Here is a 72,089-nt window from a genome sequence, read left to right on the forward strand (position 1 = left end):
TGGCTGGGTGATAGACATTGGGGAGGGTATGTGCTATGGTGAGTGCTGTGAATTGTGCAAGACTGTTGAATCACAGACCTGTACCTCTGAAACAAATAATGCAATATATGTTAAGAAAAAAAAAAAGAAGATAGCAGGAGGGGAAGAATGAAGGGGGGGAAATTGGAGGGGGAGACGAACCATGAGAGACGATGGACTCTGAAAAACAAACTGAGGGTTCTAGAGGGGAGGGGGGTGGGAGGATGGGTTAGCCTTGTGATGGGTATTAAAGAGGGCACATTCTGCATGGAGCACTGGGTGTTATGCACAAACAATGAACCATGGAACACTACACCAAAAACTAATGATGTAATGTATGGTGATTAACATAACAATAAAAAATTTAAAAAAAACCTGAGTTTTGCTCCCTAGTGGGAAACTATTCAGTTGCTCCCCAAAGCTGTTGTACCCCAAGCTGCAACTCTTTGATCCCAAATAAATACTTCTGCTTAAATGATTGGCACCTAACAATTTCACATCGACATGACATTTAACCCTCAGAGCAACACTCAGGAGGTAATAAAATTAGTATACAGAAGAAACTTGGGGTTTATGGAAGTAAAGTGACCTGCCCAAGATTGCAGTGTGGTCAGATAGAAGAGTAAGGACTTGGTTGGGGGTTGTCATTCTTCAAACCTCTTCATTTACTCATTAACCAACACCACTTCCCACGGGGCTCCACTGATGAGACAGAGCACACACTGAGATCCTCTCAAAATTCATCCTGGAAGACATTTAACCCAGTGTGATGGCCTCAGATAATAATGCTGCCCATTGACTCCAGCCATGAAAATCTTCCAGAACCTGCAGTGTCCATAATTACTGTGCTTATCATCACACTATTTGCTGCTCTTGCAGGGCAACAGTAGATAAGGTAAAACATTTTAAAGCAGGATAAAACACAACCATTTAAAAAAGGCAGGAAGTGCAGTTGACAAAAATGTAATTACTTGTTTCTTCATAGAACATGTTTGCCTAATATAATCTCTAGTTTTGCTGTTTCTATTGCTGCAAACAATAAAAGGCATTTAGGAAAATTATTGTTAAATTTTTCTCTGAGTTCTGTCAGGCCATTTTGCATTCCAATTAATTGATTTTTTCTTTTTTAAGACACTGTTTTAAGAGGCTTAAGACACTGCACAGAAGGCTCATGAGCTTGTGGCTCTCAGTGTCCTGTTCCATACTAGGAGATTATATTAGGAGAACGACATATAACAGTTTCATATTCTATGATATAATTCAAGAAAAGACATCTCTCTATTATCTATTTCAGGTTACTGTTCTGTTTGGAGTACTTTGGTGTTAAGGTAATCAATAGTATGGATTATGTGATGCTTGTGAAACACTATCTTAGAGAGAGTGAATGCAGCAAAACAGTAACAATAGTAAAAGAAATATTTTTCTCCCTTCTGCTCTTTCAAGCCTATTTTGTGGAACTAATTCTTCCCTGTATTAAAAAAAATATTTTTCTACTTTTCCTGTTAATGTTATATTTTTTAAAACACCCTCTACTTTTAGATCCCCAATCTTTTTCCGTAATAAAACTATTCAGTCTCAAGCGAGAGTCAAAAATCTCAATGCATTTATTTTTTTTAATTTTATTTTATTTTATTATGTTATGTTAGTCACCATACAATACATCATTAGTTTTTGATGTGGTGATCCACGATCCATTGTTTTCATATAACACCCAGTGCTCCATGCAGTACTTGCCCTCCTTAATACCCATCACCAGGCTAACCCATTTCATAGGAGAGTTTCTTCTTCATCCAGGAGAAGGGTCAAGGCCACGTTCTGCATTTCCCCTCGAAGAGCACCTCCCCCTGTCCTCAACTCAAGACGGTTCCTCCAGAGATGGGACAGAGGAGAATTCAGGGCAGGAAAAGATTACCTCCAGCTGTGGCAGAAAGTTAAGGTCAACTCTCCCTCTGAGGGCCGTTTTTGCAGGGATATTTCAGAGACCAGTGGTAGGCACTATCTCCTCCAACTGGCTGCTTTGGGGTCCCTTCTTCACCCCTGCCCCCAGCAGCCCTCCAGACACAGCATGGCTCTGTTGTGTCCTAAAGGCCCTCTAAGTGGCCATCTTGGATCAAGTCCCTTTAAGGTACCGCTTGGTCAGCTCTGGAAGTGCAGCCTATTCCCAAAGCAGCCTTCTGTCCAGATGGACACAGGATTCCACCTTCAGACTTCCTGCTCTGGATCCTATCATCTCTGTGCCTCATGGTCCTCAGATGAATAGGTCCAGCTCTCTGCGTGGTCTCTTTGACGATCCTCTTAATGAGTAGAAGTGAAAAGGAAGCACCCACCTGCGCACCCCCATCAGAGCAAGGGAAAGAACATGCTACTCTATTTGGACAACTGCCTTGAAGAAATCTTTTCCCCACCTGCGAGATTCTCCTTTATATAAACATACTGGGCTGAAAGAACAGATTAACCCCAAAGTGTCAGCAATTTAGGAAAACTCTATTCCGCTCCCAAGTGAAGCCTGCTGAGAAGCTGCATGTCTTACAAGGGCTGCTGCTTCATCAGATGACCCAGTGTTCCAGGCAACACCAGCTTTGTGGCTCAGCCATGACCGCCCAGGCGAGGGAAAAGAGCGCATGTAGAAGGCACACCCACACTTGGACGCTTTGGCCTAGAAGTGACACGTGTCCCATCTGTTCACAGCCCATTGACCAGAAATGGTCATGTGGCCCCACCTAACTGCAAGCAGGCCAGGAAATGTAGGAAAATATAGGAAGTATCGGTGAGCATTCCTATCCCATCTGCAACCCCCAGAATGGGTAAGGGGCTTATGGACTGAAATAAGCTTTTAATTTACTCTACAAGTTCTTCTTCAACACTAGCGCATCTCACTTTTTTATATGGTGGTTATTGGCACCTTATGCCTTGGCTATCAGCCAAAATAGACAAAAAGAGTCCTATTATACTTGAGTTAACACTTGAAAAGCTCACAGCACACAATGAAGAAAATTAATATGTGTGGAGCACCTCCTAGGTACCAGGCACTGTTCCATGTTGTTTACCTGCATGACCTCATTTGACCCTCGAGGACAGGAATGTTATGATGTAGGTGGCAATGCCCCAGTCTATCACAGGAGGGAACCTGAGTCTCAGAGACTAAATACATGGGCCAAGTTCAGTTCATCCTATTGAAGGAGTCATGTTGAACATCCAGATGTAGGTTTTACAATAGCATTCTCTTCCACGTGGTTCGCATTTTTTCCATCTCAAAAAAAATACACTCGATGCAGGAATCCATTCTCTCAGCACCTGACATATTCAGAAAGCCATAATATGAATTTGGGGTTAATATTAGGATCATTATCATAATTGACGATTTTCACTGGATTGTAGAAATGTAAAGCTATCACGAGGCTCCAAGTAATGACAGGTCTAATAATCATTTATTGCATTTCCATCTGTTGAATTGTTTTCAATTTCATTGTGCGCTCATATGAGTCATCCCATTCATGGGATCTTGCCAGAGTTGTGCCCTCAGCTTTATCCACCCTTGGCAGGTGGAAAAAACCTAAAGGGGATGGTGAGGGCAATGGATGAATGAGTTTGCCGAGCCATGCTTGACTCCTTCCCACTTGCCTACTTTTCTCACCTCCATCTTGACCTCCATCTGTTAGTTAGACACCCACTTCCTATACACCTAGAACAGTGTGAACCTTAAGATATTCCATCCACAAATACCAAAGCTTCATGCAATTTATAAGATGTTCATGCTATAAATCAAGTGACTGTGTCATACCATGGTTCCAGTCTTCATGCTTAGAAAAACCTGTGTGCGTTATTCATGTACAGGTACATAAGAATTCTAATTTGGAAAGAATCTAATGAATCGAACTGAAAGTATAGTATGTGGTTTTGAATATGTAGAAGACAGGTCATCCTCAAAAGCATGTCCATACAATTCAAAGTGAGGAAACAGGGGACACCTGGGTGGCTCAGTTGGTTAAGCATCTGCCTTTGGCTCAGGTCATGGTCCCAGGGTCCTGGGATCGAGCCACACATCTGGCTCCCTGCTGAGCATGGAGCCTGCTTCTCCCTCTACCTCTTCTGCTTCCCTGCTTATACTCCCTGCTCTCCCTGTCAAATAAATAAATAAAATATTTTTAAAAAAAAGTGAGGAAACAGGCTCCAGGCTCAACCAGTTGTCAGACCCCTTGTAGCCTATGAGGAAAAAAAAAAATTCTTTTTAAATGATTCCCCAAACTTATGCAAGAATCATTGTTTAGGGCTCCAGAGACTCTGGAGTGCTTAAGAAATTAGCAGTGTGGAGAGTAGAAAATACAAAACAAAATGAAGAAGAACCACATAATAGGAGTGGTTTCAAGCACTGCTGAATGACCTCTCCAAAACCTGGCTAAAGAATCCCATGCAGGCAAACCCTAGTGTCAGGCTGAAGGCCACCTGTGTTTTCTTCCTCTCTTGAGGAAGTCCAATTCAATGCCACAAATACTTACTGAGCTATCCTGTGCAATCAACATTCTCATTTCAGGGAATGCAGCTGTGAGTGTGACATTAGCCTTGTCCTGTGTGTGTGTGGCAGCAGCGGGGTGGGGGCGTTCGGGGGATCAGACACAAACAAGGCAGAGGCCTAAGAGTAGGGCTGGACAAAAAAACAGGGCACTGGGCAGAAGTTAAAGATCATAGACCATTGGAGATTCCACCTGACTCAGCATGCACACATGCGCGCGCGCGTGGGCGCGCACACACACGCACACTCACACACACACACTCACACACAGCAACATCGAGACAAAACTGAATATGATATGATCTTTATCCTTAAAGACTTGATGCTGTATTGGGGTGACAGACCATACAAACAAAAGGATCATGTGGCAGGGGGTTACTTCTCAACTCTTTAAAACTACCAGTCTACTGGGGATTTTGACCTCTGAAAAAAAGCAAAGGTCAAAGTGTGGGTTATGGATTAGGGACCCAGAAAGGCAGGCAGGGTGAAGAAGGTGGGAGGGGAGCAGGGGAGAGGCAGGACAGACATTGCTCATAGTCAGCCAACAGACAGTCCTCTCCATCTTCCTGCAGAGACTCCTTGATCACTGAGAAGGAAGAAAGTACCTCCACCCCTCCTTCCAGAATATAAATCATGATCCTTCTAAGTCAGTGTGGACTCCATTTCTCTTTACCAGAGATTGATCTTAGGGTGGGCACAGTTCTGGCCAATGATTCAGGTGGAGTCCATGGGAGACTTTCACTTGTAGAATAAAAGGACAGACTCTCCTAGAAGAAAGCTTTCTGGCACCACTCTTCTTATGGTGATGCTCTGAGCACATGGCATCCTGGTGTTGGAGCAGCCATCTTGTAACCATAGGTTTAAAGCAAAGAAGAACCAACACAAGATGGTGGAGCACAAGTATATAAAGAATCTGGGTCCTAGGGGCACCTGGGTGGTACAGTCAGTTAAGCATCTGACTCTTGGTTTCAGCTCAGGTCATGACCTCAGAGTCCTGGGATGGAGTTCCGTGTCAGGCTCAGCACTCAGCGTGGAGTCTGCTTGAGATTCTCTCTCCCTCTCCCTCCCTCTACCCCCTCACACTTGTGCTATCTCTCTCTCTCTCTCTCTCTAAAATAAATAAAAAATCTTCAAAAAAAAAAATCTGGGTCCTAGCTGAAATATTTGAGCCATTGAAAGACCTTGGAAATGCCTACCTATAAATTGCTTTCTAAGTTAACTATGAACATCTTCATAAATTAAGCCAATGTTCATTAAGGTTTGTTACCTGCAGGTAAAAACATCCTGACTCTGGTGAGGTAGAAAAAGCCTTAAGTACTTCTTACAGTATTTTGTAAGGGAGGGGGGAGGGGTAATACTATTACTCCCATTTTATAGGTGAGTAAACTGAGACTCAATTTAATTAATTGTCTCAAAGTCACAGAGAATATAAGTAAATGCCCAAATGGAGATTTGACCACAGGCCTAATTCCAAAGTCTGTTCTCTTACCACTATGAAATCTTATTACCCAAAAAAGGCAGAGCTCATTCCCAGAAAATTATTTGCTTAATGACCAAGAGTCAAGAAAATGTGTATGAAAGTCTGTTGGGAAGCAATTTGAATCTCTTCTCTCTTAAAGTCAACAAAAATGTACTGAGGGTCTGCTCTGGTTTGGGCACTGAGTTACAGAAAAGAACTCAACAAGCCCCCTGCTCACCGTTTCAGAAGAACCACCAACCTCACATTCTAGAACAGTCTTCACCTGAATCAATATGACGTCAGACCTCAGCTGACAACCACATGATTCAATCAGGCATCTAGAGGCAAAATATCTGGAAAACAGAAGACCGTGATTCCTGGTGAGCCTGAATCCCCAGGATCCCCGTGTGCTGTTGTTGACCCTGCTTCCAAATCTCAAGCAGTCCAGGTGCCAGGGAATTAAGTGTTGTCTTGACTTGAGGCTTGCAGAGGCTAGCTAACCATCCAAGGATTTAGCTCTTTAATCTCAGCGGCAGGGGAGGCAAATTTTCCAGCCTGAAACAGCAAGAGCCTTGTACGTGGCTCCAGGTGTAGTCTAGGAGCAATGCCGGAAATATGTAGAATAATAATGATAGCTAATGTTAATGTTAATGTTAATGTTAATAATGCTAATTTATTGAAAGTTGGCCTTATTACAACTCCACCTTTTCCCCCCCACCACCAAGATGCCAATTCCCAGAAAAAGCATCTCTTTGTGTCATATTCCCAGAAGTGCAGCATGCCCTGATTCATTCTCTCTTCTCCTGTCACTCGTGCTCCTCCCTCTCCTCCTCTCTCTCGGGTCACAGGGCTGTATTACTGGTCGGTTTCAGAGTCAAGCGGGAGGGAGAACTTCTCAAGCAAGACTCTGGCCTGAGGCTTGACTTGCTGAACATTTTTTTAAAAGATTTTATTTATTTATTTGAGAGAGAGAGAGGGAGAACAGGAGCGAGGGGAGGGATAGAGGGAGAGGGAGAAGCTGACTCCCTGCTGAGCAGGAAGCCCAACACGGGGCTCCATCCCAGGACCTCGAGATCATGACCTGAGCCAAAGGCAGATGCTTAACCAACTGGACTTGCTCAACATTTTTATAGTGGATTGAACTGCGGCACTGAAAGCATGCTCAGCAAATTCTCCATTGAAACAAAGCATATGAAGAAGCAGCTTTGATGGTAATGCCTGTGTTGAAATGGAAGTCCTGTACTTAGGTCCAAACATCAGTTATCTACAGGTGAAATGGGAATCAGGCTTAAAGTTGAGTATGTATTTAAAAGGCAGATTTTTTTTGTTTTGTCACATTGGCTTAAATTACATATATATTTTTTTATTTTCACGGCATGTCACAATTAAAAAGGAACTTGAGTGTCATCAACTCTTATGGAACATCCATGAGGTTCTACTCACTGTTCTATTGTGGTAGGCAGATGTCTAAAGATGTCTACATCCTAACCCATAGCGCCTACGAATATACTATGCTAAATGGCAGGAGAGAGTTAAGGTTGCTTATCAGCTAACCTTAAAGTGAAGAAATTGTCCTGGATTATTTGGGTAAGCCAAATGTACACAAGGTCCTTGAAATGTGGAAGAAGGCAGAAGGTCAGAGTCTGAGAGCAATTAAAAAATGTTATGCTGCTGCCATTGAAAATTGAGGTAGTAGGGGCGCCTGGGTGGCTCAGTCGGGTAAGCGTCTGCCTTCTGCTCAGGTCATGATCCCGGGGTCCTGGGATCGAGCCCCATGTCGGGCTCTCCACTCAGTGGGGAGCCTGCTTCTCCCTCTCCCTCTGCCCCTCCACCCCCACTTATGTTCTCATTCGCTCTGCTCTCTCTCTCTCTCAAATAAATAAATAAATAATCTTTAAAAGAACACTGAGGCGCACAGGGATTAAATGACTTGCCCAAGGCCACATGGCTATTCAGTGACAAAGCAAAATTCAAACCCAAGTCTGTCTGACTACAGACCCCAGGATTTTGCTGTGTCCTATGCTCTGCACCAGTCGCATATACACTGCAGGCCACCGCCCACTAGTCCCAGGGAGAATATAGGGAGGAGTAACTTTTAAAGATTAAATGAGAGTAGCAAATGAAAACAGGCATGAGAAGAGAAAAGGAGAGAAAGAGAGAGGGGAGGGGAGGAGGAGAGTGATGGAACTGCACCGCAGATGCTACGGGCATGTTTTAGATACATGTCTGCACATGATGTAAAATTTATTTCTTACTGCAGTCAAAATAACAATATTTTGAAAGACATTGCTCTACAACACACCCACTGGAGAGCAAGAGAAAATATGGCCCAGCTCCTGTCTTTGGGAATATCCATAATCTAAAGAGAGATTCATAACAAGCCACAGGAATGCATGTAGACGGGGCTGGGTCAGCTACAATCTGCCAGAGAATCCCAGCGGACGCGCCGGGCTCTCATCAACCCGACTGCCTCCTGAAGGTCCACGGAGGCCCCTCAGGAGCTCACAACGACGCGTGTGACACAGACACACCGCTTCGCACCCCCAGCCTGCTGCTGTAGCTAACACCATTACTCCACCTGTTTGTTCAAAATGGAGGTAATAGCATCTCCTGTCCCTTTCATCTCTCTTGTCACCAAAACCAGTAGATGCTGCCTCCTAAATCCCCAAATCATCCATTTCTCTCATCCCTATTGCCGTGGCCTCCAGAGCCTCCCTCCCACCTGCCCAGCTGCCCGCCACGTCCTCCCAGCCAACCTCCCCCAGCCCACTCCCTCCCTGCCCAGCCCAGGCTGCATTCTGCCACTGCGGCCAATCCCATCATGTCTCCTCCCTCCCACCCTCCCCGGCCTTTCCTTTGTAAGGCATTTTACAAGGTCAACATTTGCCCCCCAAAGTCCCCATTTCCAACGACTTCCCATAGCACACAGACTCTACAGCAACTCCCCAAAAGTCCCCACGGACGCCATCAATTTTCATGCCCTGCAAATTTTCAAACCCTGCATACTTTTTTCTTTCCCTGGAATGGGTTGTTTTTGTTTTTGTTTTTGTTTTCCCAGTTTCCCTCCATCCAGCAAGGCTGGAAAACAACTTTCCTGACTCCCTTAGGCAAAAGAAATCGTATCCTCTGCTGAGCCCTCACATCTGTGTGAACCTATTTCTCTTACAATATTAACCCATATGTATCTTACTTCCTTCTCCAGTGTTTCCAGGGCAGGGACCATGTCTCAGCTCTATTTTGTCCCCAACCCCTAGTTCAGGGACCGGGGCATGGTGAGCCTTTCCAAAGAAGTAAATGATGGTTGGAAGGTAAACTAGAAGCTCCAGACGTTGACATGTGTCTGCCTCTTCAGCATTTCCTTCTGGAAGTCTCCCATGGCCCACAGTCCTACATGTTCAGAAGTGGACTCTCAATTCTCCTCCTGAACCTGATCCACATCCAGAAGGCTCCACCTCTGTTATGCCGTCCTGGAGCCAGGAACCTGGTCGATCTCCCTGTCCACTTCTCCTCGTGTGGATAACGGGCCAACATTCATTCACCCCCAACAAGCAGGCACCATGCATTAGCTTGTCTGTATTCTCACCATCATCTCCGCCTGTACTGATGAAACAGTTTTTCGCTACGCCGTCCACATCCGTATTTGCCCACCCCACACTCCAATCCATTCTGCAAACAGCAGTCAGTGTAATTAGAGAGTGAAAGAGATCTGATCATCTCTCCTATAAAATACACTCTCCTCTTTAATACCCTTCAGCAGCTCCAAATCTTGAGATGAAGGTCAATTTTTCTCTTTTTCTATTTTTTTTTTTTTCCAATGGCACACAAAGCCCTGCTCAGTCTAGCTCCTGCAGACTTCTCTAGAAGTCTGGTCACACCAGCTTTCTCCTGGTTATTATGCCTTCCACCTCTGGGCTTTCGTGAAGCTTCCTCTGCTTAGAACCTGGTGAGCAGGGACAATTCCTTTAAAGAGGACATTATTCTTGCCTCAGTGTAATCAGTTCTTCTTCCCAAAGCACCATATAGTTTTCCTTTCTTTTTTTTTTAAGAGTTTATTTATTTATTTGAGAGAGTGAGAGAGAGAGAGCATGAACAGGGGAGGGCAGAGGGAGAAGCAGGCTCTCTGCTGAGCAGGGAGCTGGACACCAGGTGATCCCAGGACCCTGGGATCATGACCTGAGCCGAAGGCAGACACTTAACCGACTGAGCCACCCAGGCATCCCCAGTAGTTTTCCTTTCTATTACTTAGCAAGCAGTCAGTTTTACATTTTATTTGTATGTGTGTTTGACTGATGTCTGTCTACTGGACTCTAAGCTTGCTAAGGGCAGGGACCCTATCTATCTGGTTCATCCTTCTCTCTCCAGCTGCTAGCCTGGCACACTGTAAAGGCTCACCTAACATTTGATCAGTGGAAGGATTTAATCAGTGGTGTTGACTGCTTTGCAGAGCATCAGTTTCCCAGAAAAGTTCCTGGGGTCCTGGCGGGAGCCAGAGGGAGACAGAGCAGACACAGCAGGTGAACTCAGGACTCCATGCCCCACTTCGCCTAAAGAAGACCTGCATGGGTCTGATTTAGATGCTGGATCTCCACATGAAAGTTTATTTTGAATGTGGAAGATTAAACCTAATAAGCAGGAATGTGGAGGAAAGGGATTGATAACAAAGGGGCAGCATGAGAGAATTTGGAGAATGGTAGAATGGATTTGCATCTTGAATGAGCAGTAGTTACACAATTGTATGCCTTTGTTAAAACTCATAGAATGTGCTGACTTTTACAGTGTGTAATTTTTTAAAGCAAATAAAAGGAAGAAAGACTTGATTGCCTTTGGAAGTTATTTCCAGATTCATAAGATTGAAGGAATTTCATAACATGACCAAAAATATGTATTTCATGACCAAACACATACATACACGAACACAGAGCTTAGGACCCTGGAACTTGATTTTCTGCACACATCCAAAGACAAGACTAGCTTGGATGGGAGGCATGAAGCCATTTTTCCCAATGACAAAATCAAAAAATTATTTCTGACCCGCTTTTTTTTAAAAGATTTTATTTATTTATCTGAGAGAGAGAAATAGAACACAAGCAGGGCATAGGAAGAGGCAGAGGGAGAAGCAGACTCCCCACTGAGTGGGGAGCTCGACACGGGGCTCGATCCCAGGACCCTGGGATCATGACCTGAGCGGAAGGCAGACGTTTAACCAACTGAGCCACCCAGGCGCCCCGATTTCCAACCCACTTAAATATGTCAACTATTAGAGCAGACTTGTTTTATGAAATTGGTAACAAATACTTAAAACCACATATTATATACAGTAACATGCTGATTTAGAAATGTTGCTTTCTTCACTCCCACATTTTATGAAACAGCTCTTTTCCTGGAACTCTTCATACACATTGCTGACAACAGGGCCTGCTGTCACCAAAGCCATTTTTTGAGCCACAGAACACAAAATGTTTTTCCAAACGCATCATCTCCTTTCCCATAATTGTTGTTTAAGACATGGCCTTTTTTTGAATCGACACGATGTTGTCACTAGACAATTTTTGTTAGTCTCGTCATTCTATTCACGATGGCCACAAAGCAAATCTTGTCAGCTGTAGTGCTATTGACATCCGGACCTGATGATTGTGGTGAGGACGTGCCCTGTGGGCTGCAGGAGGATTAGCAGCATCCCTGGCCTCTGTCCACGAGTTGTGGTAGCACATCCCACCCCTATCAGTCTTGACAGTCAAAATGTCTCCAGAAATTTCCAAATGGCTCCCAGGGGGACATCATCCCCAGATAAGAACCATTGCCGGAGTAACCTCTTACCATTGTATGACATGATTTTACAATTATCTGTTCACAACAACCCCAATATTTTGAATTGTAAGGTCAAATACCCAGAAACTGTTACTAATATTGTTAGAAACTCCTTTGCCTCATCTCTCATTGGTTCTATTCTTTGAATCTATAGTACTTTCAAAGTAGCACCAACTAAAGGATTTAAACTACTGCCAAGTGATGTGTCTTCCCCAAGTAGAGTTTGGTTGTATTTCCTGTGTAAGGACTCAAATATAAAAGGATTCTTGCTCTTTTGAGAATGAATTCTGGGGAAACTTCACTTGAGATGCAGGCACACAGGGATAACCCAGGCTAATCTCACCTACGACATTCTCACGAGTGAGCATCCAGCCTCTGCTTGAATACCTCAAGTGACAGAGGGCTCACTACTTCACCTGGTAATTCTGATGGAATAGTTCCTTTTTATAATTAGCTCATATGTCCCTGCCCAGAACTCCTAGATGTCAGGCCAACCTCAGGACAAAGTCTTCCTCTTGGCAACACGGCAACACTTTATCTAAAGACAACAAATACATTCTCACCGTCCTTGTTTCCTAGATCCCCTAGCTCCTTCACTGTTGCTCATAAGACACCTTTTCTCACTAGGAGTTCATCCAAGGCCTGGTCAACGGTCTCTTAGAAAGTGTAGCTCAGGGGGGACCTGGTGGCTCCGTCAGTTAAGCTTCCAATTCTTGGTTTCAGCTCAGGTCGTGATCTCAGGGTCATGAGATTGAGCCCCACGTGGGTCTCCATGCTCAGGAGGGAGTAGGCTTGAGATTCTCTCTCTCCCTTTGCCCCTCTCCCCCCCCACTCTTTCTCTCTCTCTCAAATAAATAAATAAATAAATCTTTAAAAATAAGTGTGGCTCAGAATTAACCCTGGTGGATTCTGCAGACAGAGGGACGGGACTTTCAGCATCTACATTCTGGACACTTTGCAGGCTAGAACTAGTCAGCTTTTTTTTAAAAAGGGGTCACACCATTTTACAATATTCAGTTTAGGGGCTGTAAAAATTCACTAAACGCCACATAAATAACTACTTCATCTTTCATTAAGTGCACTAAAGAACAATAGCGGATGCTCTTCTGAACTTAATCTTGCCCAACAAAGAGAGAGGCTTTAGTGAAATGAAAAGGTCACAAGAGAAAGTGACCACATGCTATCTAGAGAGCCCCCTTTCTTCTACAGATACACAGAGGGAGAGAGAGACAGAGACAAGGAGAGAAAGAAAGAGACAGAGACAGAGGAAGAACAAGAGATTAAGAGATGGAGAGAAAAATGCCAGCTTCTTATTAGTACTGTTTTTGGTACAGTGTTATTTAGGCTTTATCTGGTGGTCCGCTGTGAGTCTCAGATTCTTTACTTACGTAGCCATGCAAACCCACCCCTGCTCCACTGGGTTTTGAAGATAAGTCACAATGCTCTGAGGATCAGATGCGATGATACTCTGCATCCTTTAACTGCAGAGCATGAAAAAAAAAAAAATGAAGCTAGATTTCTGCTATAGACTGAATATCCAGGGCCTATTGCTCCTAAGACTTTATCCCAGATAGTGCTGAATTAGATGATTTGAAGTTAAAAGCCACTCCCTAGCATGAGTAGCAACAGCAGGGCAGGTACAGAAGTCTATCTCATAACGATGCCTACCACTAAACTGAATGAAGTCTGATGACTCCAATTTTCTATCTGGCCCTATAATTTTCCCTCACCCGTGAGTTAAACACCCAATAACTGTGGATTAACTAATAACCCTGGATAAAGCTGCTTGGAAGAGGCCGTAGCTGGTGTTGGCAACGCTGCGAAGTAAGTCACATGTGTGTTTGAGGATCTCTCCTCCCAACCACTGATCTTTCTTTTTCAGGAAATCAGCCAGTGCCCTCTGGTTACTTTCCCCATGTAATGCAATCAAGACGGGCCTCTGGGGGCGCCTGGGTGGGTCAGTCGGTTAAGCCTCTGACTCTTGATTTCAGCTCAGGTCATGATCTCAGGGTCTTGAGATCGAGTCCTGCATCGGGCTCCAAGCTGGGTGTGGAGGCTGCCTGAGATTCTCTCGCTCCCTCTCTCTCTGCCCCTCCCCCTAAATAACGGGCCTTTAGTAATAGCCCCTGACCTCTGAAACATTGCCAACCAACTCTTTTTTTGATGATTTCCCTGGCCCATGGTCCAGCTCCCCCAAGCCCAGCTGAACACCATTGTTGACTGGTATTCACACAGCAGGTGTCTCCTGGTTAATGCATGGCGTCACTGTGGACAGATTCCTAACCCAAAGGAAAGACTCACAGAGGCAGTCCAGCCAGGAAAGCAGTCCTCGAAGGTGGATGATTTTGACAGTGCCCTCCACTCTGGGTAAGTGAGCCTCTGCTCTGTGACGGGAAGCCCCGGGCGAGGGCTGTCTGTTTGCTTTGGGTTGCGGATTTTTTTTTTAACAATTTACAAGCCCTTTAGTTTAAGGATCTTGTAATAAGATCGGTTATTTCTTCAAGTGTTCAAATTATCGATCACCTCATCTGAACCGGTAGATAAGCTTAATTCTCACATCTGCAGCAGCAGGCAAGGGGCAGAGGCTTAGAACCACCTAATCTGCCCATCAGAGTTTTAATTTCCTCCACGGAGCCGCAGAGAAGACGATGAAGCCATGAGCGATCCGCAGGCAGCCGGTAAACAGCCACCCTTCCTGCTCCTGAGCAGAGATCCAATACCAATTTAGTCTTATCTGTCCAGAAAATCATTACTTGAAGACTTGAAAAGGTTAAGAGAGTTCCAGTTTTCATTTCTTATACTTTCATCTGCAGCACAAAGAGAAGGAGGAATCTGACAAGCATGGGGCTAATTTGGTTCACTCAAGCACCCGCAGGGAAAATATTCAGATTTTCTCTACAAGGGTCAAAGGGAAGCTATAATTCATGGCACACTCTGTCCCTCCCTGTGCTGGCGAAAACTCAGCCTTCGAGATAAATTAGAGGTGGTGAGTGCTGGATGGAGGGGAGTATAAATTGTGAAAAAGCCAGCTGGGCCTTTTATTCAACTAAAGCAACTCTTGAGCACCTACTGTGTGCCAAGCACTTCACACTGTGTACCTCAAGGGGCTCACAGCTGAGGGAGGGTCAGATAAGTAAACCACGGCTTAGAGAACGGATTGTGTTTTATAGAAGAAATAGTGAGGCCAGTAAAACAGCAGTAGGGATGGAGGGTATGTACAAATAGAAGGCACTGGGTGAGTAGAAGCATTGGATTTTAAAGCAGCAAGGCATTCAGAAAACCCTTCTCAGCTGGTACGGGAGAAAGAAGGCATGTCCTTGAAAGATCTACAGAGAAAACATATCTTATAGACTTTGACCATAGGCATCTAACATTGGCAGGGCATCCAAGAAGTGGCGCCTGATGACCCAAAGCTTAGAGTCCAATTTAAAAAGCAAAGGCATATGTAACGATCAGGATTAGTTAAGGAGTCTTTGCATGGTGCCGACTCTAAGCCCAAAAGTAGAGCTCAGTGCAGGCCAGAAAAATCACAGAAGAAAATCCGGAGTAGACATGCTAGGCCATGGAGATTCAGCATAAGAGGGAAGAAGGAGGGAGAGTATACAAGGCAGAGGGGACAGATGAGGAAGAACACATTGGTAGAAATAAGCCAGACAAGGAACAAGCAGCTGCTAGGTTTGTGTTGGGAACTAGCAGACATTAATATTATAGGGCCTAAAATCCATAACCGCAGGAGTCGTACACAAGCAGGATGAGCATATGCTCAGCTGAATGGCAGGGTTTTGAAATCTGTTCCTTCCCCTTCCTTCCCTGTCTGACCCAGAGATAGTCTGCCTTCCCTCCTCTGTTCTCCAAGGTCAGCACTTTGGTGATAGAGAACGTCCTCCACCCCTTATCTCAGAAAGAGGTCCCTCACAGGTGCTGCCACAGACTCAGAGATGAAAGGTATAGATCAGGGGAAATGAAGCCCTCCATCCCCACTTTTTCCCATTTTACAGATGAGGATGCAGAGGCCCAGAGAGAGACACTAACTTACTTCTGGCCCAGACCATGCACCTAACTTTGATAGACAGGGGCACTGAATAGGGCCTGGAAGGGCATGTGGTCAGCAGCAGATTGAAAGCAGGTAGGGAAAGAGGAACGGAGGGCTGTGGTCTGACCTGTAGGAGAGAACATGAGCTGACAGCAGGAGAATAAAGACCTAGGGTATTGAGAAGAGAAGAAAATGATGAGAAGCTCTACTAATCTTTTTTATTATTATTATTTTTTGTATTTTATGATGTGTTGACACCTTTTTTTTCTTTTAAAGATTTTATTTGTTTATTTGACTGGGCAGAGAGAGAGAGAGAGAGCACAAGCAGGGGGAACGGCAGGCAGAGGGAGAAGCAGGCTCCCCGCCGAGCAGGGACCCCAATGTGGAACTCGATCCCTGAGATCATGACCTGAGCCAAAGGCAGACACCTAACCAACTGAGCCACCCAGGTACCCTTGATGTGTTGACATCTTAAAAAACTTGTTGGCCAGGAAGAGACTGCCCCTCTCAGGGCTAGCCAATTCCTAAACATAATAAAGGGCTCAGCCCAGAACACACCTTTCATATACAAACTAATCCAGAGGTATATTCCAAACCACCTCCTCTGTCTACTTTGCAGACTCCAGAACGCAATTTAACTCTGGCCTGATCACCCCAGGGCCAGATACCAACCAGACAGCTGGGGACAGCCCTGATGCCCCAAAACCCACCAAAATTATTCAGACTATCTCCTCCTAAGATATTTACCTTGCCCTGCCCTTTGGAAACCTAAAAATGAAGGCTGTGGCCTAGGTTTTCCCCCTCGCTCCTGCTTCTGCCTCCCGATCAAACCTGGTGGGTCCCCATGTGGCCCTGCAGGGCATGGCGTAACTCCTGTTCTCAGGGAATGGAAGTAAGAAAAGTTCTTCCTTTCAATGACACTGGTCTCTGTGTCATCATTCAGTCCCCTTTATAAATTAAGACCAGGGTACAGATCATGGGCCCAGATAACATTTTATCTTGAAATGAAATTTTACCTCCAAAGCATCCTCTCTGGTACAAGACTACAGATAATCTCTTAGACCTGAAGAGCCCAGCCAAAATGAAGCAGAACAAGTTTACTCTTACCAGAGACTAATAATGTATTCCTCATCGATATATTGATTTTTAAATAGCAACATTAATAGAGCAGTTTAAAAATGAGCTACATTTTTTTTTTAATTAAAACAGGTTCAAAAGATCCAAAAGCGTAGCTGGCAGAAGAGTAATTTTATGTTATTTATTAAACACAATGAATAAGCCCTTGTGGAATACCTTCAGCTTCACAAAAATCCAATGTGATAAATAGCAGATGCAGGGAAAATGTCAATTGTCAGAGATACAAAGAGAAATGAACACACTTTGCCTAATTGTGACAGGTGTGCAGTTTTGCAAGATTATAAAGTGAGTATGATCCCAGGTACACGTGGCAAGTGGTCTCCTCAGATTCCCGGGCAGAAGAACAAAAGCAGAGGATGGGTGACCGTACAGAGCTAGCATGAAGTGACTCAGCAGACCACCAGCGTTCTGCCTTCCTTCCTTAGAAAAGGAGGCTCTGACATTTTAGTCGGGCAAATGGCCATCCGGAGAAGGTTGCACCCTGCAGGATCGATAAAGCCATGGGATTGACTCTTGAGTGAAGTGTAAGGTGATGTCTTGTGTGGGATTTCCAGGATGTGTCCTTAAAACAGAGGGACAAGCCTGTTTTCTCCCTTTTCCTCATCCTCCTTTCAGGAATGTGACATGACAGTTGGATGTCAAGCAGCCACTGTGAATCGTGATGATAGAAGCCACACCCAAGGTACGGGAGATGCAGGCGAACATTGTGCTGGAAGGTGTCTGGGTTCCTGAGGATCATGAAGCCAACAGAGAGCCTGGAACCTTCCACTTCCTAACTATCCACAAGAGAAAAATAGACTTTATGTTGTTTGAGCCACTGCCATATTGGGGGGAGCGGGGGGAGGGGGTGTTTCCTAACAAACACAAGGGTAAGGAAGTTAATTATTTGAGAGGGCTCTCCTTCTCAGCAAAGCAGAAGGTACTATTGTTAGCTGGGAGGAAAGAACAAGGAATAGATGTGGTAAAGGCAGAGTGGGTCCCAAGGGGACATAACAGATAATCAAGAGAATAGAACTAGGAGTTTTCTGTGGAATCGGGTCCCCAGTTGAGAAAGGAGGGCGTGGGTATTTATCAGACTCAGACAGTCTCATCTCAGTTTTCCACAACAATGCACATGTGTAAATAGATACCAGAAGTAAACACTGGGAAATGGAATACAGACACGGGGAGTCGTGTGTGGTTAGGGATTGTCATGGCGGGCACAGCTGAAATGCTGGGGGAATAAGAAAACTGTGGGTGCCTGTAAAAGTACAGACAAATATGAGCTTCTGGATAAGAGAATTCAAACAAAGAAAGAAAGAGAATAGGGGGCAACCAAGGTTCAGGGCCATGATAAGGGTAAAATCATATTCAGAGGAAGGAAGAATATGGGAGTGCCAGAAGGTGGCTGTTAGGGTCCTGAGCTTTCACAGTCGGGCAGTGCCTCGAGGAACTAAAATTAGAGAAGAGGGAGAGAAGGATCTGTGGATGGGAGGCCTGCCCTCCTTCTCCATTTCAACCCAAGCAAACCTCACTTTATAATTATATACATTATATCCATATATTTTGGAGTTCAGCATAAAATTCCATTCAGAAAGAGGTGGGTTTTTTTTTGCATTTCAATAATTTTATTGAAAGATATATCCCTTAGTACCAAAACATAGAGGTTTCTAATGCTAAAAGAAGGGGAAAAAGGAAAAAGTGGAAGAAGAAGGAAAAGATGCAAAAGTAGTAGGAATAGCAGAAATATTAGCAGTAGAAAGTAAAGTAGTAATGTGCAAACTTCAAAGCCAAAATAATTCTTCCCGCTCAGTGCTATACATGCACCAGAGAACACCAAAGAAAGACCAGCTGGATGTGTCCGGCAGAGTCCCAGCAAGAAACAGATGGCATACTCAAAAGGAGTGATTGAGAACTATTTTCAGAGGTGTCCAGGGTTTGGGGAACCCACAAACAGGTGGTGAAACATTCCAAGGCTAGCAATAGTGGGGAACCCTCACCATTCCTACACCTGAAGAGGCCATTAGAGGGAGCAGCTGAGTCAGCCTGCAGAAGGCTGTTGATGAAGGTCCCGGCCTTCAGTGAAAGAATGCAGTGATTGCCAGCCCGTTGGCCAGCAAGGGGGGAGCGCCGGCAATAAATTCCCTAGTTTCTATCTCTTCTCATTATCCTATCTCCTGCTGGCTTTTCCTGCTGGCCAAATCCAACAGAAACCAGAGAACAAGGGAGCTCGATTAGGACAGTCCATAGAGGCCAGGTTTCCAGGAGGACACAGAGTATGGTGGAAATGGCAGAAAGTGCAGTCTCGGTTAATAGAGAAGCTCCTGCATGTTCCATTCACAACCCCTCTACTGAGAATCCGCTTTCCCTCATTTTTCATGCAAGCGTGCCATGCTGACATATCCCGTAAAGAAGTCTAAGTCTCCATGCCTGGTGGCTGGCAGGTGGGTAGAAACAAGGATGCACAATCCTTCTCCTGATTCCCTGAATATTCACTGAATTAAATATCTATTGCTGCATAACAAATTACCCCCAAACTTAGCAGCTGTAAACAGCATACCTTCATTATCTCATAGTTTCCATGCGTCAGGAATTTGGGAACAGCATAGAGAGCTAGTTCTGGCTCAGAGTCTGTCATGAGGTTGCGTCATGGTGTTAGCCAGGGCTGTTGTCATCTGAGGACTTGATAACGCTGGAGAATCTACTTCAAAAATGGCTTGTTCGCATGACTGTTGGCAATGGACTTCTCGCCATAGGGCTGCTTGGTATGTCAGCTGGCTTCCGCCAAAGGGAGCAATCCAAGAGACACGGACAGAGAGAGCAAAGACCAAGCCACAATACTTTTTATGACCTAGTTTCTGGAACCATATTCTGTCACTTTCTCTCCTGCCTTATTCTGTTCTTTATAAGCAGGTCACCAAATGTAGCCCACACTCAGGGGAAGTGGGGAGGATGAAGAGTAGGCTCCACCTCTTGAAGGAAGAAGAGCTGAAAAATTTGTGCACATACTTTAAACCACCACACCCGCATCTACCCGTACCCATTAGCTTTATTGTTCTCCTTCTTGCTAATCCTGCCTGCCAGGGATCATATTGTACAGCCTCTTCTGCATCGAGAGGCAAGAGACACAATTCCACTGTAGGAGGTGCCTTAGAGTTTACCTGGTAAGACGCCACAAAGATGGAGGGAACCCAAGAACTCAAAAGAAGAAGAAAGAAAAAGAAGAAGAAGAAGAAGAAGAAGAAGAAGAAGAAGAAGAAGAAGAAGAAGAAGAAGAGGAAAGGGAGTTGCACAGCCATGTTTTCTTACTAATTAGAAAAAAAATTATAATAAAAGGTGTATTTTATTTCTGCTATTCCCTTTCTCAAAAAAAAAAAGATAAGTATAATAACTAGGCAGAAAAACAAACCATGTTAAAAATGATTCTAAGAAGTTCAGACAACTTTTAAGTTGGAGCCCAACACAATGAACTCTCAAAATTTGGGATGACTTTTCTTTATTTGTTTGTATGATTGTTCGTTATAGAAGGGGGAAGGGAGTGGAAGAGTCGTGTGCCAGGAGGGAAAGACAACATTTTGAAAATAAAATGTCAGAGCTTTTTGTGGAATGAAGAGATTCGGATTTATTGATAAAGACCAAAGTTTAAAACACTACCAAACAGGAACATATTTGGTATTTGTTTTTAAGTCTCACATTATTTGCAGTTACTACTGAAATGTTGATAACGTTCTCAAGCACGAAGAAATTGATTCTCACACGTTTACTTACAGCTTCTGGTAGTTTATGAGTTCCTGGTAAATACAATGTCTGTCTTGTCTCCAACTTTTACACATTCATTTGCCGGTCTAAGATAGAGATAATCACAGAGTTCGTTCTTTCCTTGTGACAGATGCATAAAACAGAAGTCACACAAACATAACGACGTAATCTATACATTTGTCAGTGTCTGCGTTCCCTCCATATGTTCATTCATTGCCTGGTGTCACGCATCAACAACTCTGATCACACTTACGTGGAATCCCAATTTTGTTGCAATGTGATCACAGCATCTGAGCGACCTTGAAAGGTCATTTCCTTCACATCCTATCTGAGATAGTCATCTCAGGCCCCCACATAAATCATTGTTAAAAACCTAAAAAAAAAAAAAAAAAAAAGGAAAGTTTCCAACCTCTTTTAGTAAACCTTTTTTCCTTTTTTTTTTTTTTTTTTTAAACAGTCTACACAGTAAGATTCTTATTTTTGATGTCTTGGAAACTGTTTATGGGAATGTTGGCGTTTGCCCATTCAGCTTCAGTAAAGGCTTTCGTAATGTGAATGAACATCCTCTAATTTGTCTTTGCGGTCCACTTAGATTTCTGCATGTTGGATTTTATTAAAGAAGAGCCCACTTAAGAGTTTGATACATGCAGCACTCACACCAAGAGTGCCCAAAGCCTGGTGAATGATCCTCCAATGGCAGGCTCAGGAGTCCTAAGAGCCAACGTTGTCTTTTGTCATTACACCCTCTCTGATGACAGGAGGCTCATTCTGTGCCTCCATGTCTCCCTGTTTTTCACTGTCACGTGGAAATGGGGAGGCCAGTCCTCGATTTTTCCTTGACAGATGCCTAGGCAAAGATAATTTAAAATAGGCCAAAACTAAAAGATCTCCCCAAAATTAACTCTTTCTGCACAACCCTTCTTCCCTCCTTCACTGTGCTTTACACAAGCAGTCCCTCCATATCTTCTTTGGGGATGCCCTCGACCTATTAGAAGGCCAGTTCCTGGGAGTATACATCCGCCCCCCACAGGGCAACCACCAGCCAATAGCTATTAAACAAGAGAGCAAGGAAGCCTAACTCCTTTGCTGCAGATGAGAACATGCCAGTGTAACTTACCTTCCAGAGTCCCCCAGGGATCTCGCTGAAGACCTGACCTGAGGCCACATGCTGGCTTAGCTTCTTTCCCTTCCCTGTCTGGCTACCCAAATCCCTCCCTAGTCCCTTCTGAAAGCCCTTCTTGAATAAAACACTTGCACGTACATTCTCATCTGAGTCTGTTCCTGGGGAACAGAACCTAAGACAAGCCAAACCCAGAAATGGAATCATAAGAACAATACTCTCAAAAGGAATAATATCCAGTAGGGACCATCAAGAGTTCTCCAGTTAAGACAAGACTGTTTGCCCTTGAAGTCTAAAGGGGACGGTAGGAGAAATAATTAAAACTTGTTGAATGACCAGGGATCTTCTGAGGACCGCTTGTACCTGGACCCCTCACCACTGTGAGGGATGTCCAGATGGTTGAAAGGAGAGGAAAACAATCATTTGATATTTGTACCAGTCAAGATGCATAAGGTTATGCTACAGTTACAACCAAGCCCCAATGGCCAACAACAACAAAAGATTTCTCCCTCACACTACACATGGCCATCAGGGATTGTCATGGGACCCTGCTACTGAGGTCACTCAGGGACTCAGGCTGAGAAAAGGACCATTCTGGCACTTATGGCCATATTCATCACTGCGGGGAAAGAGTAAATGCCAAAGCACACACTGGCCCTCAAAACTTCTGTCCGTACGTGACCCATACCACTTCTGCTCATATTTAATGGTCTCAGGCAAGTCATGTGTCCATGACTAACAGAAAGTAACAGGGAAGTGAATTGTACTCCATGTCTGGAAGAATGAGAACCAAAATATTTATGAACAACTCTCAGGATTGATCACCACAATTGTCTCTAGCAGGCCCCTAAGAAATTAGTGTTGGCTACTTCAACAAAGCAAGCAGGACATATTTAATGACTCTGAGCTCCCAGAGTTTCTATGAGATTTATTCATTCAACAAACATCTATTAATATCTCCTCTAAACAAGAAATTGGCCACATGCTCTGGAATTAAAGGGGCTGTGTGAAAAATCCCAGATCCACCACTTACTAGCAACACAAGCTCAAAGTACCCTCCTGACTCAGTTTCATTATCCAAAAAATGGGGACAATAATAGAATGGATCTTACAGAATTGATTAGATGATTAGAAATGATAATGTAAACTATTCTCTTCGTTATTATTCCAAAGATAAATGAGATGTGGTACCTTCCCTGGAGAAGCTCACTCCAAGATACGGGATGGGGCCTTTAACCTATTTCAGCTCTGTTTGAAAGGTATTTATTGAGAACCTACTATGTGCAGGGTGCTGAACTGAACACTGTAGTATAAGAATGAATATGGCCAGGGTGCCTGAGTGGCTCAATGGGCTAAGCATCCAACTCTTGATTTCGGCTTAGGTCATTATCCTGGGGTCCTGGGATTGAGCCCCACATCAAGCTCATCAGGGAGTCTGCTTGGGATTCTCTCTCTCTCCCTCTGCCCCTCTCCCTTCTCACAAGCTCTCTCTCTCTCCAAAATAAATAAATCTTTAAAGCAAATGAATGAATAAAGCTCTGTCCCTACTTTTAAAAGTGGACAGTTTGGTGGCGAATACAGAAGCATAAGCACATATGCAATATTCTTTGAGTGACAAGACAGAGTCTATGGGAATGCAAAAGAGGAATACTTAGCTAAATCAAGGGTAAACCCGCAGCCTTTTTAAGGAGACTTTTCCTGGTGCGCATTTTAAATGTGCAAAATCAGTGATGCTTTAATTCAAGGTTAGCAGAGAAAGCTTTCAAGCCCTAGGTCTCCCAGAATGCCTCACTGCCGCTATCGGCCTTTGGCAGGTGTAGCTGAGGGCAGGAGCAATTCTCTGCCACCCTGTTCCCATCCCGATTCAGACTCTCGCTTGTGCGATTCAACAGGACTGCCAATCAAAACCGGAGAAGGGGTGTGCAAAGGGCAAACCTCCAGCAAAGGCAACCCTCCGCCGCCCTCATGAAATCCCAGAGGCTTCTCACAAAGTGAATTGTGATAAACAGATGAAATGTCTCAAGACAGCCACGGCCTTCATGTCGCAGGCGTTCCATGAGCAATTCCACACAGATCCACGACACTTGTAGCCATGCCGAGGGAGAGATTTTTAAAAATCCTTTTCCATGATTCGTCAGCTCTCAGGAACACAAAACCTCTGACTGCCTTGCAATGAATATTGGCACCTTCCGGTTGCATGCATTTCTTATCTCTTACCCCAGAAAGACGGACTGAAGTTTTCCTAATGACTATCATCAGACACAACGAGACTAAGATCAACAGACCAGACACCTCAGAGAGAAATAAGGCATACTTCTCCATATTTAAAAGAGAATACACATATTAATATAAACATGAAGCCGGAGGACCCTGTTTTTATTTACAATCCACTTGAAACAGATGGTTTCTATGGCAGCAGGAAATGTGAGGTTGTTTTTTTTCCAAAGGAGCTACTGATTTACAAAGATTCGCCCACCCCATTAAAAGTCTTTCTTCTTTGATGATATGTCAGAGTTGATGAATTTGGGGTGATTTATGTCGCAAGGTCTGTTCTGCAATGTTCAAAAAGAGACATGGAAGGGGCTTTTGCTTTCTTCTCGACAACTGGGTTTCTTCCCAGGCCATCTGCCTGTAGGCTTGTAGACATCAATGCGAGAGAAGGAATAATGGTTAATTAATTCCATTAGACGAAGAAACGGGGCGTGTGTGAGAGAGGGGGAGGCAGCAAGCTGCCATTGATATTGGGAAAAGATGAAATTTAAGAATTTCAGTCAGGAGACCTGCTGATACACTGATAAAACAAACAGCTGCATGATTGATCATTATTCCTGTAATAAAAGAAGGAAACATTCAACCTACCTTTTCATTACACGTGATTGTAGCTAGTGGACACAGCTACATCAGCGGCTAGAAACACTTAAGTTCTTACACCCAGACGTGCAGGCCAGGCTCTGCTTCAGCAAGCAGGTGGCAATAGTCACCAAGGGCCCACGAGCTGAGGAACAGCATCCTAGGGGTGTTGGAGCTTGGGTGGCATGGTCTCTGCTGTAGGGGAAAGGCAGCTTTGAGGGGATGAGAGAGGATGCGGACATGAAGGAAAGAAAAAACATTCCCAAAAGAATAAACAATAATGGCACAAGGATGTAGAGACTGGTCTGTGCCATTGTCTGGTCTGATCTCTCTCACACACCGCCTGCCTGCTGGACGTCCCCAACTATAGGTCCCTCCAGCCCCTCAGGCTTACGGCCAAACAAAACCTTCCAGGCTTCCTGTGGCACCAGCTTCTCCTGTGCGTTCAGCTCAAGAAATGGCACCAGCATCCACGTGGCCAACGGAGCCAGAAACCCCGAAGTCACCCCAGACTCTGACCTCGGCCCTCTCCCTCCCCAGCACCTGTTCCCCCCGGCTCTGCACTCTCTTAATGAGTCATGGCCTCCATCCCATGGACCCTCGCCCTACTCCCTGCCCGGCATCCTCCCCTTCCATCCTTTTCCACACATTACCAGAGTGCTTTTTCTACATACAAATACAGGGGCATTGCAAGTTACACTCTTACTGAAAATCCTCAGTTGGAACCCATAGTTCTGGGAATTGTTTAAAAGCTTGAACTTCAGGCACCTGGGTGGCTCAGTCAGTTCAGCGTCTGCCTTTGGCTCAGGTCATGATCTCAGGGTCCTGGGATGGAGCCCCACTTCGGGCTCCCTGCTCAGCAGGAAGCCTGCTTCTCCCTCTCCCTCTGCCCCTCCCCCTGTTCAAGCGCCTCTTGCACGTGCTCTCTCTCTCAAATAAATAGAATTTTTTAAAAATCTTAAAAAAAAAAAAAAAAAAAGCTTGAACTTGGTGATCCAGACTGTCATAGCCCACTCTCTGCCTAGCTCTCCATCCTCACTTCTCAGCCACTACGTCTACCTCTCTCTCTGTAAGCATCCTTCCCTCTGCACAGTGACTGCCTAGCATTGCCCTGAACACAGTGGCTACTTTGTATAACCGACCTATCTGCCTGTGTCTGCTCAGTTTGTGTCAGCTCTAGGGGCAGGATGAGCCATCCCAGCGTCAGGCGTGGGGTCTTTGGGCCTCTGAGACCACAAGCTATGAATGATGGCCATATCAGCTACCCCTCCTCTGGCACCTGGCATATTTCACTTAGTCAGAGTGAATTGAGTTGAACAAGGGGCCACCAGGTAGTCCTGCTAACATAACAGCCGTGTGTCCAACACATATTGTGTGTGTGTGTGTGTGTGTGTGTTCATTTCAGCCTCACAGCTACTCTGTGGATAAATGTTATTATCCCCATTACTTGGATGAGAAAAGTGCTCTAAAATATGGAAAAGGGGGTGTCTAGACTGCTCAGTCAGTTAAGCATCTGACTTTGTCTCAGATCATGATCTCAGGGTCTCGGGATCAAGTCCCAAATTGGGCTCCATGCTCAGCGGGGAGTCTAGTTGTCCCTCTGCCCCTCCACCCACTCGTTCTCTCTCTCTCTCTCTCAAATAAAAAAATAAATAAAGTCTTTTTTAAAAAAATAAAATAAAATGTGGAAAGGAAGCAATAGTGGTCCCTTTTCCCTAGAGGCAGGCTTATTGTGCCCCAAGGAGAGAAATTCAACTCTAGACCAAGACTTTCTGTTTGTCTTCTCTTTCCTCAAATTTAAAAGTTACAAAGAATTGGCCTCTGGCATGGGTCAGTCCTGTCCAGGGGAAAATAATCATAACTTGGTGAGAGCTTCAGAAGGGGAGAGCTGCCTAAAATCTCTCATTCCAACCAGGACACCTGTACTAGCAAAGAAAGAAAAATTCTTCCCCCTATGACAGAGCAGTTTCAGTATGCAAACACACGCAAGCACACACAAACTGCTTCTTTACAGACTTACCTGAATAGAAAAATATTGGAAACAATCTAGCTGTATATCAAGAGAGGACTTATTAAACCAGCTATTTTTTTTAAAAAAAGATGAGCTGTATATTGATATAGAAGCCTATTCAAGATATATTATTAAGTAGAAGGGAAAAAAGGCCAGTTGCAGAAGAATAGTGTATTAGTATAACATCTTTGAGTAAAAAGAAGGAAAAGAATGAGAATATATGTTGGTATTTGTACACACATAAAGAAACCGATCACAGTGGATGCCTGTAGGAGGATGGGATGAGAATTGGGTGCTCCAGTTTGGTTCCAGTCCAAGATGGCGCCATAGGAAGACCCCGAATTCATCTCCCCCACAGAACACACCAAATTACATGTATTCACAGAACAATTCCTCCCCGAAGAAGAACAGGGTGCTTGAGGGATAGGCGGGAGTGGGAACTTTCTCTTTTCACCTTTTAAAATATTGTAAGCCATGCAAATGTGTTATGTATTCGAAAATTAAAAAGAAAAATCTCTCCCCTCTGTACACCCCTCACAGTTTAAAACCCGATTTCACACGTGTCACCTCATTGAATTCTCACAATCCTACAAGCTGTTATTATTCCCGCTTCACAGATAAGGAAACTAGGCTTGGAGTCATTAAATGACCTGGGAGAGGATCACTAGTAAAAGCCATAAAGACGGGGCGACCACCAGAACCTGCCCCGCAGTTCCTCTGCCCCACAGCATGTGACGTGGGACAAGGATGCAGCAATCAGAGCACAGGGGGAGCTCACTGGGTTTCATTTAGGGAGATAATGGAGCCATCTCCTCCTCCCACACTCCCACCATGTGAAGGATGCCAGAAACATCTAACCTTGAACTTAAACAGGAATCGTGCCTCGCAACGCAAATACCTCTGAGAGGCGTGACACACACTTTGTGCACAGTGCTTCGGTTTCAAGTGTGGGAAACTAACTCATAACTGACTCTGGGTCCCTTAAGTAAAACCAGTGTCATCATCGGCAAGATACAATCAGGGGGAAAAAAAATTAAAAAAAGCTTTGTTCCCCCGTCTTCTGCTACCTTGCAAACATCCTCCAACAGGGCCACCCCTTCCTGGTCCCTGGCAATGATGGGGCAGATCAGATTCTACAGCTTTTCTGTCTTTTTCCCATGTTCATGAACAGGGTCATTTTCAGGCATAAACATTCCGGTCCAATTTGCTAGCATCGGGACTGAAATCTCTCAGCCCCCCCTTGAGCTCCTGGCCTCACGCTTGGCTCGGGGCAGACCCACAAACCTACAGACAGCAGTGGGGGGTCCGACGGTGGGGGCACTCTGCTCTTCCACCTTCCAGACACCTTTTACCCCACTCCTCTCCAGCATTCCTCTGCTCCTGGTTCTCCAGGCCAGCACAGCAAGGAAGGACAAAGAGTAAAGCAGCAAAGGGCCATGTGGCACGTAGCCAAAGGTGGCTCTTTTTGGAGAAGGAGTCTCGAGGGAGCCCTGATGACCCCCTCACGGACACCTCCAAGCAGCACCATTCTGTGACCCAGGTGACCCTGGCTAGCCCAATCTGCCCCTCAGCTGGCCCTCTGCTCCTATCCCACCCAGCCTCCTCGCAAGGTGTGATTCTGTTGGGTCTCCTAGTCCAAGAAGGCAGCCCTGTGAGGTCGAGGAAGTCAGGGATGGCTCTAGCCTAGCTACTGGCCACAAGGTCCAAATGGCACCCTGGAACCATGACTTGCTGCCCCACAGAACCCTCTCCCCTCACCCTGCTGACAGTGCCGCTCCAACCAGCCTCTATCTTTATCACTTACGCTTACACAAATCCTGAGGATGCTTCCACGTCCTCAGTCTGTAGTAGCAGGGGAGGGCTTATGACATCTTATACTCTGGATGCATCTAAAGGGGTTTTTCTTGAAGCCCTCCTCCTGTGACTTGGCAGGCATAGGGTGCAGTGGTGGGGAAGCCTCACAACCATAAATCCCCGTGACCCACAAATCCTTCCCTCTCCAAAACTATATATATATTTTTAAATGATGTCAACATCCTGCAGCCCTCAATGAATTAATTAGTCTGGGCATCGAGCACTAACAGTGCTGACATCAAAAAAGAGCAAAAAGCAGACATCGTGTGGCTCTTGGTGAAAGAACACATCATCACCTACAGTCTTTCCAAAGGGATCAAAACCAAATCTGATCAAGCCTCTGGATGGAGCTGCACACTTGCAGGAGACACAGGGGACAAAGGAGCATGTCGAACTGTGCCTTGAAGGTGTAATCAACACTTTCAATACTACCTGTAGGAACAGGTCAACTAGCCCCACAGATAAATTGTAGGAAAAAAAAGGATGGAGAGGAAAACTATACATTAAGAGATGTAAAAGACATATTAAATTTTAATGTACAAGACTAAACCACGGTGTCTGGAGATGCACACTTAGCTGATAAAAACCATAAAAAGTGCAAAGCCCTGATTACTATACAGTTAGGCTCTCTGTAGAAGCAGGGGACAGCATTGGAGACGGGACATATGGAGCCTTGTGGGGCAGCTAGCAAAGTCCCATTGCTCAATCTGGATGGTGGGTAAACGGGTATTTCCCTTATAATAATTCACTAAGCTAAAAGTTTGGGGTCTCTGGACTGTGTTGTTTTTGGTTTTGTCTTTACATTACTCAGTGCTCATCACGTTAGTGTACTCTTAATCCCTTTCACCTAAAATAAAACACCTATGTGCTTTATTTTATAATGAAAAGTAGGCACCAAAAAGGAGAAAATAAATATTATATAGGAAACAAATCTGGAAAAAAAAAATTTCCTCTCCCTTTTGTGGTAGACAGAATAATGGCCCCAAAGATGTTCACATCATAACACCCAGAACCTGTGACTAGGTTCCTTTACATAGCAAAAGAGATGAGTTATGGGTATTGTCAGAGGGAGATTATCCTTGATTATTCAAGTGGAGCTAATGTAATCAAGGGTCCTCATAAGTGAAAGGGGAAGGCAGTAAAGTTACCAGAGTCACATGAGATGTGATGACAAAAGCAGAGGCCAGAGGGATGTGGTTGCTGGCTTTGAAGATGGAAGGAGGCGTGACCCAAGGATTACAGGCAGAATGCAGAAGCGGAAATGGATTCTCTTTTAGAGGCTCCAGAAGGAACACGGCCAGCCTGACACCTTGACTTGGGCCCAAAGAGACCTATTTGGGACTTCTGACTTCCAGAACTGCAAGACAACACATCTGTATTGTCTTAAGTTACCGGGTTTGTGCTTATTTTGTGTAGCAGCAACAGGAAGCCAATACCACCATTTTTACCTAGGCAAGAAGTGGTGGGAGGGCTCAAGTTCACAAAACTAGTTTGGCTTTGCGGAGCGTCTGTCAAGTATCCATTCTCATCGTTGGTCTTCAGACCAAACTCTCAGATAATAGGAAAAGTCTCATCAAAGTGCTTGTTCATTCTACAAAAGGAAGTTCTTGGGAGGATAGCATCAGAAAGCTCAGAGTCCAGGGACCACTCTGGAACCTGGGCTGGTCACAGAGAGAACCAAGAAAACTGCCGAGCTCCAAAGAGCAGGAACATTCTGCTCAATGTGAGGCCACTGAGTTCAATTTATCATACCAACTGAGTCTCCTCAAAGGGAGAGGAACAACTGAAGTTTCCATCACCCATGGTGGGAACCTTACTGTCACACCAATACTAGAGAGAAGGGACTAGTAGGTGGATGCTGAGTGGCCCAAAATGGGCAGATGTTTACCATTACCTCTTTATTAACATTGTAAATTTGTTAATGAGCTCTGTCCCAAAACAGCAATGGTGGAGACTAGCTCCCTCTGTTGAGAATGAGTGGACCACAGGCAAATAGGGGTGGAGAGACCCAGCCGAGGCATTTCCAGGAGAGGGGACCTAGTAGATCATTGAGGTGAGGGTGAACAGAAGCCCCAGGAGAGAGACCACAGAGGGAAGGCAAGTCCCCCAGGCTCTCCTGTCCACTCAGGGTTAGTCTGGGTAGAGCTCATACTCTTTATTGGGCTTTGTAACAATTCAACCCAACAAGGTAGATTTCTGGTCCAGATTTTTCTTTCTTTTTTTTTTGGGGGGGGGGGAAGCAACCTCCTTAATTTATTAATTATATTAATACAATGAAATTATATGTGGCTGCTTCTCTCTCCTAAGTAGTAGGGCTATTGCTTTTTCACTGTCTCCTGCGAGCTCTTCCTCCTAGTCCTTTGCATTACCACCTAGAAAAACTAAATGATGTATTTTAATATTGCCGTAGGCACAGCTTGACCTTTAAATCGCATTATTTAAATATTAATGACATAGCAGGAAAGCAGCCTACTGACAGGTGTTACACAAGTCAGACCAAACAGGACACTAAATCTGCGAGCGCCTTTGAAACTCCCATCAGAGATAATGAGGTATAGGCATGTATTTCCACACACCGTCCAGCACCGGCTCGCTCCACATCCAGTCGGAATAAATTAACTGAGCGTTGTGTTTGAAAGGAAAGAAATCATCATTCTCCCTTCAAAATGCCATTTAATGACTTCTGCAGCCCCACATGATAACAGGAAAGGGCCTAATTGTTTCTCAGACTTGAAGTGAATGCCACGTTCTCCCAAGGGCTGGATTTCACACTGATGGACGTGACCCATAGCCTTGCTTCCCGAGAGGCCTCAAGCGGACCCTCCTATCTGTCCATGTCCTCCTCCCAGCTGGCTTGACATTCCCAGCTGCTCCCAAGTCACTATATGGCCCTCTCGGATCCTTTGGCTGGAACCTGAGATATCACAGGCCACAACGACCTACCCTCTCCAAGGCACCCCATGAACTGAGAACGTCTCAGCTCTCTCCCCTATCCTCCAGTCCTGGATTTCCTCAACCTTGGCCCAATAGTCATTTGGAGCTGGACAATTCTTTCTTGTGAGGGGCTGTCCTGTGCATTGTGGGATATTTAGCAGCCTCTCTGACTTCTATCCACTAGACACCAGTAGGAATTCCCCAGCTGTAATAACCAAGAATGTCTCCAGATACCAAATATCCCTGGTGGAGAACCTCTGGCCTGGACAGACATATTAATTATCTACCTCAGTGTCCTGTGTTGTTCCACAGCTGTTCAAAATCCTCACTTCAGAATCCAACAACCTGGACAATTCACCTGCTGGTTAAAGTTAACATATTCTTCATGGTGTTCTAGACCAGCAAAGGGGTATCAAGGTCGTAATGGAATATGAGAAGCCAGGAGGGTGACTGAGTTACTCACCTGTGATTGAAATAAGAGAAGGAGTCCCTGAATTCTAGATGAGTTCTTTTTCTGACCATGCTGGATCTGACATGCTATACTTCTGACACCCATTTAAACTCGGGGTCTGAGTCTTCTTATTCTACAGAAAATATTTGTTCATCATGGGACGCCATGAAATGAGCCATGGTACAGACAATCTGGCTGCCATAGTTTCCTGTTTGGTTTGGTTTCGGTTAGATATTTTCCAGTATTTGTAACTGTGCTGGGATATTAATAGCATTCAAAATAACCCAAAATATCATACAAAGGTCCCATCCTTCTGAAGGGTATGTCCTGAGAATTTAAGCCTACCAGGAAGGAAGAAGGAGCCGAGAAAAGCCCTGAATGGAGACAGTAGCACCATCCAATGGACCAACCAGTGACTGAGGGCTTGAGCGCCCACTGGGCACCATGATGTCTGCAGATGGGCGCTTTTCCATTCATGCTGTTTCCTTGGCATTGTATTTCTGAAGATTTGCCTATGGCTACAGCAAGAAAAATAACTTACAAATTTATACTTAGTTTACAATTTTGGCTAACCACGAGTTGATTTTATGCCAGTTACCATTTCACCAAATGCCTAGCACCCTTGATAAATGGAAATGGGTGTGACTCGAATCTCTCAGAGCAGGTGAGAATAAACGCAGCTTGAATATCACTGGGGGACCTCTTGTCAATCAGCATGCTCATGTGCTGCTTCGCCCAATCTAAACCTCAACCTAGGTCGCTGGCTCTCAAAGTGTGGTCCCCAGGCCAGCAGCACCAGCAACAACTGGGAGCTTGCTAGTAATGAAGATCCTCAGGCCCTACCCAAGACCTACTAAAGCAGAGACTCTGTTGGAGCCCAGAAATCTATTTAACAAGAGCTGATGCAGCTAAAGTTTGAGACCCTAGAAAATGAGTTTCGGTGAGAAATTAAACCAAAGCCTAATTCATGAAATTGTTCATTTTCTTTCCTGCTATCCAGACTTAATCCAGTGCCCTTTGCATGTAGTATTACTCACATTATCACACTGACAATACTGTTTGTAGGTGGATTAGAAAAAAGAACAATACATAATCAACAGAATCCTAGTCTCCCTTTCTCCCTGTAAAGTGCTGAACTGCGTACAAATCTGGCTGACATCCACCAAATCTAAGGAATCCAGAATTCCCAGCATCTTGGCACCTTTCTCTTTATCCATCATATGTATGCATTATTACAGAACATATGTTGTTTAATCAAAAGATAACATTACACTGAGTAATGTTCATGAGCACCGACAAATATTTCACTTACAAGCTGCCATAGTTAATTATCTGGAAAAATATAAATATTCACATTTGGCCAAATTCCTCCTACCTCCTCCCTCTGTATCTCTTCTGCAAACAGCAACCCCAGCCGGGTGTCTCACGGCTTACCTGCACAAAGCTTATCTTAAAATACAGACCCCACTGGTTAAAAAAAGAAAGAAAAAAAAGTCTATTTCTAGATGGCAATACATCACTGTGAACTAATATAGGAAACAAGGCTACAGCACACAGGGGAGGCCGAGGGATTCTAATGGAGAGACATGTGAGAGACCACATCAAACTGGCATCAAGCATAAGCACCCCAGTAAGGAGTGGATGTTCAGGATAGGAGAATTCTGCAGTCAGACTGGTTGGTGGGGTCCGATCCCAGCCCCGCCCCTCAGATGTTCTCCTTGTAAAACAGAGATCATGGCTCCTCATAGGGCTGTTGCTGATTATATGAGATAATCCAAGTAAAGCCCTGAGCTTAGAGTCTGGTATATAATAAATGCTCAGTCCATTTCAGCTATTTCATTACAGTTTTGTTATTGTCCAAAAATTCATTTCTGAAGTAGCCTAAGCAATATCATTAGACAGCTGAGTTGAGCTCACGTGGCTCCGGGCATCCCCCGTGACTGACACAGAGTACGTCCCTGCTGGGCCACTCCCTGTCTCAAGAATATTGTGAGTGGGGCACCTGGGTGGCTCAGTCAATTAAGCCTCTGACTCTTGATTTCGGCTCAGGTCGTGATCTCAGGGTCCTGGGTGAGCCCTGTCTTGGGCTCCACACTCAGTGGGGTGTCTGCTTGAGGATTCTCTTCCTCTGCCCCTCCCCCCTCTCCTAAAATAAATAAATAAATCGTTTAAAAAGAAGAATATTTTAAGCACTTAACTATGTGCCAGGCACTGTTCTAAGAGCTCCATGTAATTTTAATTATTTAATTCTCAGAATCATTATATTGTTAAAATGAAGCATAGTACTTAAGCACCTAAGTCAAGTTACAGGGCTAGTGAGGACTTAAACACAGTTTGGCACCGCAGAGCACACACCTAATAGCTAGGCTTTGTGGCCTCTCTTTATAAATATTTAGATATTAAATATTAACAAATATTTTTTGGTTAGGTGCACTCTTAAAATGCAAATATACCTGAGAAAGATAAAGTCAGTCATTAACACCTTAACAAAAACCTTAGCGCTAACACCCAGCCCTAGGGGCTTGGAGGATGGAAAGGAACTGGTCAGTGATCAAGGCAAATTTTATTGTGTGTAAAGAGGAAAGCGTAAAGTAGAGAGCTCCTGGGTATACCAGAAGAAATAAAGACCTGGGAATCAGACTGAGTTGAACTAGTTATTCCAAATTTTTGAGCCTCAGTTTCCTTTTTTTTTGTCTAAGTTGGATTTAAGGATGCCTACCTCCTGGGCTTGAGTATCAAGGGTAGAGATTCTACACTGTTTGGCACATCACAGCCCTCAATTAATGTTGGTCCCCCTAAAAGTGGCCTTTCCAAAGAAGGTGACCTTGGATGTGGTACCACAATGGTGATCGAGGACATCTGGAAGACATGGAAAGTCTACCTCCACCATGGGGGTTTTAACAGCTGGGAAAGGAGTGAAGGATATAAAAACTATGCTTTACTCAGGGTCAGCCTATTGGGAAAATTCATAATCTGGATTAATGCACAGCAAAGGCTAAATTCATGGCAGAAGTAGATCTCGCTTTCTGCAAACCAGCTGGGAAAAAAAAAAAAAAAAAAAAGGAAGCTATTTTAAAAAGTAAAGAACTGGATGGTGTTATTTAGGGAATGACTGGAGCCGGAAGAATTGTCCTGTAGCCTTCCATGGACACGAGATATAACCCTTCGGCAGTAAAGATTGTCAACAGGAGTTTCTCCATAGAAAGCCACGAAATATTTGTCAAGATAGCGGTTTGTTCGTGTGCTAGTATAATGTATAGCAGACCTAGACAGGAATAAGTCTTGTTAAGATAGAATCCTGCAGGAAGCTTGCTTATCTGCAATCTGGTCACCAAAATCATGACTAAAAAAATCAGGTACAGGCCACCTAATCAAAGCACCTGGATATAGCCACATATATAATGCCTAGAGATCCTCATTGATAAATAATATTACAAAGACTATAAAAGAATTTACTGAATGGCTGATCCGATACTCTACAGTGAAAATAAATACAATTTACCATACACTCAAATATCTAATAGACCACAATGAAGAATGGGTTCTGATACCCATCCCCATTTCATTCTTACCAAGAAACTCATAATGACTCTGGGACACAGTAGTCAATCAATAATAACTATTTGTCAAATATTTAACAAAACCAATGGGGCTAAAGGAATAATTCTGATCTGGATTATATTCTTTCACGTCCTAGGGATCCTTCTGTGAACGTCACATTGACCCACCTATACCCTCTGTGTAGGGGTTGACTTCTTGCTCTAGTTCCTTCTGAGGAATCATGAGGCACTCTGAGAATTTGTTCAGCCATGTTCAAAATGACCAACTCTCATCTCATATGTCTGTAAGCATTTGGCAGCCTCCCTTGCTTGTTTGCTCATCTCAGGAATAACTGTACAATATTGCAGCTCTCTGTCTTTCAAAACTATGTGATCTTCATTCTTCTTAGAAGCCACATTTTGTCTGAGTTGTGAGCTTCTCTGCAGGCGGTGGTAATGAGATGGGTACTTTCTATTTGGAATCCATCATAAAGCTGGTGTTCCGATGCTGAGGACCACGATAATTCCAGTGTGGCACCATCTGATATCCTCCCTCTCCCGACCAGAAGTGGTACTGTGGCATGTTCCTCGGTCACCACTCTACACTCAGAACTGTGTGACTTTCATATGCACACTGAGAACCCATGGGTTATCAGACACACTTTACAGACCCACTGCCCTAACTAGAACCTGGATCTAAGGGAGGTAAACTAAAGAAATAGAAGCCAACCTGATTTTGGTTTGGGGATAGAAAGACCCTTCCTGCAAGTAAGCACATACCCACACATGAAGGAAACAGTACGAAAGAACATGTCAACAAGTGCAAATTGTTATGGTATACCCCAGGTACACACCTAATCAGAGACAACTGACCAAAGAATCAACTAGATCAACAATGGAAGATTTCAGGGAAAATGTGAACTTTGAGTCCAATAGCAAAGAGAGTGAAGAACAGTAATTGGAAGAGAGGATTTGGGAGGAAAAAAAAGACATTAAAAAGTATAAAGGCATGGAACTGATGAGCTAGATGGTGGCCTTCCTTCTGTCATTCAGCAATACAAAGTTGACAAAGATATTCAAATTACTCTCACCATATGAAAATAACTTTACCTCAGAAAATGCTTGGAGTCTAAACTGACCTTTAAAAAAACTCCACCTTTTCCCATAAACTTCTCAGGGAATCCTGGACCAAGATGGCGACAACAGAGGCTCTTGAATTTCTCTCTTCTCAAAGATGCACCATATGTGCAGCTACACACAGAGCAGTTCCCTCAGAGAGAAATCCAGAAACTAGCTGAGTTGCTCCTACACATTGAGCAAATGAGAAAATACCCACATAAAACCAAGTAGGAAAGGCAGAGACACACCCCACCATAAACCGCACCCCCAGCACAGCGCTACACAGTATGGAGGGAACACCGCATGCCCAGCTAGCTTCTTTCTGATAACCAAAGGGTTTGGACCCACATCTAGTGCCCCAGCTTTTGCAGCCTCCATAGGAGGGGCAGGCCCCCAGATCAACTGGCTCTGAGAGCCAACAAAGAGCTTGCATTATTAAGTCCCACAGGAATGTAATAGAGGAGAAGCAGTTGTTAATAGGCAAACGCATGAGCACACAATGCCGCTATCCCCAGGGCCTAGTGCGGAGGAAAGAGGTAAAAACACCCATCTAGCAGTCTTTCCTGGAAGAGGTTTGACTGCATACTCCACAAACTGCTGCCTGAGGGCTCAGCTTCTAATTAGCACGTGGCTAGGTGCTGACTTCAATCTTCTGGAGCTGATGGATATTTCTCCTGCCTTCTGCCTCCAGTTCACTCCAACAATAAAATCAAGTCACCAGTATCACCCTGGAAGGAGATTGTCTACACATCTAGTGCCCCAACTTTTATGGCTGTTAGTCAAGCAATAGGTCCCCAAATCACCTAACCCTAATAGCCAGTGAGATTTGCATCCATGAGTTCCAAAGGACTATAGCAAACAAAGAGGCAGTTTTTAAACATCTGCAGGTGTTCAATAAATGGTGTTGGGAAAATCAGATATCCACATGCAAACAGATGAAACTGGACCCCTATCTTACACTGTATGCAAAAATCAATTCAAAATGGATTAAACACTTGAACATAGGACCTGAAACCATAAAACTCTTAGAAGAAAACATAGGAGGTAAACTCTTTAACATTGGTCTTGGCAATTGTTTTTTGGATTTGACACCAAAAGTAAAGGCAACAAAAGTATAAATAGACAAGTGGGACTATATCGCACTAAAAAGCTTCTGTCCAGCAAAGGAAAACCATCAACAAAATGAGAAGGCAACCTACTGAACAGAAGATATCTGCAAACCACATATCCAATGAGGAGTTAATATCTGAAATACACAAGGAACTCATATAACTCAATAACAAAAATCCGAATAACCCAATTAAAAAATGGACAAAGGAACTGAATAGACACTTTTCCAAAGAAGATACATGAATTTCCAACAGGAACATGAAAAGGTGTTCAACATCATTAATCATCAGGGAAGGGTAAATCAAAGCCATGATGAGATATCACTTAACATCTGTTAGGATGTCTATTACCAAAAAGACAAGAGATAACAAATGCTGGAGGATGTGGAGAAAAGAGAACCCTTGTGCACTGTTGGTGAAATGTAAACTGGTGCAGCCACTGCAGAAAAGAGTATGGAGGTTCCTAGGGAAATTAAACATGGAAGTACCCTATGATCCAGTGATCCCACTTCTGGGTATGTATTTAAAGAAAATGAAATCACTATCTTTTTTTTTTTTTTTTTTTGAGAGAGAGAGAAAGCATATGCAGGGAGGGTCAGAGGGAGAGGGAGAGAGAGAATCTCAAGCAGGCTCCACTCCCAGTATGGAGCCTGATGTGGGGCTTGAACTCACATCCCTGAGATCATGACCTGAGCTAAAATCAAGAGTCAGACGCTTTACCTACTGAGCCACCTAGGTGCCCTTAAAATCACTATCTTGGAGAGACATCTGTACTCCCATGTTTGTTGCAGTGTTATTCACAATGGCCTAAGTATAGAAACCACCTATATGTCCATCAATTGATGAATGGATAAAGAAAGTGTGAAAAAAAGAAAGTATGGTATATGTGTATTATATATAATATATAAAATTGTATATATATAATTGTATATAAATATATACATATACATATAGTATTCACATAGAGTGAATACTAACCCATTTTAGAAAATAAGAAAATCCTGCTATTTGCAACAACATGAATGAACCTGGAGAGCATTATGGTATGTAAAACATGCCAGAGATACACAGAGAAAGAGATTTCTGCATGGTATCACTTAAATATGAAAACAAACAAACAAAGTTGAACTCATAGAAACAGAGAATAGAATGGTAGTTGCCAGGGGCTGGAGAGTGGGGGAAGTAGAGAGAAGCTGGTTATAGGGTACAAATGTTCAGTTATAAAATGAATAAGTTCTGACAACCTAATGCATAAATGAGGACTAGAGTTGGTAATACTGTATTATATATTGAAATTTACTAAGAGAGCAGAACTTAAATGCTCACACACACACGCGCACACACACACACACACACACAGAAAATACCAGAGCTGATACATGTTTTAATTAACTTGATAGTGGGAATCTTTTTTTTTTAAAGATTTTATTTACTTATTTGAGAGAGAGCATGAGAGAGGGGAGGGTCAGAGGGAGAAGCAGACTCCCTGCTGAGCAGGGAGCCCAATTCAGGACTCGATCCTGGGAATCCAGGATCATGACCTGAGCCAAAGCCTGTCGCTTAACCAACTGAGCCACCCAGGCAACGCTGGTGGGAATCTTTTTACAATGTGTATGTATACCATCACATTGTATACTTCAAATGTATGACAACTTCATTTGTCAATTTTACCTCAATAAAACTGAAAAAAATAATAAAAATTTCAAAAACAATCTGGAAAGAAGAAAACAAAAACCTCTCTAGTAAGCAGAGAAGATCCAGCAGTCTAAAAGTCTGGTCCAACTGGTTCCCACTGACTAAACATAGCTCAGGTTTTATCTCATCCAGCCTCATGGGGAGAAGTTTCAAGAATGCAGGTCAGACTCAACACCCAAAGAACAAATGATCCAATCAAGAAATGGGCAGAAGACATGAACAGACATTTCTGCAAAGAAGACATCCAAATGGCCAACAGACACAAGAAAAAGTGCTCAACATCGCTCGGCATCAGGGAAATCCAAATCAAAACCTCAATGAGATACCACCTCACACCAGTCAGAATGGCTAAAATTAACAAGTCAGGAAATGACAGATGTTGGCGGGGATGCGGAGAAAGGGGAACCCTCCTACACTGTTGGTGGGAATGCAACTGGTGCAACCACTCTGGAAAACAGTATGGAGTTTCCTCAAAAAGTTGAAAATAGAGCTACCATATGACCCAGCAATTGCACTACTGGGTATTTACCCCAAAGATACAAATGTAGGGATCCGAAGGGGTACGTGCACACCAATGTTTATAGCAGCAATGTCCACAATAGCCAAACTGTGGAAGGAGCCAAGATGTCCATCGACAGATGAATGGATAAAGAAGAGGTGGTATATATATACAATGGAATATTTTGCAGCCATCAAAAGGAATGAAAGCTTGCCATTTGCAACGACGTGGGTGCAACTGGAGGGTATTATGCTGAGCGAAATAAGTCAATCAGAGAAAGACATGTGTCATATGACCTCACTGATATGAGGAATTCTTAATCTCAGGAAACAAACTGAGGGTTGCTGGAGTGGTGGGGGGTGGGAGGGATGGGGTGGCTGGGTGATAGACATTGGGGAGGGTATGTGCTATGGTGAGCGTTGTGAATTGTGCAAGACTGTTGAATCACAGACCTGTACCTCTGAAACAAATAATCCATTATATGTTAAAAAAAAAAAAAAAGAAAAAAGATAGCAAGAAGGGAAAAATGAAGGGGGGGAAATCGGAGGGGGAGACGAACCATGAGAGACTGTGGACTCTGAGAAACAAACTGAGGGTTCTAGAGTGGAGAGGTGGGGGGATGGGTTAACCTGGTGATGGGTATTAAAGAGGGCACGTTCTGCATGGAGCACTGGGTGTTATACACAAACACTGGATCATGGAACACTACATCAAAAACTAATGATGTAATGTATGGTGATTAACATAACATAAAAAAAAAAAAAAGAATGTAGGTCGGGCCGTTGCATTATTACAAAGCTCATTTAACCTCAAAGTTACATCAAGCCAGACTCTATGAAGGGCTGGCAACATAGAGTACTAGGAAAGTCAGAAAGTAAGTCTCTTCTCTCAGCTTGACCTGGAACTGAATGGTCCACTATTGGCAGGCCACTTGACTTCTATAGGCCTTGGTTCCTCACTAGTTGAATGAGAAGGATTCAATTACATCAGCGGTTGGTAAACTACAGCCCACCACACATTTTTATAAGTAAAGTTTTATTGGAACAAGCCATGCCCATTCATTTACATACTGTATATGGCTGCCTTCTAATGTTAATAAATTATAGTATAAGTCAGTACTATTAGCGGCTGAAAATTGTATATCATTTGACCCAGCCAGTTAAAGAAAAAAAAAAAGGAAGGAAACAACAAAAGTTATTGTTTATGTAAACTGAAAAGTCTATAGGTGAGATTAAGTTAATTTGGGACCTAGTTCAGAGCCCCAATATTATGGACAGAATAACTACCCCCCATAAATGTTAAATGTGTTAAAACCTATGCTCTAATATGATGGTATAGGAGGCAGGGCCTTTAGGGGATAATTAGGATTAAATGGGGTCACAAGGGTAGAGACCTCACGAGGATTAGTGCTCCTGTAAGAGTCAGGAGAGCGTTTGCTTCTCCTCTGCTCTCTAACAGGTGAAGATACAACAATATGATCATCCACAAGCCATGAAGTAATTTCTCATCAGACACTGGATCTGCCAACACTTTGATCTTTGACTTCCCAGCCTCCAGAGCTATGAGAAATAAATGTTTGTTGTTTAAGCCACCTAGTCTGTGGTAATTTGTTACAGCAGCCCAAGCTGACTAAGACAGATGATCATATCATTGGAAGTCAGCTCTCAACTCAGTGTTCTCTTTGATGGCTTCATCCTCAGGATTGGGCCCAGCATCCTATATTCCCATTGATACAATATGAAGAAATCCAGAGGAAGAGAGAGAGACTCTGTTTCCCATAAGACTGTACCCACAATCCCTGAGTAGGGCCTTATTGAACCCAATAGACCTGACTTGGATCTTGGACTTATTCCTAAATCAGTCACCACAGCCAGAAAGATGGAATGCACTGACTGATTGACTGACTGACGACTGACTGACTGACTGACTAGTTTACATCATGTGATACACCCTGACTGACACCCAGAGTGGATGCATTTCCTCAAAGCACATGAGCTGACAATGATCAGGGCACACTTGCCACAAAAAAAGAACATTTATGTTGGGCACAAAAGCCACACACCTTCCCCATACCAGTATACCAGTATAATCATCTTTCAGGCCAGCAGAAAGTTTCTCTGAAACTTTGGAATTGCATATAATGTACATGGGATAGTCATCGAGAAAAAAATTACTCGAAGGAACATAATTACTAGAGAAAGTAAAGAATATGGGAAGTTAAAATATTAGTAACCACACACTAACATTTGAAGTTCATGATGACTTTTTTATGAGGGCCACTGGTAGGTCAACGAAATGACAAAGCTTTTTTATTATCTTAATCATTTAAAGGTCAGCAGAGATTTGGAAGGGAGATTATTGAAGAAAATTAAACATTGCATGGTGCATTTATCTCCCTCACACATTTCATCTCAAGAGTGCTTGTCCCTGCTCTTTGCTGCTGAGAGGTCTTGCGATGTTTGGAAGGCACAGATTCTAAGTAAGCCAGTGAGGAGGCCCCATAAGAGCAGGAAATATTTGGTCTTCTGCAGAAGATTTTATCCAGGATCCAAATGATCCCAAGAGCAGTTCCATATACCAGTCATGGAGGTAAGCAGCAGCCCACGCACCCAGGGTACAGGTAAGTAGCTCCCCCCGCTTCCTGGTAACCCATGCTCAAGACCAGTGGTTTCTAGGAGCACCCGGGTGGCTCAGTTGGCTGAGCATCAGCCTTTGGCTCAAGTTGTAATCTTGGGGTCCTGGTTGAGCATCAGCCTTTGGCTCGGGTTGTGATCATGGGGTCCTGGGATCAAGCCCTATGTCAGGCTCCCTGCTCAGTAGGGAGTCGGCTTCTCCCTCTCCTTCTGCCCTTCCCCCCCACTCATGTTCCCTCTCTCTCTCTCAAATAAATACATAAAATCTAAAAAAAAAAAAAAAAAAAAAAGACCAGTGGTTTTTACCATTGTATCGGCAATCAGAAGCTTTGAAATCCCCTTACAAAAGAAGAAAAAAATCTAGAAACATTCTGCTTTTATTTGATTATATCTAAGGATCTTCCATAAAATTATAACCTATTCCTAAACTCTGCTTTTCCATGGAAATCATTCTATGCAAGAGAAAGGAAGGGGCAAGCAAGGGGCTCACATTTTTAGGTTGTTCATTCTGGAGCTTTACATATGTAGGCTTTTTGTGTTCTCACAACCACCCTGAGATGTACATTACCATACCTATCTCACAGATGAGGTAAGTAATGTGCCCACAGACTTAGCCAGCAGTGAGCAGTGCTTGGAGCCCATGTCCATCTGATTTCGAAGTTTGGATTACCCTTTAGTGGTATATTGCCTCTCAAAGTTCTTTTCCCTATTTACAAATAAAAAAAGAGAGCCATAGAAATGATTCTCTGTTGTCTTGGTTTCCTTTCTTTCCAAGCAGAGTAACCAACAGTCTTTTTAATGCATTTCTTCCACTACCAATGGGAAGAGTTTAACCAGGGGCTTAAAAGTGTCCTTTCAAAAAAGACAGGTGCAAAGAAAAGGGTATGGTGAAGTGGCAACAGAGGAGGGAAGGGTCTGGAGCCACCAAAGCCCTAGTGTGGGCACTGTCCCTTCCTGGCTATATGTCTTTGAGCAAGCTACATATCCCCTGTGCCTCACTTTCCCCATTTGTAAGATGAGGATGATAATAATACTTACATCACAGGATTATTAAGGCTGAATAAGTGAGTTACTGTGTAACAATTTAGAGCCATGCCCACACATAGTAAGTTCCCAGTAAATGTTAACCTCCATTAACTCTCCTCCTTGACCTCACTTGATACAACCCACAAGTCCCTCAGCCCCTCTATAACCACCAACCCTGTAGGAAGAATGTAGTATCTTGTTGTACTTTTATCAGTTACTGATTTGTTGGCATTTGTGGCCAGTGTTCTCTGCCCAGATGTCTTTTAAGCCCATCTGTTAGCTCAGCAGTTCTCAAATTTGAGGGTATATTGAATCAGCTGGAGGGCATGTTAAACCAGACTGCTGGGTGCCACCCCCAGAGTCTCTGACTCAGTAGGTCTAGGGTGGGGCCTGGAAATGTGTATCTCCAACAAGTTCCCAAATGGTACTGTTGGCCCAGGAACAATACTTAGAGAACCACAGTAGGAGCCACATCTTCAAACCTAAATCTGCTTAACTGGACTATGTAAGACCTGGAATGCAGTGAAACATTAGTAATGAAAAGGGACAAATGACTAAACCCAAAACTGGCTCCACAGGCTTCTGCCTTCGAAGCGGGGGGCTGGGAGGAGTGTCATAAACCACATCAGTGCAGACTAAAATCTCTCCACTACTCTTTTTCCCTTTCAGCAGACCCTGGTGGGGACGGGAAAAGGCAAAGGCCATTGTCATGGTCCACTGAGCCACAAAATACTTTTGTGAGCCCTTGGATGTACAAGGAGACCTGAAGCTGATCTGAGAGCTGCGAGCTTTTTATTGTTGTTGTTCCTTAATGGGAAGGGGATAGGAGTAGAGGAAGGAGGGAAAATAAACAGAATGAAACCAGAAGAAGGAGTGAGGAGTGCCGCCAAGCAACATGTGGGAAGCTGGAGCTTGGGTTGGTAAAGATGGTGAAGGGTTTATAGAATATTGTTCAACTTTAGGTTGTTTGCATTTTTCTATCAGTCCTCTCTATCTGCCAAATCTTCACCAAAGTCAACACCATGAGGAGGCCTTGTGGTGAGGGTGCAGGGAAGAGGTAATAAAGTAAGCGCAGAGACTGTGCTGCAGCTCAGATGATGCATTTTGGAACATGACAGCATGTGGGGACAGCAACACTCTCTGAACTGAGTGACTCCAAAACAGAGGCTCACAGCCAGAGGCGACCAGCAGAAATGTAAGCCACCGCCTCCGCCTCCCAGAATCCCTGGAGAGAATGGGAATGATTCAGACTTCCTCCTGAATTTGGAATGGGATCAGAACCAGCTTCATTTATATCTCAGTGGTCAGGGACCTCAGCTGACATCCGGTTAATACCAAACTGCTCTGAGTAGTTTGCAGGCACAAGCAGAGTTTGGCTTTCTAGGTTGGGGACCACCAGATAGTTCTTGACAGCTCCCTCCTTTCTGCATCACCTTTCACAGGTGGCCCAAGAAACATGAAGGTTCCTGGCTCTGTACACTTTTAACATCCTTTAAGATACGGCACACACGCAGGAGTTTGGGAGTCCTCATGCTTCTAGAAGGAATACCATTTACACCTTTCCAGTATGACTTAGCAGCTCTGGGGAAGAAAGTACAAGTTTCTAAGTAATGAAGACGAAGCAAAACACTGTTTGGGAAAAAGACATTAATTGTTGGCAGTTAAAAACTAATGAGTAATTCATACTGGCTTTCTACTCTGATTTACATGGTAACCTTTTTTCTCCTCCACAGTAAAATTCACAAACAACAGAAACATCTGTTTATGGGTCTCCTGTCTCCCATCTGCATTCATTAGGCATCTGGGTGGGGGTGGCATAAACTTCTAACTCATCTACCACCTCCCCTGACAACATCTGATTCCAGTTCCCTTGTTACACCCAGAGGGACCCCTTACTAAGCTTTAACTAAAACCAGTTTCCTTGGGTGGTTTTCACGTACTAATAATGTACCCCATTTGCAGATGGAATCATCCTGGTGGTGAATGGGAAGCCAGCGAGGTCCTGGAAATATCCCCCAATGTCTACCTCTTCCTCCCTGCCAAGTATGTATGTTCAAGGGCATGGGGAAGGGAGCTTTAGGTAAGTCTTTCACACCTGGGATCCAAGGGTATCAGGTCCCTAAAGATGTGAGAGTGACAGAAGGAGAGATTTTTACGACACACCACAAAATACAATAAAGTCCCATCAGACACACACTTAAAGAGAACGTTATCTTCTCTTGGATGGTTGCTATCACTTCTCTTCACTCCGGGAGGCTGCTTCAACACCTGGGATCCTGCCCTGTCATCCTACCTTAATGTCAAATTACTGAGGCAATAAGTCCATAAAAGGAGTGTGTGGAGTCATGTGACTGAACTGAAAATTTCAGAAGAAAAGCACACAATTGTATGTTAAGGGAGAAAATGTCTAGAACTTAACTACTCATCTCTGCTGCATTTTATTTTTCCTTTTGAGAGTTTAATAACAAAATTTTTTCTACCCTCTGTCTAAAGATGTAAGGTTTTGGTGGCAGATGCCAGTAACAAATGCACTTAGTAACAGTTAAGTTGCCCCAGTCTACTTGTCCCTTCCAGACTCTACAGCCCTCTTGCTACCTCCACCTCCTCCTTGGCCATTTTCCCTAATGCAACCTTCCCTGAAACTGAAAAGAGCTGAACTTTAGAACAGACAGTTTCCCCATGCAAAGCTAGCGCTACACACAGGCTGTTAAAGCTTGGCCCAAACAGAGGTTTGAGCTATAAGATGGCAGTGGGGTTCCTTACCCAAAACTGGTCCCCCACCAGCCCTACCTAAAGGTCTGAATGGCCGCAGTCACTCCCATCCTTGGTTTTACCCAATGAGGAGATGGGACTGTTGAGAGATCATAGCATTTAGAACCAAACAGACCCCAGTCTCAATTCTGACGCTTACAAGCTGAATAGCTGAAAGGCCTTGGTTAGTTCACCCAACCTCTCTGAGCCTCAGTTTCTCTCTTTTAAAATGGGAATTCCACTTACATTGTAGAGTCTGTACTTAATAAGTACTCAGTAAACAGTAGATCTTTTTTTTCTTTTGTTATTGTTGCTGTTTCTGCTGCTGTTGAAATAAGACAGGAGAAAGAATGGAATCCCATGAGTGAGAAACTATTTTTTTTCTTTGAAGAGGGTGGAGGTATGGGAGGGGCAGAGAAGGGGGAGAACCTTTTCTAAAAAATTTTATTCATTTGTTTGACACAGAGAGAGAGAGAGAGCTCAAGCAGGGGGCAGCATCAGAGGTAGAGGAAGAAGCAGACTCCCCACTGAGCAGGAAACCCAATGTGGGGCTCGATCCCAGGACCCCAGGATCATGACCTGAGCTGAAGGCAGACGTGTAACCAACTGAGCCATCCAGGCACCCCAGAGGGGGAAGAATCTTAAGCAGGCTCCACACCCAATGAGGATCCCATCACAGGGCTCGATCTCACAACCCTGAGATCATGACCTGAGCCGAAATCAAAAGTTGTTTGCTTAATCGACTGAGCCACCCAGGCACCCCACGAGAAACTATTTCTTGAGGAATTGCATTCTTGGAAGTAAGAACAGCACATTCTTTCATAAAGGAAAGAAGTCCTGCCTGGTCTCTACCAGGTCCAGATATCCCACTCTGCCCTCTGGAGTTAAGAAATATCTTAAGCTAGCCCTGAAAAGGCAGAAAAGCCCTTCCAATTCTGCCCAACCTGAAATTTAAGTCATGTAAAAAGGCATAGCCAATTAATTAAAGACTACCGAATATACTTAAAGACCAATCAGAAACCTACCCGAACGGAATGCTCATCAATCAGAGACAATTTCAGGACTCTTTTTATTCTATGAAACCTTTCCAACTCCTTCAAACCCCTGCTGAAAGGGAAGTGACAGCAAACAGTCCCTTGTAGCTGCAAGCTTATGAATCAATGGCCTTGGCTAATTGGATCTCTGGCTTGTTTTTGTCTTTTGACTGTAAGTCGCTAATGTGTCACCCCTGATTCGTTACCAGAGGGTCAGTTTGGAAGGGATGGATGTGTCACCGGACACATATGCTTCGATTGGACAGGAGTGAGGCATGGAGATGGGGTGCCTCCTGCAAGAGGAGGGACCCAGGGTGGCAAACGTGCACCAGATACACGCTGGGTTTCTGGGGTAAAGAACGGATGAAGCTGAATTAGAAAGTGTATTTTTTAAAGAGAGAGACAAAATGCTAAAGACAGATTTTACCTAAATCACACTTGTTTCCAGCAAAGGCACTAGAGGCCTGCTTTAGAAATATTGTGATCTGAGTTAAATATGTCATCTGTGTTCAGGTGTAGCACATAAAAACGTGCTCCATTCTACTTGAGGACAGGAAATGTCACATTGCTTTATTTTTATGTTAGATTTAATTTGGTGAGATGCTTACCATCATGTAAATTCATACAGAAGTCCTAGGGAGGGAGGAATGGCTTACACAGACCAGAAAATTTGAGGATGGGATCCAAGGCCTGACATCCCTATCAGTTGCTGCTAAGATGCTCAGTGCCCAAGTTGGCAAGACCTGTTTAGGAGGTGAGATGTCCCTCACCTGTACCAAGCTGGGCTTCAGGGAACTTTTGCCAAGACTTCTAGGCAGATCCATTCTCCCTTGTCTCCATATAGCCACCATTCCATCCAGGCTGCTGTGGACAAGCAGGGCCTGGCCTTCCACTTCTCATGGAGACCACTACCCACTCCAAGGAAGCCATCTGAATTTCTAAGGAGCAAGAGGACCAAAAGCAGGTGCTTCCCTCCTCAATTTCTATTAAGAGCCCCTCTCCCCATCTGTTGGATGAGCTTCCACCTCCCAGATAATATCTAGGTGGGACCACACAGACACTTGGCCACCTTCATAGAATGAAGCAAGGGGAAGAGACCTCTTAAGTCTTTCAAGTTTCCTAAAGCTGGCTCATCTGGAACCCTGGTGCAAATAAAGAAAATGTACCCCTTCCTCAAGACACAACACTGCCATCAGAAAATTTTCCATATTTGTTAGAACAAAACACTTATTGCCGGGGCGCCTGGGTGGCTCAGTCGTTAAGCGTCTGCCTTCGGCTCAGGTCATGATCCCGGGGTCCTGGGATCGAGCCCCACATCGGGCTCCCTGCTCAGCGGGGAGCCTGCTTCTCCCTCTCCCACTCCCCCTGCTTGTGTTCCCTCTCTCGCTGTGTCTCTCTCTGTCCTATAAATAAATAAATAAATAAATAAATAAATAAATAAATAAAAACACTTATTGCCACCTGCCAGATTTTTTTATAATAAGTACACAAAGCCATAATGTATACAGCATAATAGAGCCCTTAGAGGAGGGGCCTTTTTGCAGTGCACAACCTGCACAACATATAAGCCTTATTTATAACTGCACACAGAGGTTCTGAAAGCAGAGAGCAAACTGCAAAAAAAGTAGGATCCAAAATAAAACCCAGCACAAAAGGACAAGGATGCTAAATATTCTAACCTGTTTAGAAACGTATGCATTTTGTATGGCTTCCACAGAGTGCTTGTTTCCAAATGTAAATTATGCACCAAACAGTCTTCTGTGAGATACATTTATGCAGAATGCAGACAGACTACAGGGCTCCAGGATGGGGGCGAGAAGGTGGAAGGAGCACCTTTTCTCTTCATCTTTAATAGTATGTTGGATCTTACCTCCCTGGGAGAAAAGACCCCGGAAGCGAGTAATCAACCCTCCGAAGCCAGCTTTTCACTGCACACAAGCTATCTCCATGGTCCAGTGACAAGGAAAACACTCTATACATTGTGCTCAGGCAGTTGTTCCAAAACTAGGAGTCAACAAAGCTCTAAAACCACTGCATTTGGCTTCATTCACTGAGTGATCTTTGGCAGAGGGTAAAGGAGCCACGCTCTGAGAACGGGGATGATAAAAAAGATCATTCACATGCCTGGAGGGGGGTGTACGGTGAAGCCAAAGTACATTCGATCACGCCAGCTTCCGCCGAGCTGGAGAAAGGAATCCAGGGAAATGGTCAAGGAGAACGGACAATACGTCTTTTTGCTATCGTTTAACCGAGACCTACAGGGAAAATCTTTTGGTGGATGCCCCATGGTAACAATCCACCTCAATGAAACAAGGTTATCAGAATCAGGCTATTGTCTGCGCCAACACTCCTCCCGTGAGCTAGTGCATTGTTCACACTCAACACAGCTCACAAGGGCCATGTCCAAACCAGAGCGCCATGCACAGTCGCCGCTTATACATTGCTTCCTGGTCTTCTCCGTGTGCTTATCCTCAGGTGTGCTGAACTCACAATTCTCCATCCTCATCTTATTCTTCAGACTTGACACCTTGCCCCTCTCTCCACGTATAACCTTGGTTCTTCTAGACACTGACCCTGATAATCCATGACTCCAGCTGTTACTGCCTCCCCAGCTCAGCCAGCCTGCTCTGGGACTCTGTGCCCTGGATCATTCTCCATCATGACCCACCTTGACCTGGAAGCAGGAAGCACACACAGCTCTAGGCAGATGGCTGAGAACATCATCTTCGAAGAACCTTCTGACTCTCAGTCCCAAGGACTTGCTGAGAGACGTATATGGACCTCAACTTATACTACATTCCATTTGGGGAGTAAGGTTTCAGCAACATTTCAATTAAAAAAAAAAATCACAAATTCTGTACTGGAGGATCCATGGAAATAGAAGAAAGAGCTCTAATAGAAAACAGTAATGCACCTGGCACCCCATGCTCTCTCCCCTATTACTCCCACCATATTTTTAAGTAATAACTTATTTACCAGAATAATGTCATGTGGGCAACCCCAGCTGCTCTGGCTATTAGCATTTACTGCCTCCTTAACAGAGTTAGATGAAGGGTAGGAGGTTGGAATAGAGATTGGATAAGCCAGGCTGCAGTATCCCCCACAGCAGAGCCAGGGTTTGGACCTGGGTCTTTTTGATGCCAGGACTTACTCTGCTAGTCATTATTGCTATAGACCCTGCTTTATTTTTTTAAGTGTCAACCAATGCAGCTTTAAAGGAGCTAAGTGTAAGTTTCAAGAGTGAAGTTCAGAAACGTATAGAATATTAAAACAGGTTCATTGAGAAAGCTTCCTAAGGAATCAAATGGGAGTCTAAAAGGGGCCCCTGGGTGGTTCAGTTGGTTAAGCATCTGCCTTTGGCTCAGGTCATGATCTCAGAGTCCTGGGATCGAGCCCCACATCAGGCTCCCTGCTCAGCAGAGAGCCTGCTTCTCCCTCTCCCTCTGCCCCTAACCCCCCACCACTACTTGTGCCTTCGCTCGCTCACTCTCTCAAATAAATAAATATTTTTTCAAAGATTAAGAACAACTTTTTTAAAAGAAAGAATGACAAAGGAACTGAGCCTTTTAAGGAAACAGGAAAGGAAGGAGGTGGGGCAGGGAAGGAGATGAAAAAAAATATCAGAAGAGAGAAAAAAAGAGAGGGGGGTTTACTATATAATTGGTTTACTATATAATCCCATTTTGGATTTACTCCATATAAGTCGTGTAAGGATCCAGAGCTTGCTAAAAAACCGAACAGCTTAATAGTTGCCAATGGCTGAACACGAGTTTTCTTAAGATGAATACAATTGGGGCCAGCACATAAAAGATGTAACATTACGAGGTCCTCTTCCTGCTAATCAGTTAACCAGGGCTCTCTATGCCCTTTAGATGTCACTGAACACCCACGGCCCCTGGAGTGGACTGCAGTGTTTGCTGCTTTCTTCATGCCTTCCCTCCTCTGGTCCTGAGCTCTCAGCCAGCTCAGGGAGCTGGGAAAAATAACAAACTCATTCCACGAGGTTGTTGCTAAGTGTCACGGACCACCCAAAATATCCTAACTGTATGTTCTGAGAACACTGGTTCCTCAAGACAATAAAAGAGTTTACATGAAAATTGTGTTTTGGGGAAAATATGTGCTGAAAAAATGTCAATGATTTTATTTACTTGAGAACATCTTCAACCTTTACTGTGCCGACTTATACAGTTAATATCTGATAGGAGACAGTTAATGCCATATCTCTTAGGCATGTTTTCTTTTTAAGAATATTTTGGGGGCTAGTAATCCACAAAAACCATTTGAGAATCCCTGACTTGATCAGCTCCCCTTTCTAGACAAGTTTGCATTTTACTGCAACCACTCCCAAGGAAAGACTTTTATGGTGGAAGTTTCCAGCAACAGGGCAAGAGGACCAGGAAGGAGAAGGGGGCAAAGAGGCCAGATTCTCTAAACCTCCCTCATTCTGCAGCTGTTGGACCATTTGTGGGTAGAGCCAATCTTTCCCAGAGTCAGTGTGGACACCTCCTTGGGCTGAGTGTTCATTTCCCCAAGGACATCTACAACAAAGCCTCCTCTGAATCAACAACGAGAAATCCACATTCTTCATGTTATTGACAAGAAAGAAGGACTACAAGAAACTTGGGTCTCAAACATACTCTGTAAACCAATAAGAATGCAGCAAAATCTCTTGATCAGCAGTATGTTCTTGAGAGGAGAACAAAAGGAATTAAAAGCCACATTTCCCATCACCCTGGAGAGCTCAAAAGGCACATAATTTTGTAAAACAACAAAACTGTGTATAAAGGAGGGAACTAAAGCTTTTGTGTCCCATGCAAGTCCTCCGCTAACCCGCAAATGTAATAACTTAGGGGTTTCTCCTCTCTCACAGAGGGAGGCAACAGCCCTGCTCTTGCAGGAAACCAAAGTGGCCAATTGGCCCCAGAAGAGCCTGCCTTCTTTATACCAGATCCCAGTAAATCCGCAGGCACTGCGGGCTCTCCTTTTGCTGTTTGCTCTCAGGCAAAACTCCCACTGATTTCCAAATGCCCACTTCCCACACAGAGAACCATTTCTGGAGGAGAACAGCCAGAGGAGAATAAAGCCTCAGAATGTGCTAGGAATTGAAAACAGTCCTCTTTGTGTTAATTGGGTGAGAATACAAATGACGACGAGTGCCGACAGTGGGGACCCCTCCACCCCAGGGAAGTCACCAACCCTGCAAGTGGAATGCTGGGTCCCTCGAGGAGAACTCAAAAGAACAGCAGACTCTACGTGGGTATCTAACCCTGAAAAGGCCAAAGCCAGTAGTGAGGCTGGGATCCCGAAACCAGGGACCAAAATTCAAGAGCAGGAAGAAGAAGAGTCTGGCGCTTTTTATCAATTATCATACATAATTCTCCTAACAACCTTCCAAGGTAGTTTTACGGGGCTGGGGAGGTAAGTGACCCACTAAATCAACACAGTTCTGAGCAGTAGAACCCGCATTCGAGGGAACGTTGGTCTTTCCCCTGTTAAAAGATAAACCAAGGCATGTCAAAAAATTTTAAGAGTTCATTTGAGCAAAAATCCATTTGAATTGGGCAGCGCCAAACCAGAAGCAATTAGGAGCACTCCATGGACAGGAGCCAGGGGAAAGACTTCATATAGAGAGAAGGTGCAGAAAGAGATTTCTGGAAACTATTTGGTTGGCTATAGCTTAGAGCCCACTTGGCTGTTTGTGATTGGCTGTACTTAGTGTTTTGATTTCATAACCTTGAGGCATTTACGGGCTTAGATTTGGGTTTGCTTATGCAATTCACCACACCATCAGAGCCTCCTCAGGCAAATGACCTCCTATTTAATTAACGTGACACGCCCATGGCAACCATCTCTCTGTGGCCCAGAACCATTGCCTAGAACAGCCACCTCTACCTGGCTTGTCTTTAGTTTTTAAATCATGTAGATAACACATGACTATGGTCTCTTCCTTAGAAACAACAAAAATGTAAGCAACAAGAACTCTCAACTATTACAGATAAAGTCTAGCTCCTACTGGACCACCAACCCCCATCCTGTCTTCTACCCTGCCATTACCCTTTGGCTTGGCACGTCTCTTTCCAGAGCTTCGCCTTGCATTTACATTCATATATGTGTACCCACGAATATACATAGCACTGCTTTATGGGAGCGACTCTCACAGAAATGGTGTCATGTCTTGCTCAGCACCTTGCTTTTTTTTACTCAACAATACATCTTAGAGATCTTTCTCTGATAAAGCACCCAGAGCCACCTCGTTCATCTTAAGCAAGGCAATGCATTCAATAGCCTAGGAGTGCGGGGACTTATGTAGACATCCCCCCATTGTCGGGCATTTAAGTTGTGACTGGCTTTTTTTCTGATGGAACAGTCTTGCTGTAACATGTGGTGACGACCCAGGTACATTTAAGGACTTGACCCAGGCAGACCTCTGAGAATTATCTGAGAAAGCATCCTGGGGCAGAGAGAGACGTGGAGCCTATAACCCAAAGCTAAGGCTCCAGCAGTGATAGCTGCAGGACCCCTGATCCTGCTTTCCCCAGTGGCCACAAATCACATTTGTTGGAAACTGAGAAGTTCCTGTGAAAGCCAGACAGCCCTCCAGTTTAAAGAGGAGACTGCAAATAAAAGAACACATTGAAAAGTATAGTCGAGGGGCGCCTGGGTGGCTCAGTCGTTGGGCGTCTGCCTTCGGCTCAGGTTATGATCCCAGGGTCCTGGGATGGAGCCCCGTGTCGGGCTCCCTGCTCAGCTGGAGTCTGCTTCTCCCTCTCCCACTCCCCCTGCTTGTGTTCCCTCTCTCGCTGTCTTTCTCTGTCAAATAAATAAATAAAATCTTAAAAAAAAAGAAAGAAAGAAAAGTATAGTTGATGTAAAATGAAATAGCCACTATGGAAAACGGTATGGCGGCTCCTCAAAAACTTAAAAACAGAATGACCCTATGATCCAGCAAGTCCACCATTCCATATATACTCAAAAGAATTAAAAGCAGAGTCTCAAAGAGATATTTGTACACCCACGTTCATAGCAGCATTATTCACGGGAGCTAGAACATGGAAGCAGACCGAAGCATCAGACAGATGGATGAACAAGCAAAATGGCACATATACATATGATGGAACATTATTCAGCTCCAAAAAGGAAGGGAATTCTGCAATGTGCTACAACATGGATGCATCTTGAGGACATTATACTAAGCGAAACAAGCCAGCCACAGAAAGACAAATGCTGCATGATTCCACTTACATAAGGTATTTAGGGTAGTTAAAAATCATAAAGACAAAAAGTATAATGGTGGTTGCCAGAGGCTGGGGGTGGGGGGTGGTGGGAGCATGGGGAGCTCTTGTTTAATAGGGATAGAGTTTCAGTTTTCCAAGACAAAAAAGAGTTCTGGAGCTAGATGATGGTGACAGCTACAGAACAATGTGAATGCATTCAATGCTGCTGAATGATAACCCCGAAAATGGTGACAATGGCAAATTTTATGTTGTGTATATTTTAGCTCAGTAAAAACAAAACAAAAGACAAAACAAACAAAATTTTTTAAAGTGTAGCTACATCCTCCCTGGAATAATCAAAGCAAGTCCTTCAAAATTGAGCAATCCATGCATCCAAAACCCAAACCAACTTAAGAGGTTAATATTGATAAAGCACAGGAATTTCAGCTCTACAAAGGAAATAATGAGCATTTGAAATGCAGCCCATGCTTTTATGCTCTTTGAATGTATCTATGATATTTTTCCCCTTTTGAAGCAAATGAGAAAATAGATTAGTCCTCTATCTGGTCCATAAAGGTGCAGGGAGACACTGGCCAAGGAAATCCACCCCCCCAGATGTGGACAAATGAAATCTTCTATTCCAGAAGGAGAGGGAATTAATTTTATCCACTATTCTTACCAATCCCGTTAATCCTGGGTTGCATGAAATTCCAAAAGATTATGTTTTATTCTGTCTGTTTCCCACCAGCTTCTGCCTGGGGGATGCCTACACATCCCTCGTAACCCTGCTTAGCTTCCCATCCTGCAGGACGGCCCCTTCCCCCAACACCAAGTTCAATACCAGCATAGCAGTGCACACACATTTCATATCAGAGCAGTTCTTGTTGGACATTCAGATTAACTATGTGTAAGCTTTGGGGAAGCAAATACTATGGCATGTGCATTTTTTCTCTCAACCTATAACGCAGTTTCTGGCACATAGCACGTTCTCAATAAACACTTTTTGACGTGAAGATCCCTAAGGAAAGAGAATACTCTCCTCATTCAATCATCTCCAAAGGTTTACAGAAAACAGATGGTGGGGGAGGAGAGAAGCAATAAGTTACTAACTCAGTTCATCAATTCACTCAGTAACTCCTTAAGGAATTAACTCTGTGAAGTAAAGGGTTTTTTTTTTCTTTCCTCCTTAAATTCAAGTGTACTTCCTAGAATCTCCAATATCTGGGAATTTGTATTAAGTATTCTTTGTTAATCAAATGACAGATTTCAGAATCAAAGAACTCACAGAAGAGTATATAATAGCAACAACAGGATATAATACAGATTCTTCACCTTTTCTAACTGCGCATTTCCTTTTGGTAAACAAAAGCATTCATGTTCCACTCTTGAAGATTCTGTTGTACCTCCTGGAGCTGGGGTGAGGAAATGCCCCACGCATGGGTGACACTCTCTTGGCTGTCTCGAGAGCCACGTTGAGGTCCAGAAGAATAGAAACAATTTCCAGCATTTCCATTAGGAATGTTCATGACCTTAGGCTTATTTATCAACTCCTTTGTGCCTCAGTTTCCCCATATACAAAATGGGAATAATAAACATGGCCTGCCTACTTAATCCAGACTACCAACTCCTACCTATGCTTAAACTATGACCAAGCATCACCACACCTGGACACTGCTTCTGCACACATTCCCAATAAGAAAAATATTTGCAACAATGGACATATTCTAAAACCGGCCACAGCAATATCTGTAGTCTCACATGCTCTTCCAGTAACCTGCCATTCCTCCCCCCATCAAGAGACAGAATCTACTTCCCCTTCCCTTGACCTTGACCTTGAGCACATCTTTGTGACAGCTTCCACAAACAGAATGCATGAAAGCCGTGCTGCATAAGAGTCAAGTCTAGGTTATAAAAGGTGACAACAGTGAGAAATTATGTTTTGTGCCCTCTTCGGAGACACACACCTTCAGAGCCCTGAGCTACCATGTAAGATGTCCACGTACCATGAAGCCACCAAGCAGGAGAGACTACGTGGAGAAACCAAACTGATGCAGAGAGGTGTCCAAAGGTCACCAACAACCCCAGCTGCTCCAGCCCCCAACTGCTGTGTCTTCCCAGCACAGGTTCCAGACATGTGAGTGAATAAGCCTTTGCAATGCCACCAGCCCCAGCCACCACCTGACTGCAACCTCATAGAGACTCTGATCCAGAACTGCTCTGCCAAATTCCTTCTGAATTTCTGACCCACAGAAATCATTACTGATAATACATGACTCTTCTTGTGTTAAGCCACTAAGTTTTGGAATGAATTGTTACATAACAATAAATAACCAGAACAACTCTTTCCCCTGGAAAACCCATATCTACGTCATACCTATCACTATAACCTAACTATGTGTTTATCTATTATCATCCCCTATTTGATAGCAAGGTTCTCTTGGTCTAAACCATATATCATTTTACTTAATATCTAGTACAGGTCCTAGATGAAACATACCAGGTATTCAATAAGTTTGGATGGAGGGAGGGAGGGATGAATGGATGGAGAGATGAAGAATTAAGTAAATACCTCCCAAAGAGGCTACAGAATAATATAAATTGATGGATATAAAGTATCTGTAACAATATTCTACCTAAAGATTACCTGTTCTAAAATAGCCATAAGTGATGCTGAACTTCAGGAAAAAAAACTGAGGGTTGCTGGAGGGGAGGGGGCTGGGGGAGAGGGATAATTGGGTGATGGGGATTAAGGACGGCACTTGATGTAATGAGCACTGGGTGTTATATGCAACTGATGAATAACTAAATTCTACCTCTGAAACTAAAAAAAAAAAAAAGAACCAGAAAAAGAAATTATGTCTGTTACTCATCCTAAGATGGGTATGATATGGTTAGGGAGGCTTATAATCAACAATATTTTTGGGGCGATATACTCAGTAACTTTCATTCATCCTACTCTGATCCAGCTTAGCCTGGCTACAGTTACTTGACTGCTTGTCTGCATTTCCATTTGTTATAAGCCCCATGGGAGCCAGAACCATTTTATTTTGTTTACCACTTTACCCTTAGAGCCTAGCACAGGGCCTGGCATAGATTGGATTTGTTAGAGGTGGAGGAAGAAAAGGCAGAAGGAAAAGTGTATCAAAATTCAATATAGGTCTCCTTAACTGTGTAACGGTCACCTTTGTAAAACTTTCAAACATTTCAGTTCATAATTTCAAATTGAATCTGGAAGACATTTGGAAAAAGGGAGATCCTAAGCCCAATGCTTATAATCTTACCCATTATCAAGTCTTTATCAAGCAGTGGTCTTCCCCAGTGATGAGCTGTGCACATAGTGGAGTCCCTGCCTTCTGGGAGGGTTGCAGTCTGAACAGAATCCCAGTATATATCGCGCATGTAACTCTCCCAGCAGTGCATGAGCAGAAAAAAATTATAACAAAGAAGGAGTTTGATGAAGTGGCTAGTGTCATTGGGAGTTTTATCGTATTTGGAAAAAACAAAAACAGTTCTGAAGAGGTCAACAGTCCACCTAAGGTTACTTACAGCTAGTAAGCATAATAGCTGCTACTTAGTAAGATAAACACTTCAGTGGCTTAACTCATTTCATTCTCATAACAACCCTGGGGGAATATTATTAGCAACCCCATTTTAAAGATGGGGATTCTGATGCACAGAGAAGCCAAGTGCCCAAGTCACAGAGGCCGGGAACTGGGGGAGATGGAGCGTAAACCAAGAGATGTGTCTGCAGACTTCAGGCTCTTGACCTTCATGTCACCTTTCCACAGACTGCCATCACACGTCACGGAGATAGGATCCACAGCCAGTTTCTCCAGCTACAGGCAACATGGGGCAGCTGGGAGGCAGGGGAGGTGGTGATTACTCTGAGAATAGCCATAAAATTCCTCTCAGGGAAAATTAAGTAAGTAAAATGGGCTTCATGGACCTTTTGGATAGGGACTTGAAGCCCTGTAGGCATACCTGGAAGAACTGAAGCTACAGAGAGTTCACCGTTGGTGGTTTTTTTAAAGATTTTCTTTTTATTATTTATGGGGGGGGAGCAGGGGAAGCACAGAGGGAGAGGGAGAAGCAGGCTCCCTGCTTAGCAGGGAGCCCGACTTCAGGCTCGATCCTAGGACCCTGGGATTATGACCTGAGCCAAAAGCAGACACCTAACCGACTGTGCCACCCAGGTGCCCCTGAGAGTTCACTGTTTTATACAAGAAATTAATGAGAAAGTGACAAACTATAAAAGACTCTTAATCGTAGGAAACAAACTGAGGGTTGCTGGAGGGGAGGGAATGGAGGGATGGGGTCACTGGGTGATGGGCATTAAGGAGGGCACGTGATGTAATGAGCACTGGGTATTATATAAGACTGATGAATCACGGACCTCTACCTCTGAAACTAATAATACACTATATGTTAATTAATTGAATTTAAATAAAATATCTTTTCATAGAAAAACAATTTTTTAAAAAAGAAATTAACAAGAAAGTAAGAAGTGTGCTAGGTAGAAGTGGAAAATGAGGCCCCAACAAACACAGCAAGAAGCATAAATTGGATAGGAAATACTGCCAGTGACAACTCCCCAAAGGTGGACATGGCTAAGGGGCTTTAAAGAACAAGGACGTCTAGCCATTCATGTAGAAGTCATTAGTGATAATCACCCCATGTTTCCAGTATTTCCATATCTGGCCACACAGTTGAGGTGTACTTCCTAGACCCTGCAATTGAGGGGTTGTTTGTTACCACAGCATAATCTAGCCTGTCCCAGTTGATTAATTCCATTGTATGTTGTGCTGCCCTGTGATGTCACCATCCTGGGTACCCCTAAATCTACCAGTCTACAACACATAGCCTAGAGATAATGGACTATGGGAAAGGGATGCTAGGTGGGTCTCCAGTAGAGTAGTGTGGTAGCAAATGGGGCAGTGCACAAAGGAGTCAAATGCAGAGTAGGGATTAAGAACTTTACACAAGCAGACCTTGAAGTCAGAGGCAACTTGGAGAAATGCAAGCATCTCCCCCCATCCAACACTATGGGGAAATATTAGAAGAAAACCCAGGGGCGCCTGGGTGGCTCAGTCAGTTGGGTATCTGACTCTTGATTTCAGCTCAGGTCATGATCTCAGGGTCATGAGATCGAGCCCCACATCAGGCTCCTCGATGGGTGGAGACTGCTTAGGATTCTCTCTCCCTCTCCCTCTGCCCCTCCCCCACCACTACCATCTCCCTTTCTCTCTCTCAACCTAAATGAAAAAAGAGGAGGAGAAGGAGGTGGTGAAGGAGGAGGAGGAGGAGGTGGAGGAGGAGGAGGAGGAGGTAGAGGAGGAGGAAGGGGGTAGGAGGAGGGGGGAGGAGGAGGAGGAGGTGGGGGGAGGAGGAGGAGGACGGGGGGGAGGAGGAGAAGGAGGAGGAGGAGGAGGGGAAGGAAACCCTGGGCATGTCCTTATATCATAGAATGGGGATTTGAGCCAATTTGATCTGAATTTGTTGGCACAGTTGGTTACTCATTTCTCCTTGAATAATCTTCATTTGACCTCTAAGACCACCCTCTCTCCTGTGTTTCCTCTTACCTTCCTGGTTGCTCATTCTCAGTCTCCAGGTTCACTGTACCTCTAAGTGTTTGAGTACTCTAGAGTTCAGTCTCTGGGTATCTCCTCTTTCCTATCTATCCCCATCCCCTGGCAGATCACATCCAGTACTATGACTTTAAATACAACCAGTGTGATAAAAATTCCCAAACTTTCATCTCTAGCATGACTTCTCCCTTGAACTCCAGACTTCAAGATCTGACAGCCAACTTAACATCTCTACTTATAAGTCTAATGGGCACCTCAAACTTAATGTGTCCAGAACTCCTGATTGCCCTCTGAAACCATTCCTTCTGCAGTCTTCCCCACCTAGTACATGGCAACTTCATCCTCCCATTGCTTATGCCAAAAATCTTGTAGTCATTCTAGATCCTCCCTTTCTCTTGTAGATAGATAGATCGATAGATCGATAGATCGATCGATAGATAGATAGATAGATAGACAGATAGATACAGTGATTGAACAATTGAGCGATTGAGCAATCGATGGAGATATATCCCCTTATGTCAAGAAATGTTCTGGATGTGAGGGTAACCTGGCAGCAATATCTGTTATCCCTCTGATCCCCAGGGTTGACTGGGCTGGTCTGTCTGGCTAGGCAAGTGTCCTCTTCCTCCCTCACCATCCTGTGTGCATCCCTCCTAAAGCCACACAGTTGGTCAAAGAGGACAACCTTCCTCAATAGAGGACCATTCTTCAGTCAAGGGTATCTGAGTAGTTGTACTCCCCTCTAGAACCTCCAAACCAGCTCTCAAAGTCCATTCATAGGAAAACACAGGGTAGTCAAGCTTCCAAGACTCCAGACTCATCCAAATGAGGTGCTGCATGTAGCAGTCTGCCTTTCTTAGGAAAGAAAGGAAAAGGAAAGGGGAGGGGAGGGGAGGGGAGGGGAGGGGAAGGGAAGGGAAGGGAAGAGAAGAGAAGAGAAGAGAAGAGAAGAGAAGAGAAGAGAAGAGAAGAGAAGAGAAGAGAAGAGAAGAGGAAAGAGAAGAAATGTTCTTTACCTCTAGAAGGTCTCCAGAACCTGATGACTTCTCTCCTCTTTTACCACTACTCTCCTGGTCTAAGCTACCACCATCTTTCCCCTGGATTATGTCGGTAGAGTCCCAACAGATCTACCTGGTTCTACCTTGACTTCCCACAGTCTATTCTCAACATATCAGCCAGAGTGATTCAGTTACACATGAGTCAGAACACTTCATGCTTCTGATCACTCTCCAATGGCTTCCCATTCACAGAGTAAAAGCTAAAAGTTCTTACCATGCTACAGAATCCTACCTGATTTGGTTTCCCCTCACCTCCTAACCTCACCTTCTTCTATATTCTCTCTCATTCACTGCTCTCTAAGCACATGGCCCCTCATTTATTCTTGAACATACCAGGCGCCCTCCTGCCTGGCTTAAATCAAAAAGAGAGTCCTGATAATCTAATGGGAAGCTGTAGGCAGCCACGGGCTCGCTCAGAAGACCAATAATATCAACAAGGATGAGACATCTTTCCGCTCTGCTGACTTCACGGAAATGGTAACTATCTCTTCTTATGAGTCACAAAGGGAGCTGTCACGGCTCAAAGCCTTGTGTTTTTCCCTGACAGTGTGCAAAGGAGAAAGCAAGGGAAGTATTAGCCAAAGGGCTCTGTTCTCAAGTGCCTCCCTCTTGTACGGGAGGCAAAACTTTTCCAAAGGACACTAACAAAGCTCCTGTTACATATCATATTCCAGAGCATATGGGCTAGTAAAAGGGAACGTGATTACCATGACGATCACCATCTGTGCTCCTGGGGCTGGGGCTGGGTACATTATGATTTATTACAATAAAGAAGCAAATATTCTGGGAGCAAGGAAGAATGAGGCAATCAGTATGTACTAAACACTATTGACAGGCCACTAGATTCAAAAAGGGGAGCATGGAACTCAATACGATCTCTGCCATTAACTTTGTGACATTTATAAGTCATGCCCCATTCTAGAACAGTTTCCTCATCAGCAAACTGAGGAGGTTGGCTACATGTTGCCTTCCAGCTTGAATTCTCTCATATTTTGTGGACTTCCGTGTGCCCTGGTAAAGATCTGAGTCTTCCTATGTGTCGTTCCTCATGTATGTATACATCACCTTTAAATGATGGGAACTCTAGGAAGTCTTTGATCCTCTATATTAAAAAGGAAAGAGAAATTTTAATGAGAACATTTTATACTGCTCATTCCCTGCTGGCCCTTAAGAATAAAGGAGCTTTTTCTACCATTACTGACTTTTAAAACACAGCCGTTCAGATTCAGTAATTAGGTCTCAAAATCATTCAGCATAAAACCATGGCTTCCCAACAATTATTCTAGCGAGGAAACTAGAATGACCCTTTCCTATCTGTGTTGCTGACAGTAATTCCTAACCATCATCGTATCACTTGATTTAAGAACGAGAAAATGAAAACAATACTCTCCTTGACACCAGGACCTCTGTCATTACCAGAACACAGAATGGAAGTCTTCATGTGAGCAGAGGAGTAGGCTTGGCCCTCTGCTTTCTGAAGGTCATTGGTGCTGAGAAGCTAGAAGACAAATTGTGAGCTCAAGAACCTCTGGTGGGAGGCACAGGAACATCGATCTCTCTGTGGAAGATGAGAATGAAAAAAAATGGAGAGAGACAATGAAACCATGTGTCTTTTCTATTGGCATGCCCAGGACCCAGCACAGAGCTTACCACTGCTCAAAGGGTATGCATTGCATGAATGAAATGACAAGGGAATCCATTGCTTTGCCAGAAAGCTCCATTTACATGTACCTTAGATTCTGCACAGATCAGCCACCTTACATCTTCACTCCCTCTGCCTTTGGCGGTGACTCGCCTTGACTATTATTATTTGTCAGCCCATCTTCTTTGATTCTCATGCTTCTGAGACAGTAATTGCAAAAATGCTCAGAGACAGTAAAACACATCAGCCCTCTGCCCTTGTACACAGCTCACCCCCTAGCAGAGCTGAATGGAGGTCAGCTCAGGGAAGCACCCTCCCAGCACCTGGGTTTCACAGGGCATGTCAGCCTCGCTCCAGCCAAGCAGTTAAGGCATCTGGCTCCACACTTAACTGGTGACACAAAGTACACACACCCTAAGCCTTGGCCTGGAAGTATAACATTAAACATGCTGCTGCCTTTGGGTATGTATCAAAAGCTCAACTTACAGAGAAAAAAAAAATTGTTTTGGAGGATATGTAAAATCTATCCTTTATATCCTTCCACCCAGATATTCTAAAGTCCACTCCTGATTTAAGAGCAGAACTCTGTGAACTAAGAAAGTCTTTGACTCCTTTCCCGCTCTACTGCCTCCCACTGAAAGGCTTCCTCTGACTTGGGCTATGGTGCGACACTGTCAGTCTACATTGAGAAACACAATGGAGCCCCAGGTATCTACACCAAGGAAGCTGAGGGTATTCTTGCATGACACTATGTTGTCATCAGGGAGAGTCCCAGAAGGGACGTTATTCTTGCCGTGGTATCGAAACGAATGATGCACTCCTTGCGGATGGGTTTGTTTTTAATCTCATGAACTCAGTAGTATAACCAATCAAATATTCCTTTTCATTTAGTTTCTAGAACACTTACAGAGCAATTTGAGGCCCATCCGCTACAAGAGTAACAGTTTTATGGTCTGCATTTTTGTGTTGGCTTCTTTCCTGGCCCCTTTTTATATCTCCACCAGGGATTTCTCTTCTTATTTCTCACCTGCTTCTCCTTATGGGGTTTTGAAAAATTGAACATATTCTTCTAAGTGCTTTAAATCATTGATGGACAAGAGGAGGGCATCAATTTATTAATTTGTTCAGGCACATTAACACAAAATCCAATCTTACCAAATTTGGACAGGCATCTGAAACATGGTCCTCCTTCCCAAAACCTTAGTGAGACGTGGTACTACAAACAAGGCGTGCTGATGATCTTCTCCATAAGTTGCAACTAAAAGTGCCTCAACCCACAGTGGTTCTAAGATCAACAGGCAATGCTGTGTTTAACAACTGGTGAACAGAGGGACAACTGATCGGGAAGGGTGTGGTTACTGATTATTGACCCAGCACTGGAAGGATGAGCAACAAATACAAATGTTGTGTATGTAATACTTTTGCCAAAGACCAGCCCAAGCATAGCAAGGAGCAAGGTGTGAAAGACTCCAAAGGCTTGACTGAAGGAATGTTGGTGGCACAGAACATCACACCAGAGCAAAGCTGAATGCATGGGACACCCATAACCATTCCACACAACCTTGAACCACCACCTTGGTTGACTGGATCATGCCATTGTCACCTGTATAGATTGCTAAGCTTCGCTTTCGCCCAGAATGAAGAAAGTTTAAGGTTAAAAATGAAAAATAAGAAGGGTCGATGTATATATACAATGGAATATTATGCAGCCATCAAAAGGAATGAAAGCTTGCCATTTGCAACGACGTGGATGGAACTGGAGGGTATTATGCTGAGCGAAATGAGTCAATCAGAGAAAGACATGTATCATATGATCTCACTGATATGAGGAATTCTTAATCTCAGGAAACAAACTGAGGTTTGCTGGAGTGGTGGGGGTGGGAGGGATGGGGTGGCTGGGTGATAGACATTGGGGAGGGTATGTGCTATGGTAAGCGTTGTGAATTGTGCAAGACTGTTGAATCACAGACCTGTACCTCTGAAACAAATAATACATTATATGTTAAAAAAAAAAAAAGAAGAAGAAGAAGAAGATAGCCGGAGGGGAAGAATGAAGGGGGGGAAATTGGAGGGGGAGATGAACCATGAGAGACGATGGACTCTGAGAAACAAACTGAGGGTTCTAGAGGGGAGGGGGGTGGGAGGATGGGTTAGCCTGGTGATGGGTATTAAAGAGGGCACGTTCTGCATGGAGCACTGGGTGTTATACACAGACAATGAATCATGGAACACATCAAAAACTAATGATGTAATGTATGGTGATTAACAACATAATAAAAAAAAAAGAAGGGTCGATGTCACAACAGCTGTTCTAAAGACATATACAGCTTACAAATTTGTTAAAGGCTAACCCTTTAAATGCTCTAGGCTGAGTATGGGGTGATGGGGATGGAATCTACAACTGATGTAATTCAATTCTTGTTTTATATGAAGCTAAAACGGCAATGGCTCGATATTAAAAGTTCTTATAAAATAAAAAAAATCCTCACAAACAGCATTGGAAATAAAATGCAGGCCCTAAAAATTTCGGCTTGTACCTTCCATCCCAGCCTCATTCCAAATCAAACTATGTATCTCTTTTATTCATAAAATGATACATATACTTATGAATAAAAGCCCAAAGCTGGGCATTTTGAAATGAGTTATCTAACCTCCGAAAGCGAATAAGATCATTTCCTTTCACATCTCTTCATTCCTAGCAATTACCTGGCTGAATTTCAACCTGACTCTGAACAAGGAGGGAGCATCTACTTTGCCGTGCCTGAATATATTGTGAGCAATCCCTACGCATGTTTTCTTCCATTCTAAAAGCCTATCTCTTAATGAGATTTTTTTATTAATTTCCTCAAGCAGATTTCCACTATCAGAGGTGCGGGTCGTGCATCACAAATGACCTGCGTTTTAGTGGTTACTGGTTATTTTGTAAGTAAGGAGGGAAACATCTCCTTCTGTGCGACTCAACGGTTTAATAATTATTAATGAGACATTATGCCTTTATACATTTCTGACAGATGATTAAGTGCACTATAAATGTTTAACATCGCTCTCTGAGGTCTGGAAATGTGATGCCAAACGCCCACTCGTGCTTCGCACAATCAGAAAAGACAAATTAGATTATGGAAATACGGCAGCATTATTGATTTTTGTTTGTAATATTTACAAACTGCAGGTAAAATGTAATATGAGAAAAAAGCGTGTGATGTGTGATGATGGCAGGTCGATTTACTTGAAAGTTTTTCCCTTATACTCATTTGGAAGCAATTTCCCCGGTAGGCAGAGGTGTTGAGACAACTCGAGTCAACTTCTTGAGCTGTGTTTTCTTCTTTCTGGGCTCTGGATGGCAGGAGGAGCCTCATTCTCACCCTTACACTCATGGCCGGTCTTTGCCAAGTCTTGGACATAGGAACTTTGGCCCAGAGACCAGTTTGCCTGTCAGAATCACCTAGAAATGTTTTCAAATACGTATTTTTGGCTTCTCACTGTCTAGTCAAACCAGGATCTCTTGAGGTGGTCACAAGCATCGGTGTTTTATTTTTAACTTCAGAATGTTTCTAAAATATATCCAGGGTTTGAGAATCTCTGATTTATACCATCTGCTGTGCCAGATTTAAAACATGGACTCAAAATTCTTTGACATGCCTCCCACTAAGAGGTGGGGTCTAGGGACACTTCCCTACAATCTGGGCTTCATGACAACTTGACTGATAGATGATAAGGCAAAAGTGACACCGGGCCAGAGTCTAGGTCCAGTCCTTAACAAATGGAAGCTTCCACTTTCTTCTGTCTCCTAAGACCTCATTCTTTGAACCCAGCTACCATGCTGAGAGGAAGCCCAAGCAGCCTGTGGGAGGCCCATATGGAAAGAAATTGGGGTCCTGAACCAGAGTCTGGTTGAGCAGCAAGACTTGCCAACCATGTGAATGAGCCATCTTAGAATTGGCTCCTCCAGCCCCCAGTAGATCTGCCCCAACTCTCAGTACATAAAACAGAGACATGCTGTCCCTGCTAAGCCTTGACCAGACTTCAGATTCACGGGCAAAATAAATCCTCATTGTTACTTGAAACCATTAAATCATGTGGTGGTTTGTTAGGCAACACATAACTGGAACAGCTGCTTATCCAAATGGTGTCATGGAAGGGGATTTACTCTTTTAAGAGTTGAATTACAAACATGAATGGGTTCAGTGCCTCAAAGAACACAGCCTTCCACCTTCTCTTTGGCCAAAATAGTGAAACTCTCCTCCCTTCGTCGCACATGGGATAGCTCCTCCATGAAGCCTTCCAAGTCTGTGTCAGTTCTCTGTAATGTTGCTAACCATCCCAAGCCTTGTTTACAAAACTAATTAGTGCCTTGGTCACACAAAATTATAAACTCAAAATATTGAATACCAATTTTCATTTGGAAGATAGTTTGATGAGAAGATAATCACAGTCTTTAAAGAGCCAAATTTTGGAAGTAACGGCTTGAATTGATTAAAAAATCAGACTGAATGAGTAATAATACAAGGATGAGGGGAGAAATCCCAGTGTGAGAAAGGAGGAGGTTTTATACAGTGGGGAGCTCAGTGACAGCCGTGGGCCTCAAAATGTGCCTCCGTGAGTTCTGCTGACTTAACAAATACCACCGATTGGGTGGTGTAAACAACAGACATTTGTTTTCTCACAGTTCTGGAACCAAGATCAAGGTGCCAAGATTGGTTTCTGGTGAGACCTCTCTTCTTGGCTTGTTGACAGGAGCTGTGTACTCACATGGCCTCTCCTTTGTAGGAATGAGGGGAGACAGAGATCTCCCACATCTCTTTGTCTTCTTATAAAGACACAATTCCTGTCAGATTAGGCCCCACCCTAATGAATTCATTTAACCTTAATTACCTCCCTGTGAAGGCCTTATCTCCAAAAATAGTCACATTAGGGGTTAAGGTTTCAATGGTTGGGGGACACAGTTCAGTCCACAACAGAATGGAAAAGGCTTAGAACAAGTGGAGAAATTCTAGATGGAAATATACCTTTCTTACATGCCCCAAACTAGGTGATCATCTTGCTATTACTGTTACTAATAGCAATAACGATGGTAATCATTTATTGGTCAAATATGAAGTGCCTGACATTTCATATTGTCACATTTGCTCCTCAAAACAACTCTGTAAAATAAATTATATTGCCCTCATTCTTTGCAGCTAAGGAAGCCAAACACAAGAAAGTTCAGTAGCTTATCCACGATCTCATAGCTGGTAAATATGAGAACAGGAATTTGAACAGAGTTCTGTGGGCAAATCATTGGTTTCGTAATCTAAAACCAAGCTCCTTTTTCTTTCTATCTTCCATTCCTTTGTCATTTCAAAAAGTATTAATTGAGCACCCACTATGATTCAGGCCCTGTGTTAGATCTTGGGGATGCAAAGTCAACCTGACCCTTGTCAAAGAAAAAATGGTTCTGTCACTTGTGAAGACAGTAAGGAAGACTTTATTCGAGGGGCGCCTGAAAGGAGGGGGTCACAGTCTGGGAGGGAGATCAGGCTCAGCTCTGAATACAACAATGACAAGTGGGGATTTAGAGCCAAAGAACAGGCTGAGAGTTGGTGGACAGAAAATAACTAAGAAAAAGACATCAGGAAGACATGGTAAATATATACGATGGAGTATTGTACAGGCATTAAAAAGAATGACACCTTGCCATTTGCAGCAATATGGACAGACCCAGAGGGTATTATGCGAAGTGAAATAAGTCAAAGACAAATACCACATAATTTCACTCATTGAGGAATTCAAGAACAAAACAAACAAGCAAAGAAAAAAAAAGAGACTCTTAACTACAAGAACAAACTGCTGGTTGGTTACCAGTTAAGAGACTCTTAACTAGGAGAACAAACTGCTGGTTACCAGTGGGGGGATGGGTAAAATAGATGAAGGGGATTAAGAGTACACTTATCTTGATGAGCACAGAGTAATGTAGACAATTGTTGAATCACTATATTATACACCTGAAACTAATGAACACCATATGTTAATTATACTTGAATAAAAACAAAAGTAAACAAAAAACCAAAACTTTAAAACTTCTGCTCTAAAAGAAAAAAAACAAAAAACATAAAGGAGAAGAGGGAATTCTTGCTACACCGATTCAACAAGATTCTTGCTGAAGTCACGACAGGGTGACAAGACACTGAGGCTCGGGGGATGAGAAATCTGATTCAATATCAAGGGTAGGAGGTTCCCACTCAACTGATCCAGCAGCACTTTTCTTAAACTGGACTAAATGGGCCAAGGGCACAGCTAAGGTCAGAGCCTCGTCAAGAAGATGGTTCAAGGGCGCCTGGGTGGCTCAGTTGGTTAAGCGACTGCCTTTGGCTCAGGTCATGATCCTGGAGTCCCTGGATCGAGTCCCACATCGGGCTCCCTGCTCAGCGGGGGGTCTGCTTCTCCCTCTGACCCTCGTCCCTCTCGTGCTCTCTGTCTCTCATTCTCTCTCTCAAATAAATAAATAAAATCTTAAAAAAAAAAAAAAAATTAAAAAAAAAAAAAAAGAAGAAGATGGTTCAGACGACTGACTGATTTGGCCAAGGAGAACATCTTTGTCACCCTGTTTCTGAGGAGCTCACGGTTCAACAAAGGGAGAGATGACAGTCAGCAAGTGCATTGCAGGTGGATTTCTTACCAAGTCTCTACGTCTACATACTCTGGTTTTGAAAGGGGCGGAGGACCGTCCCGGAGCAGCTGTGGGTGCCGTTGCTGAAGAGCAGCCAAGAATGCCATGGTGGTGAGACAGGGCTTCAGAGAGTGCTAGGGACCCCTGGAAATGATCCGACCATCCATCAGCCTCTGCTGATGTTTGGCACACAGCAACTCTGAACAAGCAAGTACAGCCTGGCCCACCGCTAGTCAAGCAGTGGATCCCTAGGGGCTTCCTCCCCAGGTTTCCTCAAAGCAAATCAAGCCGTCATTTCTTCATGACACAGCCTTTGTCCTCTCATCCATTTCTTTGGTGCCACTAACCGAATTCCTGATTTGTGCTCAGCCAACCTGAAAACACCGAATGCTAGGGGACTGTCCTTGCCTCCTGTTTCCATTTTTATTTTAAGAGCTGGATTCCTTTGAAGTACGAAAAACAATCTGCCTCTCAATTAGACCGGGAGGCTTCAAAAAAATCCAGCACCGTGGATGGCCAGAGTTTACCCCAGTTCCCGTTGCAGACATGGATATACCGCTGGATTGATTGGAAATGGCCTGGATTGATTCTGAACTTGCTCCCAGAGAGTGGAGGATTTTGGGGGGATGGTTTAAGTATTGATGAGTGTTGTCAAGAAGTGGCTGCTGATGTCCTGAGGGAAAAAGCCCTGGGACACCCTTGTCCATACTTCACCTTCTCTGACTTTCTCCCCAGCCAGCCCTGCCCCTCATCTCCCTCCCCAGAGACCCTCACCTCCTCCTCCAACCTGCCAGGCAGAAAGAGTCCAGAAGAGACTACATATTCGAGTGTTAAATGTTTGAGACTGTTTCTTGCCCTACACTTTCTAAAACGTAACACTATTGGAAACATTTGAATGTACCACATAAAACCAGGGAAATTGTAATAATTTGTCACAAAGATTTTCAGAAAAGAATGCAAAACGCCGGCATAATTACATAGTCTTTAGCTCAGGGTGTTAGATTCCTCTTCTATAGTTCTAAACCTGCTTTTTCTTGTATTCCCGTCGGAAAGAGCAGTTTGTTTTAAAACCTTTTAAGTTCTGTTTTAAAATCATAAAATTTATGTCCTGACAAACCTATATTTTCAAACTCCAACCTATTTCCAGAAAACCATTTACACCCAGGGCAGCCCAGTCGTGTGTGTCCTGGTTGATAAAGGATTGAACTGTCAGGGGATGTCAGGCAAAATTCCAGTAAGGAAGGAGCATCAGGTGACCTTAAAAAAGAAGAGTCAGGATGGGGGTGACAGGGAGTTGGGGGAAACCCTTTTCCCTGATGGACAACAAATAGCAAAATTTTGCCCTGGGCTTCACCCTGGCACACAGGGGTACAAATGCCTGAAGCCCTCTTCTTTCCACAGATAAGTACCTCAGGAAGTGAGTTTTCTTCTCAAAACAGACAACCCAGGGGCGCTTGGGTGGCTCATTTGGTTAAGCATCTGCCTTTGGCCCAGGTCATGATCCCAGGGTCCCGGGATCAAGCCCCACATCAGGCTCCCTCCTCTGGGGGGAGTCTGCTTCTCCCTCTGCCTGCCACTCCCCCTGCTTGTGCTCTCTCTCTGTCAAATAAATAAATAAAATCTTTAAAAAAAGAAGAAAAAATTTTTTAAAAAATATTAAAAAAAAAAAGACAGACAACTGGGAAGAAACCAAGTAGTTGCATAGTCAAATTGCTGAGTTCTTTTAGCTGGAAGCTGGAAGTGTGTTTTGATTTTCTCAAAATCCAAGGGACGTAAATAAATAGCGGCATAAAGAAACCATGTTTAACCTAGTCATGTAATGATATATTAGAATAGATAGAAAAGAGGTCACAAATTCAGTGACTTCATACATGGCCATGACCTAGAAAAAGTCTGGGAAGGAAATATCTGCTTGCTCACTGCATGTAATAGCACTGTACGTATTATAGGCATGAGGGTGGGAGAACACAAGGATCTCTCTGAAAGCCAAATCGGGTCCTCCATTAGCCAGTTTGATTTTTGTGATCCAGAAGTTCAAGGATGATAGACATAGGGACCTCTAAGGTCTGATGGTTAATTTTATGTGTCAGCTTGACTGGGCAGCAGGATGCCAAGGTATCTGGTCAAACATAATCCTGGGTGTGTCCATGAGAGTGTTTCTGGAGGAGATTAACATTTGACTTGGTAGACTGAGCAAGGCAGATCGCCCACCCCAATGTGGGTGGGCCTCATCTAATCCATTGAAGGTCTAAATAGAAGAAAGTTGAGTAAGGGAGAATTTGCTCTCTGCCTGACTGATTTGAGCCTGAGCCAGGACCTCAGTTTTCTCCTGCCTTTGGACTTGGACCAAACTAGAACTTATACCATAAGCTCTCCTGGGTCTCCAGCTTGCTGACCGTAGATCTTGGGATTTGTCAGGCTCCATCATCATGTGAGCCAACCCCTTATAATAATTCCCTTCATATGTATGATTGATTAGATAGATAGATGATTGATAGATAAAAAAAGAAGAAGGAAAGAAAGAAAGAAAGAAAGAAAGGAAGGAAGGAAGGAAGGAAGGAAGGAAGGAAGAGAGGGAGGGAGGAAGGAAGGAAGGAAGGAAAGAAGGAAGGAAGG

This window comes from Phoca vitulina, unplaced genomic scaffold, assembly GCF_004348235.1.
Source record: "Phoca vitulina isolate PV1807 unplaced genomic scaffold, GSC_HSeal_1.0 scaffold1, whole genome shotgun sequence".
Taxonomy (NCBI): domain Eukaryota; kingdom Metazoa; phylum Chordata; class Mammalia; order Carnivora; family Phocidae; genus Phoca; species Phoca vitulina.